Consider the following 72,089-nt stretch of genomic DNA (forward strand, 5'->3'; position numbering starts at 1 on the left):
TTTTTATAGATGTTTCTTCTTTTGATAGTATTTATATCCAAAATCAGAGCCAAGCTGGCCTTAGATTACGGAACAGTGGTAACTAATCTGCTAAACAACAGAATGGTCCTTTCTGAGGAGTGATTTTTTGCTCCCAGCGGGATTTGCTCCAAGAGCTCCAAGCGAAACAGGAACCAGCCACGTGTCCACTAAAAAGAGATTGACAGTTATCAAATTCCTTCTTAGAACAAACTTACTGATTTGCCCCCACTAAAAATAGAGATAAATAAAAAGAAAAAGAATTAAAAAAATCTCATTGTAAAATATATAGGAGTTCTTCCCATCATTAGCTAAAGATTTTTTTTTATCTTTTTTAGTTTGAAAGAAGTGTCACTAGTTCAACACTTCAAGTTTTTTATTTATTTATTTTTTCCAACAATTAAGACCAAAAACTAGATTTTATAACTAGTTAAGTTTTTTTCTTTTATTTTTTTTTAAAGTTGGGGGTAAATCAGAAAGCATATATTAAGGTGGAAATTTGATAACTGTTGACCTCTTTTCAGTGGACACTTGGTTGGTTCCTGTTTCCCTTGGAGCTCTTGGAGCAAATCTCACTGAGAGCAAAAAATCACTCCGTTCTGAGGTCCTTTTTCAAATCTTTCTAATAAGAAATGACAAGGAAAGTTCACCAGTTCTGTAATATGTTCATAAAATAATATGACTTGTAAACCTGTCCCAATAAACTGATATGCAGTTTTTGGATAGTTTGTGATGACTTGTGAGTGAGGTACTCCGAAAGCACTGTTAAATCAACACCTTTAGCACCCTTGTCGCTGAATTGCTCTTACATACTGAGAGACCGAAAATTCCATAAATTGGATGGCTATATGACCATTGATTGGGCCAATCTTTTCATGGAGTCTCGTAACGCACATAAGAAAACATCGTATGAAAGGGACTTTTACGAATTATAAAGCTAAAAAGTTAACACATGATACTTCTAAAACAGTAGAGTTCCAACATGATATTTACTAATAATTGACCAGTTTCTGAACAGTGTTCTAAAGCAGAGAAGAATTCCTTTTGAGTTTTGAGTACCATTTACAAAATACATATTTCACCAACTCCATAATTACACAGACAGTCAGACATCTACAACATATTTACTTATCCGAATTTACTATTAAGGATCATCTAAATAAAGACATCAATCATTAATGTCTAGGTACTACTTCAGCAGTTACCATGACTCATGTGGCAGCATGTGTTAGTTTTATCCCTCATATGAGGAGAGAGAAAATGAGTTCATTCGTGCAAATATTTGAGCGCGACCCGACCTGTGCTCAGATTGGTCTAGACCCGAGCACGACCCGCGCTCATGCCTTGACATCAATCATTAATGTCTAGGTACTACTGCAGCAGTTACCATAACTCACGTGGCAGCATGTGTTGGTTTTATCCCTCACATGAGAAGAGAGAAAAGGAGTTCATTCTGCGTGGAAATATTTGAGCGCGACCCGTGCTCAGATTGGTCTTGACCCGAGCGCGACCCGCGCTCATGCATTGATGAATCGCCTGACGAGTGAGCGCACCCCGCGCTCGACTTAGCCTTACCGCGAGGGCGACCCGCGCCCATGCCTATTTTGGCAGGTACCTATTTTTCCGGAACCGCGAGCTTGGCACTATATGTTTGGGTTTTTGGCAAAACCAAACACACGAGAGGCAGCACAAAAGTCAGAGAAAACCCAATCTTAAAAGCTATCAAGATTGAGAGATAATCTTTACAGAGATACAACCCTATAAAGAGATAAAAGTGATCTAGTAAGGTGAGAGACTGAAAAGAGAGATTGTAATCTTCATTCCCACTTTATAAAAAACTAGTTCTTGTGGAAGTAGGCACCATTGGCCGAACCACGGTATATCTTTGTGTTGTGGTATGCGTTTAATTCTGCTTTACATTATTATCTGTTGTTAATAGTTGTTTAGCGAGTTGGGCATATTAGTATAGGTTGTAGTTGATATTTAGAATTTGTCTGGAGTTAAATTGTGTAGTGGGGGAATCAATTGGTATTAGTATAAACCCCAACAAGTGGTATCAGAGCCAGGTTAGATTAGCCTAGGGTGTTATCCAAATCTTGGTCGGAAGGTGTTTGACAAAACTCCTGAGAGAAGATTTGAGTTTAAATAACTTGTAGAGATGGATCATTCCATGAACACTCACATGACGAGTCTGAATAGGAAGAACTACACCATTTGGAAAGCCAAGATGAAAGACTTACTTTATTGCAAGGACTTGACACAACCCATTGAGAATGGAGGAGAAAGACCGAAAATGGTTGCTGCGGCTGAGTGGAGCAAGCTTGACAGAAAAGCAATTGGGTACATTCGACAGTGAATTGACGACAGTGTCTTTCACCATGTATCCCAAGAGACTACAACTTTTGGCTTGTGGAAGAAACTCGAAGACCTTTATGAGAGGAAGTCGGGCGGAAACAAAGTGCTGGTCATTAAGAAGTTTGCCGACACGAAGTACCAAGAAGTTTCTTCAATGTCTGAGCATCTTAACGAATTATAGAATACCATCAATTAGATGCATTTGATGAAGATTGATTTGGGAGACGAAGTTGAGGCTTTGTTTCTATTAGGCTCTCTACCCAAAAGTTGGGAGACATTAGCAGTCTCTCTACACGGAGCAGCCAAGGATGGAATTGTTACCATGGAGATGGCTACCACGTCTTTGTTAAATGAGGAGACTAGAAGGAGTTCAAAAGGAAGCTCCTCTCGCTCAGAGATCCTTGTCACAGAGAAACGGGGGAGAGATAGATACAGAAAACCATCTCGTTCTAAAGGTGATGATAGAAGTAAATCTAGGGGTGAAGCTAGAACTCCTAAGGTAGAGAGGCAATGCTACTATTGTGCCACCAATGGCCACTTCAGATATGAGTACAGAACACTGAAGAGGGATGAGAAGAATAACTGTGTGCATGAAGACATGGTGCAGAGGAACGGAAATACAGGTAGAGATACTACCGCACTAGTCAACAACCTAGTAGGAATTATGTCAGATTATGGTGTGTGATGTCTTAGTACCTCATGTCAAGATACAGAGTGGGTGATAGATACAAGAGCATCCTATCACGTCACACCGCACAGGGAATTCTTCACTACCTACAGTGGTGGTGAATATGGTGAAGTGAAGATGGGTAACAGTGGTGTCTCGAAGATTATAGGCATTGGAGATGTTCATGTAGAAACCAATGTCGGCTACACCTTGACACTCAAGGATATAAGACATGTCCTTGACATTCGCCTAAGCCTAATTTAGGTTGGGAAATTAGATGGCGATGACTTTGTAAACTCGTTTGGTAACGGGGTATGGAAACTGAGCAGAGGTTCCATTGTAGCAGCCAGAGGAAAGAAAACTTGCTCTCTTTACAAAACACAGGCTAGTTTGTGTAAAGCAGAAGTGAATGCGGCAGAAGAAAAAGTTTCCTCCGAACTGTGGCACAAGAGACTGTGTCACATGGGCACAAAAGGGATGGAAGTTCTTGCTAAGCAAAAGGCCTTGCCAGACATCAAAGGTACACATTTAAATACATGTACTCACTGTTTGGTAGGAAAGCAACACAGGGTGCCTTTCCAAAGATTCCCATCTCACAGAAAGGACAGTGTCCTTGAACTAGTGCACACAGACTTATGTGGTCCTATAAAAGTGAAGTCCCATGGGGGAGCTTCATACTTCATGACCTTCATTGATGATGCGTCAAGAAAGATATGGGCCTATAGTTTGAAGACCAAGGATGAATTACTTGCCGTGTTTGAGAAATTCCACAGCTTAGTGGAAAGAGAGACTGGAAAGTTGTTGAAGTGTATTCGCTCAGATAATGGAGGTGAGTACACTGGGCCGTTTGAAGAGTATTGCCGAGTCATGGGATTCGTCATGAGCAGACCGTTCCCAAGACACCGCAACAGAATGGAATAGCAGAGAGAATGAACCGTCCCATGGTAGAGAAGATAAGATGCATGCTATCTCACTCTAAGCTACCTAGAACCTACTGGGTAGAAGCAATCCGTACAGCCGTGCATGTGATCAACCTATCGCCGTCGAAGCCTCTAAATAGTGACTATCCAGAGAGAGTATGGTCAGGCAGAGATGTTGATTAAGGATACTTTAGGGTATTTGGGTGCAGGGCATTTGTGCATATTCCGAAGGATGAGAGATCCAAGCTTGATGACAAAGCCAAGCAGTGCATTTTTCTGGGTCATGGAGATGAAAAGTTTGGTTACAAACTCTATGATCCGATTAACAAGAAGGTAATCCGAAGTCGAGATGTTGTGTTCCTGGAAGACCAAACCATAACAGACTTTGAGGAGGGTGAGAAGCTACAGGCTTTCACTAATGATCTTGTTGATTCAAAACCAGAAGTTCCTACTGTGGAACGTGTAGAAGGCATTGAGAATGTAGAGAACCATGAGTTTGAAGCTCATGATGAGAATCTTATTGCTCATGATGGGATAGAACGTATTAGTATAGAAGATGTAGATGAGATGTATGAACCACCACCAAAGCAAGCAGAAGTGCATCCTCCTGAGGCACCAGCAGATGGGGCAAGGAGGTCAAACAGAGAGAGACTAGCTTCAACCAGGTATCCACCACATACGTACGTGCTACTATCGGATGGTGGAGAACCTATGTACTATCAAGGGGCACTTGAAGGTACAGACAAAGAAAAGTGGTTGAAGGCCATGCATGACGAGATGGATTCTTTGCATAAGAATCACACTTATGACTTAGTTGAGAAACCGCAAGGACAAAAAATTCTCAAGAATAAGTGGATATACAAAGTCAAGCATGAGGAGAACAATCCTCACCCAAGGCACAAAGCTCGCCTTGTTGTGAAGGGATTCGGTCAAAGGAAAAGGACTGACTTTGATGAGATTTTCTCTCCTGTAGTGAAGATGACTTCTATCTGGGTGGTATTAGGTATGACCGCAAGTATGAACCTAGAGGTTGAGCAGCTAGATGTTAAGGCATCTTTTCTTCATGGAGACCTCGAAGAAAATGTCTACATGGACCAGCCAGAAGGGTTTGAGGTCAAAGGCAAAGAGCACCTAGTATCCAAGCTAATAAAGAGCTTGTATGGGTTGAAGCAAGCACCGAGACAGTGGTACATAAAGTTTGATTCCTTTATGGCGAAGCAAGGATACAAGAAGTTTGCTTCCGATCATTGTGTGTTTGTTCAGAGATTTCCAGATGGGGATTTCATAGTGCTATTACTATATGTGGATCATATGTTGATAGTTGGCCCAAACATTAACAAGATATCCAAACTGAAGAAAGACTTGAGTAAGTCCTTTGAGATGAAAGATTTGGGTCAAGCAAAGTAGATACTTGGGATGCGGATCACTCGTGACAGAAAGAGTGGGAAGTTGTGGCTTTCTTAAGAAAGCTACATTGAGAAGGTGTTTAAAAGATTCAACATGGATCAAGCGAAGCCAATCAGTTGTCCGCTTGGTGGCCAGTTCTGCATGACCAAAGAGATGTGTCCAAAGGGTGAGCATAAGCAGAGTCAGATGGAAAAGATTCCTTATGCATTCGTAGTGGGCAGCTTGATGTACGCAATGGTGTACAAGAACGAATATAGCTTTTGCCGTAGGCGTTGTAAGCCAATTTCTGTCAAATTTGGGGAAGGAGCATTGGGAAGGTGTTAAGTGGATATTGAGATATCTCAAGGGCACTTCCAAATCGTGTTTGTGCTTTGGTGGAAGTAAGCCCTTACTTGAATGCTACACTGATGCAGACATGGCAGGTGATGTTGACTCGATGAAGTCCACCTCCGGTTATCTGGTTACTTTTGCAGGGGGAGCAGTTTCTTGGCAATCAAAGTTGCAAAAGTGTGTTGCCCTCTCCACTACAGAAGCTGAGTCACTACAAGAAAATGGATTTTTGCCCACGGATGCCCGGTATTTTTTGCCACGGTTATGAACCCTTGCTGATTCGCCCACGATTATTGACCGTAGGTAATAGTTTTTCCTCGGTAGGCCTACTTAAATACCTTTACCCACGGTTTATCTATTTCTTGGGCCGTGGATGGCAGCCATGAGAGAAACCGTTGGGTACGTTTTTTCTGGCTGTAGATTCACACCAACGCTTTTTGACCGTGGGTTAAGGGATCGTAAATTGTGCGAATAGACCACTGTTGCTTGACTTGCTTCCCCATCACTTGTTTAACTTTACAAAACAAAAACAAAGAAACCGTCAATTTTCTACTTCCCCACCACCGCTCCCCACAATTAGCCACTTGCTCTTTTTTTCTTTTTTTTTTTTTCACTCTTTCTTCTTCTCACATCTCAACAAGGTAATGAAATCAAAAAAATTATTTATTTCAAGCACCGATTTTTTTGTGTAGGGTTTTATTTGACAAAAAATTTCAATTTTAATTTTCTTAGGATTTACAAGCTTTGTTTCTCTTCACTACTCAAAGACACGTTTTTTTTTCCTTCAACGTCTCAACTTGGAATCGTTGTTGACCGAAACCAGTCAATTTAGTTTCTTCAAAGGTTTTCATATTCATTTATTTTACTCTTCTACTTAATGATTGTAGCTTTGCCTTTCTAGTGTTTATTGTGTTAATTACTATGTTTCCATATGTTAATAATAGACAATTGATAAAGTAAGGTTGGGATTTCGGTGTTTGAATAGCTAATTAGATTTGTCACTGCTGGGGTTTCAAGCTAGTGTATAAATCTGCAGATTTGGGTAAGTTTGGGTAAGTGGGTTTCACATACTGAAAATTTATTTGTTTCTATAAGGTCTAATTGTTGATGAATAAGGCCTAAGAAATTTTTTTTGTTTGTAGAGATGTAACTATAATAATTGGGCTGAGTTTGGTCTTCTTTAACTGCATAAGGTCTCGAGTTTCAGGTGTGTATGAGATTGGTTCTTTCCACTGCTTTAAGTTTTCCAAGTCTTCATTGTTTGTTAGTAACATAAACTGATAATTAGTACAAGGAGAAACATATAATGCATTATTCAGTTAACTCTGATATACATTTTATTTTTGTTAATCAACACTTATAAAAACTACTTTTGTAATATTTGAAATAATTAAACGGGGTTGAGAATCGATGCTCGATGATGTAGAACTCAGAACACCATCTAGATCATTAGTTCACTTCCATAATACCCTTATATAACGAGATATTATACTATAGTTAGAGAGATATTATAACTCGTATAATGCAGTGAGTCTGATTTTATCGGGTCAAAAGCTGGATTAATGCCCTGAGCTTGTATCAAGTAGGTAAAGTCTGATTGCTACTTAATCCATATTTTCTTTTGCTTGCATAGATGTTTTCCATGGACTGCTGAGAAATACATTGGAGTTATTAAAGGCATATATAAAGAGAGATATCATGGAGTTTTGTGTGTGTGTGTCTTCATTTAATTGTATTTCTTAGAATCTAAGAATTATGTGACCTGGGACATGGGTTTGTGTTAGAATCATTTATTGCTATTTTTACACTCACTTTCCACTTAGAGAAATTGACACTGCTCTGTGTCCTCTAATATATGATTTCTTCTCTTTATTCTTGGCTAGATCCGATGTGATATGTTTGTCATTTACAAGGATTAGTATAAACAGTTTGGACGAGACTCGCTTAACTACCTTTAGTTATGACAAAGAAATCACAGAGACGCGTCTTGTGCAAAGATGAAAGAGGTCGGTCAGGGCTTGATCAGTATTTTTGACTTCCGCCAAGGGCTTCCACTCACAAATTCATCGCCGATAGAAGGCATGGCAAGAGGGTGCACCCCTGTTGGTAAGAGATCTGTTTTTTGAATTTGTAAGAGATGTGACAATTTCTTTTAAGTTAAGTAGTGTCCGTGGTTGGAAGTTTAGGAATTAGGATTCACCCTTGATCATACCGAATGGTATTTTTAATTTTATGTTGCTATATAGATCGTGGTGTCTTTTAATCTTTTGGAATATGAACTGCCTTATGTGATTTAACAAGATTCTCTCTCTCTAGAATAAGTTTATTTTATTTTTGTTCATGATATGTTTGTTATTAGTTCACGATAGGCTTATTATAGTTTAGATGGTAATTCGAGACTAGTCATTATTAGTGCCTTGCATCACTCTTTTTATATGTCAAGAAATTGAATCCTATACATCCGCTCTACGGTTTTACAAATATAAATATGGAAGAGTAGCCGATATTTTACGAAAACCCCAAGAAATCGAAAGTGATTTCTATAGTTGATGTAGATGAATGTTAACAAATATAAAATTCCATCAAATGTATGCAAAACCAATTTAGAAATACGAGCACTTATAGTCAATGCAGGGTAATTTCCTGTTTGAGTAATCATCAAGTCCCGCTAAGCTATACTTAAAGAGCATTTAAATATTTTATCGGGCACCGAGAGTAATAGTTTATTTATAGTTGATACCATGTAGATTCCTTAATCCCGCTTTTAACTTAAAATGGAAGTTACTATAATGTGTAGGAGATGATTAGACGCACCTCCATATCATATTTATTCAGTCATTCAATGTACCAGTTGCAGTGATAAAGACTAAACAAAGTAAACATTGTTACTGTGTTACATCTATTTTCCAGTCCGAAACTTCATTATTATAGTTTTGTCCGTTGTTAATTGTCGGAGTGTTGCAAAAAAAATCTATTTTAGTCAATTTTGGTATATCATTGCAATCATAAGCAACTATCTTCACGAGTTGGTCTCGCTGATTTTCCTTTGCGTGCATTGCCTTCAAAGAGTAGACTTAAGTTATTGAATAAGACCGATGAAAAGCATCAAGGAAGTGATGCAGTGTTGAAAACTATTCTGTAAGTTCAGATTTTAATAACATGTTTTTTTCCAGATCTTAGGTCAACATGGTGCATGTAGGCTTTACTTCTATTTTGATTAGCACCATTTGATTAAGATAAATTACTGAATAGATCACTCTTTAGTTTTATACATGCATTTCTACTTTGGTTTACATTTCCTAGTTAATTTGCTTAGTTGTAACTAGTTACCGACTTTTCTTTTTCTAAGCATTTGAGTGCGCACATATTACAAGCATTGGGTCATTCAGGCCTTAAGAAAATCATTGGGCTGCTTGAGTTTTGAAAGGTTAATAACTAAAAGACGTCCTTCCAAATATTTGTAGAGAATCTGTTCATTGAGCCATTTTTCTCATTTGTGCTTCAACACAGGTTACGAAAATGCTAGTGGTGAATGGGGGGAACATCGTCAATACTTTACGGCTGAGAATATGGAAATTGGATCTCCTGTAAGTACAAATCCTTCCCTTATATATTCCATTATTCTATGTGTATTAACCGTGGGGATAAGGCTCTAAAATTTTGGGCGGGTCGACCAGTTTGCTTCCCCCCAACAAGAACACACTTAATAGAAAAAAGAGACTGGACCTATGATGCATGGATACGGGTACGAGTACAGACACGGATACAGGGTACGATACGGGATTTTTTAAAAATTAGGATACGGGTACGGCAGTCGGACACTCAAATGAAATGAATATACCATTTTATTAGTTGACAAGAATGGAGGAGAGGGATCAACCAGGTATGTTTCTTAGGGGGTTGTTATTGATGTGCCTATGAGGGATCATATATGTTTGCTTTTGAGACTTTGTTTGAAAGCGGTTGCAGTGGAAGCACATTGGTTAAATGAATCAATGTCGAACAAAGATGTTAAAGAGGGGAATGTGAGGTCTTTAAGTTTTAACTGTCCAGTCCTAGTTGAAGCTATGAATTGGTTAGCATCTCAACTTTCTGTATTGTATGGAGAAGCAAACGGGAGGTTCTTTGCTATTAACATGCGAAAGCATTGTGTATTGAATGTTGCATCTAGTGTATTGTTGTTTTCTTCAGAGAAGGAAAAGATAGGGTTTTGTAATACCGAAGTACACAGCTATTTTCTTTATGGCCTTAGTAGCCTTCTTTTATTTAGTTAAGAAGAGTTTAGTTAATTACCTCATCCATTGAGGCCCAATAGGGCCTTGCCCTTTGTCCAGTGATGTCATATAAATGGAAAGGAAAGGAAACTGGAAGTTCTTTGACATTGACTCATGAAACTAGGGAGGGGGTTGGGGGATGGCCATTTCTCCATACCATTGGTCTAACTGATTTGGCTGGCAAAAAGATCTAATTACGAGTTCATTGTAAATATTTAAGTCAACTAACAAGTTCTCCTCTATACAGGTGGTTCTCAATTGACTAGTGTCGCAAAATAACGTGGTGCCCATTTGAATTGGCAACTTCGACAATGTTGCATGTTATAGAACAAAGTTGAGCCTTGTAATGTAATTGAATATCAAGAACAGCTAATGGACATTCTTAAAATCAGCAAGGTCTGTGTTATGTACTACATCTGTTTCATGGTCTACTTTATAAATGTGTTAGAAGACAAACTTACCAACTGCATTATACTAAACCTTAATAATTGCACAATTTAATATCTCTATTATCATATTATCATATTTGTTACTGTTCTAGTAGTGAGCTGCCTCCTATTGTTTTGGTTCATGGAATTTTTGGATTCGGTAAAAGGTGCCTTGTAATCTTTATATTTTGTTTGGGATTTTCACTGTTTTTCGTTTTATTATTGATTGGTAAAGGGTGCATGTGAAATGACCCAGAAATTAAAATATCAATTTTTTTTTTTTAAAATAAATTGCTCTGCCACGGTTCATATCCGTCGCAAAAGTACTTTCTCCCACGGTCTTTCACCGTAGAAACTATCTTCTTCCACAGACTATAACCGTCGGTACAACTAATCGTTCCCCATGGATTACAACCGTGGGAAATACTGATCTTTTCCGACGGCTTTTCCTACAGTTTTAGGCTGTGGCAATACCGACGGCAATTACCGTTGCAAAGACCGTCGCTATTGGTGGGCTTTCCCGATGGTCATCACTGTCGGCAGACCATTTCAGACGCACAAAAAGCCCACGGTCTTCCGACGGTCCAAAACCGTGGGAAAAGCCTGTTTTCCCACGGTTTTGGACCGTGGGCAAAAACCTGTTTTCTTGTAGTGAGTATATTGCAGCCACTGAATGTTGCAAAGAGTTGCTATGGATGAAGAGGTTCTTCGACAAACTAGGGCTAAAGCAGAAACAGTTTGTAGTTCTATGTGACAGTCAGAGTGCCATCTATTTGAGCAAGAATCCGAATTTTCATTCTAGATCCAAACACATACACGTGTGTTATCATTGGATTAGAGAAGTACTCGAAGACAAACATTTGTGTATCGAGAAGATCCATACCGACAAGAACGGATCGGATATGATGACCAAAGTCTTACCGAAAGGTAAGTTTGATGTTTGTTGTGCTATTGCCAGAATGGCAGCACACTCCTCCTGTTAATTTGGAAATTGCATGGAGGTAGCCCACCTCACTGTTCGGAAGGGGGAGATTGTTGGCTTTATCCCTCACATGAGGAGAGAGAAAAGGAGTTCATTTTGTGTGGAAATGTTTGAGCGCGACCCACGCTCAGATTGGTCTTGACCTAAGCGTGACTCGCGCTCATGCCTTGATGAATCGCCTGACGAGTGAGCGCACCCTGCGCTCGACTTAGCCTTATCGCGAGCGCAACCCGCGCCCATGCCTATTTTGGAAGGATTCTATTTTTTCGGAACCGCGAGTTTGGCACTATATGTTTGGGTTTTTGGCAAAACCAAACACACGAGAGGTAGCACAAAAGTCAGAGAAAACCCAATCTTGAAAGCTATCAAGATTGAGAGATAACCTTTACAGAGATACAACCCTGTAAAGAGATAAGAGTGATCTAGTAAGGTGAGAGACTGAAAGGAGAGATTGTAATCTTCCTTCCCACTTTATAAAGAACTAGCTCTTGTGGAAGTAGGCACCATTGGCCGAACCACGGTATATCTTTGTGTTGTGGTATGCGTTTAATTCTACTTTACATTATTATCTGTTATTAATAGTTGTTTAGCGAGTTGGGCATGTTAGTATAGGTTGTAGTTGATATTTAGAATTTGTTTGGAGTTGAATTGTGTTCAAATACAAGTTATCTGTGTAGTGGGGGAATCAATTGGTATTGGTATAAACCCCAACAGCATGCATGAAGAAGACTGCAAGTAAAATAATGAAGAAAGGTGACGAATTACCTGTTTATGGACAAAATATGACTCACATTTATTTTCTTTTGATATGCTCCCAGCTCCCCTCGCTTTAGTGTTTTTCTAAACATTCTTAGTCTAAAAGTGGTTTATTACATAGTATTATAAATATACCTAAAGAATTGCATATTTGAGAGTATATTCTACTTGAATCAAAATGTACTTTCTAGACAACTCAACCTAGAGATGTTAGAACAAAATAATGCATTAAGGTGCACTAAATCTTGATTACGATTTAACCCATATATTATCTTAATTTCTAGATAATCCTAATGCTAATTTAATGACTGAGTCCACCTTAATGCACTATAATATTCTGACAAGTAGTCCATCAGTAAGACAACATCTAGTGTATAATAGTTGATCTAGCTTGTTGAAGGCATTACAGAGTAACAACTAGGAGAGCTCTTCACTGTGTTATCATTCAACTCTGTGTGTCTCTCTCTATCTAGATTATATGACACCTTGAAATAGTATTATGTCAATACTATAACATAGACTTGCAACAAAGTCTTGATTACTAGTTGTCCTGCTTAATGGTAAACTCTGTATTTAACTTGTAAATCTGTTTCAGTTTGAGCCCTCTATATTGTAATTTTTCTCAGAAGTGGAGAAGTTTTGATAGATTTGCCATATTGCAATTCTCTCTCGAAATGATTGTTCCTGTTTTTCCATTCAGCTAGCCAATGCATATGTCTGATTATATATCCTCCTACTGCTTCTTGAACTATCAACAAAACGATCTTTGTGCAAACCAATCTATTTGATTATGTAAATTCAATGTTTGCTATAGATGGCGATATCTATTGTCTACACCAACAGCTGGATGACCTCATGGACAGTGGCGGAGCCACATGGGAGTTACTTGGGGAACGTACCCCAGGTGAACTTGGAAGAATATCTGAAGTATACTTACCTAAGGTACCAATATCTCTAAATGTAGCCATAAAATCTTCCCATATCTCTACTAGTAGTATCTCCTATAACTAACATGGACTCTTAAACTCTTAAATTCATCCGAGTATTTTTCTCATGCATAATACCCCCTAATGAATAATTAAATCAAGCACCTAAATACTATTAAGAATGACTATTTGGTCTTTTTACACCCATATAAATTCATAGTACCCATATTGTCATTCAATTAAAGTGTTGCTTAACATTGTTTAGTATGGGTAATCGGTCATGTGGTGGTTAATTAAAAAACCAAATCCACGCTGTTTTGAATTGTACGCTCACACAAATAAATGCCCACTTCATATTAATTAGGTGTATTTAATTACCATAAATACACATAGTCCTTTCTCTTGCCGTCTCCCTCTCAATCTCTTTCCGTCTCCCACTTTCTTTTGCCAAAAATAAAAGATAACAAAATGAAAAAAAATCATATTTTCTCCTGCTTCTTGAAGTTTAATTTGTCCAAGGGTTTTGATTTTAATTCAACATCAACGATTATTCTCCTGAGGAAAGGTTAGTTTGATGCTCAATTCGATCCTTGAGAGGTTTTGAGTTTTGTGAGGTTTCATTGTTGGGGTTTGTTTTTTTTTTTTTCATGTTTTTGTCAGTGGGTTTTGTTGAATTTCTTGAAAATTCAATACTTAATTTTCATCTATTTGTCTCGTTGAAACCCCCAAGCTTTCTGAAAATTTTATTTTCGATTTATTGTTTGATTTGTTTCATTGCAGAATTATGTCAATTCATTCTAGCCTTTAACTCCCTGATTTGGTTGAAAGGTGAAACTTTTCAATTTGTTTGGAGTTCGTCACTTATGATTTATGTATTTTTTTATGAAATATTCTGAAATTGAAGTTTGGATTGTTTTGATGAAATAGAAATGGCATGTCAAGAATTCAAGAGAATTGGGGAGTGGTTAGGTTGGCTAGAGCAACCTCATGTCAACACGAGTCAAGTGTTCAAACCTTTCGTTCTCGGTCTCGCCATTAAGACCTTAAGACCTTGGACATGGTTGGGATTCAATAATTAAAACCTTTGCCCAAAAGAGAAACTCAAAGGTTTATCCCAATTAAGTGAAAAAAAGTTCAATTGCCACTTGAGCTTTTGATTTTATATGCTCTAATATTTGAGCAATATTTCCAGGTATGTCTCTTTCCATGCTCCAATTTCTTCCCCAAATTGGTAACATTTGCTCCATGTTCTTGACCCCCCATTGTTTCATTTCATATTTTTTCAGAAATTTTGATTCTATTTGTTGGCCTTACTCTCAAAACGTTTACTGTCTAAGGTACGAAGTCCCTAGCTTGATCTTTAGCCATGACATTTTTATTTATTATTTTGTTTATATATTTATTTCAATAACGCACGTTGTTGACAACTATTTAGTTCTCCTGTGTTGTGTTTTCGTGTCTTTTGTGATTATCTTTTTAGGATCCAAGTGTGTTAAGTTTTGATCAAAATACAAATGCAATGAGGCAATTAGAGCGTTGCATTATCTTATGCCTATATGTTAAAATTGAAGTTTGACGTGAAGAACAAATGGCTAATAAGTAATAACCAAGTATTTTGGCCAAACAGGGCTGCTTTTATAGCCAACGGCTAGGATTCAATTTAAGGTGGTATAATTCAAGGGTCAAGAGGCGCTGCAGTGCACAATTAGAAAATTAAAAACAGTTAATTAGCACTATTAGAATTACTAAGAGAGTAAATGACTTTTAACGATTGGTGTCCTCTCTATTGAACTTCTTCATCGAAAATTCAAAACAAATAAAACTCACAAAAACGCTTTGCTTGGTCTGCCACTCTTAGTTCTCAAATATAGAAATAAAGCCTTACTTCTCCCCATTAAAATTGTGTGTCATACAACGATGGATTTCGCCAGCCAATTCCTAATTTCTCGAACGTTCAAATTTATTCATTCCTCACTTTCAGTCTTCAGCACCTACGGTAAAGCTTATTTGATTTGATTCATTTGCTAGATGGATAGCGTGCTCTTATATATTCAAGTATTGAACAATAAGAGGTGTTGGAACAAGCAGCCATTTGGTTGACGGATGAAGCTAAGAAATTTGATATTCCATTTCAATTCAATCATGGAGTAAGCAAATTAGAGAACCTAGACTCCGCCATTTGAATAGGGACATCATTTAATTTTTAGTATTCTAATTAATACCTCACTGATTTGATTTTTGTTCTTTCTCCTATCTTTGTTTTTTGGTTAGATTGCAAGTTTTGTAAACCATTTAATCAACTCTGGGTTCGTGGCATGTAGAGGGTGAATGTTTTTTTTTTGAAGCGATCAAACTAGTTGGGTAAGTCTCATATTTTTAGTTTAACCCTTAATTAAGGAATACCAAAGTTTTGCAATTCTACAAAGCTTTTGGTAATTGGTATATAAGGATTTTGGATATTTGCAGTCATAGAAGTTGCACTCTTCACTTAGTATTCCCGTTTCACTTGAATGTTACAGTTCCATTAACTAGCAAACACCTTAAACAAAGATGGATGTTGATCAAGCTTAGAAGAGTAGTGTATTGCTTTTGCAGGTATCAAATATATAAAAGGTTGTTGCATATAAGAAGGATGTTGCCATTGATTAGGATATCTTCATTGGTGAATGATGATAATAGATTCATAAAGTTGAGTTTTAGATACAATGTTCTACTGCTACCCACTAATCATTAACATATCTTTGCAAAATTATCCTCTCAACTAATAGTGGGAGAAGATTAGCTTTTCTAATAGTGGGATTGTCAATTGCTAGAGGAGTGGTGTTGTTTTTGGGGTTGTTGATGCTGCTTTCTCTTTGCTGCAGGGGTCTCGACTCTCGACAACAGTACTAGAAATGATGGTGGTGACTGCTAAGGGTGGATTTGAAGGGGTGTTGCGACTAATGCAATAGCAAAACTACATAACGGTTAGATATATTTATGTTTTACATATTTCAAATTTGTTTAATGAGACAGTTAATTTTCTTAGTTTTTGTTGGCGAGACAAGAACTGAAATCTCTAATTGTTCTTCTTATAATTATGTTGTGGTTTCAATATTTTGGTTTGGTTTGTTTCTTTTTTTGTACTCCCACCACCAAACTCAAGTTGCCAAAGGAAGCCCCATCAGTTCTTGAGTTTTGCAGTCTTGATGTGGCAACTAAAAAATAGGACGGCCTTCTTATTGCTCAATCTTAACACACTAAAGCCAATTGCAGGTGCAATTTTTCTTTCCATAGGTTGTCAAGACATCCCACCACCACCACACACACACACTCAACAACCACCACCACCAACAATTTTTACCAGTTCCGACATGCCTGCCAAGTTCTTTGTAAATTAGATATAGCCTCGGAAAACCAAGACCCAACTGCTATGAGAACTTTATATAAGGTGTGGAAACAAGGGCAAATAGAAAAATATCATTTAGAAGGGCTGAACCAGATTGATTAACAAGTATTAGTTTATTATTGGATTAGAATTCTTAGACAACTTCAACTCATCTATAACTCAGCTTTGGTACAAACTTAATGCACATAAGTTTTTTACTAAAAGACCAGTTTTGTACTAAATGTAAACTCATCAATTTTTTTTTCCCTCTTTTGATGGATCTGTAAATTTATGTATTGGTGTGCCTCACTATACGTTTGGTGTTATGCCTGATCGAGTGTGAAAGGACCTTAGTGATTTGTTGTATTGCTACAAGCTTGGTCACTAAGGTGCAGTGATTTGTTGTATTGCTAAAAGGAGCAGTGGGCAACATTTTAGGATATAGTACTATTGTTTGAGCTTAAGGTGCATTAGGGTTATATTAGGTTTGAAGCACGATATTTTTTGCATCCAATATTTCTGCTAACTTTTATATCTATTTTCATCGTGAATGCTACACGTTGCACATGAGTTCTAAGGTTGTAGTAGTTGGTTATACAATATTTTTCTCGGAGAATGGATATCCAGAGGAATAACAACTATGCACCTGACAATGGTCAAGTTGGTCCCACACATCTAATGAAGGTTTTGGTGGAAAAGATTGTTGTATGCAAATAAAAGAAAACAATAGAAGACAAGGACAGAATAACAGGTAATAACCAAGGCACGGATTAGGCTGTCCTTAAGGAAATATTTCGCCCCTTCCAATGGTGCAGAAAGGCTATTCACGAGTTCTGTTTCTCTGGTCTGGATTGGATGGATACTCGAGTTCTATCTCTCTTTCTATTTCGATTGGATACCCTGCCCGAGCCCGAGCTTAACTCGGTGCGGGCGGGCGCGTGTGTAGCTTTGGGTGAGTCCTCCCTCCTAACACAAAAGCCTTTGTACCCTAAGGGCACGCCCTTATGGTAGATGAATTCCTCATATACCTCACTTGCTAGTGGTGGTTCACCAATGTGGGACTAAACACAATGCACTAAAGTGGAGAGAACACACATAGTTCATCTCCTCCACTTTGTACACACACACAAGTATTTTGAAATACTCTTGGAGATTCCAACAAAGATTTAAGATGACATACAATAAGACACAAGGGAGTCACCAAGCACCTTGCTAGTATGGTCAATACGCTCACTCATTTTATTTTTAATTATTAAAAGAAACTTTTATTCCTTAATCCCCTTTTAATTTTTATCCCCTGTGAAGGAGGAATCAAACCTAAGACCTTGGGCCTAACCTCCCAAGTCTTAAGCAGTAGACCACTAGAAACCTTCTAGCTCTGTTGTTGCGAGTTAAACATTGTTGTTTAGTGATGAGTTATAGATGAGTTAGAGATGCTTTACTGAATTCAACATTATATTTGTGAGTGGCTCATCTTGGTGAACGCCTAAATTATGGATGCGTGGCGAAGAGAAAGACTGCTTTCTCAATCAAATGAGATAGCCTGTGGAAAACCATTCCAATATTAACATCATGTTTGGTGCTGAATCTGCCAAGCATACGGTCCAACACACAGAATATTTGGACAGTGTTAGTGTACCACACCGCCTTTGGGCACTAAATGGTTGCATAGGAATCTCAGTTATATATCTCACCCTTTTTATCGTGTTCCTCGACGTCTCATCATCAACAACTTAGCTTATAAACTATGCACATCAATTGACAATTTATCTATGTTCATCATGTTATTTCTGCAGGTGTACTAATGCAATATCATTTGCTTTTGAGAATTTACCATGTCATATACTAAACGTTCATTTAGTCCTGCAAGGCGATAAAGATGCTACACTGGATGAGACCATTGACTACATCAATTATTTGCAGCTTCAAGCTAAGGTTGGCTTTTATTAATTATTTACCTTTATTCTAAGCTAAGGTTGGGCAGCGACACATGTAAAGTTCAGTATTGCTGATTTTTTTATTGCATTAACAAGCTGCTTTTGGTACTTCTCAAATTCCATGGAGCTGAGAATATCATTGTAAGCCTGTAAGATATATATTATGATCATTTTCTTGACCAGATTGTTATTTTTCTTTTCATGTTGTTTGTGTGATTTTATGAATAGTAAGGGTTTAAATAAGAGTATGATGGTGGATATATGCATCAAGCTCTAACAATCTTATGACCATGTACCATGTACAACTTGCTTAATTATGTACAACTATGTATAGTCTTTATTCTAACCATTTACTAATAACAATGAAGGAAGCTTTGCCTGAGGGGTTTAAAGATAGAATCGGTGAAAGAGGGGAAGTTCATGTAGACTGGGTTCAAGAAGAACTTATCCTGAGTCACCCTTTAGTGGGTTGTTTTGTGAGTCATTGTGGCTTTGTGTCTATGTGGGAATCCTTGGTGAACACTTGCCAGATAATTTTGGTGCCCCATGCTGGGGATCAATTTGTAAATGCCAAGTTTATGACTAGAGAACTAAAGGTGGTTGTGGACGTAGATGGGAGGGAGTAACTGAGGATCGAAAGATGGTTGGTTTACAAAGGAGAGTATGTGCAAAACAGTGAAGTTGGTGATGCATCGAGGGAGTGAAGTTGGTGAAGAAGTCAGGGCCAACCACCACAAGTGGAAAGATTTCCTTTTAAGTGAAGGGCTTGAGTCATCACATATCTTGGCAATTTCTTCATCAAGTTGCAATGATGTATAGCCCAACAAGAAAGTGTACATAAGCCTTCTCCTACTGTTGCCTGTAATATTTTGCAACTTCTAATTATATGTCAATTAGGAATTCTGTACACGATGTTTTAATTTGCAGATCTCCTTTTTTAAAAAAATATAAGAAACTTACTCATTGAGCAATGAGAAATTTGTTTTTCATACATATTGAAACCAAAAAAGGCTGACTATAATCTGGATAATTAGTCATTAAATAATATAGATAACGGCATATTGTCGAATGGTGATAATTTTTGAATTTATCTTATTATCTGATTCGTGCTCATGGAACGTGCCCAAAAGGCTAGTAAAGGTAATCATCACGACATCACTTCAATAATTACCATTGATACCACGGTCACTAAAGGACCAAAATGAAATGGACAATTGTGTTCTCATCAACTAGTGTGTTAAGAATATTATTTCTTGACAACATTTACGTTACGCACAATTATTGACTTAAAAAGTGATACGGAGTATTTTAAACATGTCTACATACAAGCTGTAGAAGATGGTTTTGATCCTCATATAAGTTTCACCAAGTCAAGTCTAAATTTTCGTATGAAACTTGATACATATGTACTTCTCTCATTTCTCATTTTCTGTAGATTTCTTTAAGCGCCAATTGTGGAATATGTGATGTATACACAAAATGTTGAATTTCTTGACGTTTGGAAAACTTTCATCGAACTTTTGAAATTTCAAACTATATTGATGCCCCTGACTCATTGTTCAAATTTTAATATCTTCAATTAAAGTGGTATTTTACTAGTTGGGAAATCAAAATGTGATTCATTAGCTTAGGCGCTCGGTGCCCCATGTGGAGGGGATTCCTGGCTCCACCACTGCTTATGGATGTGCCATTGCAATTTTTAACTAGATTGTAAATGTTATTTTCCATTGGTTCATTTTCTGTTGGAGAATATATTAATCTCTCTATTCTCTTAGAGAATAAAATCTTTTTACTTGATTTTATTTTCTTATTTAGCAAGATTGTAATATCCTTGAGCATGAATAAATATGGCTTCTATCAACGATGAAGACAAGCCTTTTACCATTACAATTTGGTGTCAGAGCTTCGGCTCTCCACCACCGCCGTTGCTGCTGCCGCCAACCACTTTCCTTCACATCACAGCACCACCACTCATTTACCACCGCCTCTCTCAATACTACACCATCACTGTTAGACCGCCGCCATTGTTCACTTCTTTCTCACCACCAACATATTCCCAATATAACCATCACGTCAGATCCCACCCCATTCTCTGCAGCTCATCTCTCTTGTTATTTTTTTGAGATGAGTAGATAAAAATAAAATAAAAAAAATGAAGTTTGATTATGTTTCTAAAGATTGTGTTTTTTGAAGAGGAATTATTTCAGGTTGACGCACTAAAGGGTTTGTTTAGCCCATTTGTTGCGAGCTACGGTGGTTATTGGGTAGCATTCTTGGTGGCTGTTTTGCAACTAATTCTTGCTTAATCTTTTTATGAAGGGTACATTCAGTTCCATTTAAATATTTGATGCACTAGAACGGGTTTGTTTAACCCATTCGTTTGCTTTTTCGACTATTGTCGGTTTTTCATACCATTTTTGGAGGCTGGCTTTTTAGCCAATTCTTGTTCTTGGGCGTTTCTTTGTGGTGATTTGGAAGTATTATTGGTGTTTGGGTTTCATTGCCAGCAGAGTTCTTTGTATTTTTTGACGACTATCTATCTTTTTTGGTGAGATAACATTTTTGGTTCTTTGATGCCGCTTCATTCTTTTTGGTTTTTCTGCCTGAATCGATTAGTAAGAGATGACTAATCCATCCGCTTATGTAGATATTCGTCAACTGAATTCTCAGCTTGATCGGCTTATCTCTCAGCTTGATCGGCTTATCTCTCTTGTTCAGAGTTCTTTCTTGCAGAATTCTGGTTCGCCTGTTGCTATGTCTGCCTCACGTACATATACTGCTACACCTACTTGGGTCCTTGATTCAAGGGCCAATGATCATATGACGGGTGAGTCAAATTTATTTACGTCAACTGTATCCACTACTGATCATCGATATGTTCGCCTTGCTGATAGGTCATCCACTCCTATTCTTAGTAAAGGAGAAATTCCTCTTTTACCATTTATTACGTTGCAGTCTGTCTTACATGTGCCTGATATTACTCTGAATTTGTTATCGGTTAGTAGATTAGCAAAAAGTTTGAATTGTGCAATAATTTTTCTTTTTGATCGTTGTCTTATAAAAGATTGTAGTACGGGGATGATTCTTGGTAAGCGGTTTGAGCGTGATGGATTGTACTATTTTGGGGATCCACCATGCACCTACACCTCTCTCTGTCTTGCAAGTGTCTGTATTGCCTGAACAAGGTGCCCATTTTTTCTCTTTACAGAATGTGAGTTTGTTGCATGCGCGTGTAGGACACGTTAACTTTCAGTATCTGTGTTTGATGTTTCCAGATCTAAAGAAAGCTTGCAAATCTAAGAAGTTTCACTGTCATATATGTGCGTTGTATGTCTAAGCATACTCGTTCTACTTATATTTATCGTATGCATTGCTCACCATGTGCATTTGATCTTATTCATTATGATGTGCGTGGGGACCGTCTCCAGTAAACTCTTGGTCAGGGCATCGATATTATGTTATTTTTATTGATGATCATAGTAGATGTACTTGGGTTTATCTACTCAAGAATAAATCTGAGGTGGTTACCTCTTTCACCCAATTTCTTCAGATGATTAAGACTCGGTACAATGTTGGAGTTAGAGGCATTTGTTCTGACAATGCTAAGGAATATTTATTAGATGCTTTTGTGTCTCAACTGAATCAGCATGGTATTATTCAACTTTCTAATACTTACACACCTGAGCATAATGGAGTTGCTGAACGAAAAAATCAAAGTCTCATGGCTGTTGTTCGTTGTCTTTTGTCTGGCATGAATGTCCCCAAATCTTATTGGCATATGGTTGTTCTCACTGCTACGTATCTTCTTAATGGACTCCAAGTCGTATCTTACATGGTAAATCCCCTTTCCATGTTCTTCATCCTGATAGAGTTTTATTCTCTATTGTTCCCAGAATATTTGGATGTGTGTTATGTGCAAAATCGGAGCCCAACTCGTACAAAGTTAGATGATAAAGCTAATAAATATATATTTATGGGGTACGTACACTTATTTTTCAAAGGGATATCGGTGTTATGATCCTCTAGCACGTAAGTTATATCATACTGTGGATGTTACATTTCTAGAGGATACACCTTTCTTTAGACGTAATCCCTTTTTTCGGAGACCGCTTGTACCTGCTGCAAAGGACAACTCTGTCGTCGTTCGGCCTTTACCTGTGTTTGATCATGACTTTCATCCATTTGAGGAACATTTACAGGTTTACCCTTAGGCTCCACTGCCGCCGCTTATGCCCGACTCCTCTGATTCGGGAGTATCTCCTTTGCGTACTTCTGATATTGGTGTTGAGCCAACTTCTACATATGATTCACCTATTGCATCACCGATACCACCACCACCACCACCACCACCTCGTAAGTCTTCACGGGACAAACATCCAACTGATCGTCTCATTACTACATGTTGTACGCACCATCTTATTAGCAAGTTTGTGTCTTATCAGGGACTTTCTTACTCTTATCGAGCTTTCTTGGCTGCAACATCTTTTATCTCCATTCCTCGATCTGTTTATGAAGCTTTGCGTGATCCCCACTAGGTTGTTGCAATGCAATGTGAAATGGAAGCACTAGAACAAATCACACATGGGATATGGTTTCCCTACCACTTTGTGAGAAAACAGTTCAATGTAAATCGGTGCTTTCTATTAAGTATCTTTCAGATGGTACTGTGGATCGTTACAAGGCACGGTTGGTTGCAAAAAAGGGTTTACTCAGATTCCTGGTAAGGATTTCGGTGATACATTTGCTCCGATGGCTAAACTTTCCTCTGTGCAACTCTTTATCTCTTTGGCATCATCTCATTCTTGGCCTCTGTATCAGTTGGACGTCAAAAATGGTTTTCTCCATGGTAATCTTACTGAGACTATTTATATAGATCCTCCACCCGGTTTTCGCGGTGAGGGGAGTATGCTGGGAATGTGTGTTGTCTTCGTAAATCTTTATATGGGTTGAAATAGTCACCGCGTGCTTAGTTTTCCCATTTCAGCCAGGTGGTATTGTCTCTTGGATTCTTATACTGCCAATCTAATCATTCTTGTTTCGTTTGAAAGAACAAGTTTGGGCACCGTGTCCTCCTTCTTGTGTATGTTGATGATATTATAGTTACAAGTGATGATATACCTAGTATTGCTCAGGTAAAATCTGACTTGAGTAAGGCATTTGATGTGAAAGACTTGGGGCCCCTTTACTACTTCTTAGGTATTGAGGTAGCACGTTCCCGATACAGGATTTCTTTATCTCAAAGGAAGTATATTCTAGACTTGTTGAAGGATACATGCATGTTAGGATGTAAGCCAGCATTGTCACCTATGGATCCCAATACGAAACTCTCTTTTGAGTCCGGAGAATTGCTTTCTAATCCATCTCAGTACCAATGTTTGGTTGGGAGCTTATTGATTTACTTAACTAACACCCAGGTCTGATGTAGCCTTTGCAGTTAGCATTATTAATCAATTTATGCATGCTCCTCGTACATCTCACATGGATGTTGTTTATCATATCTTGAGGTATCTCAAGTCATGTCCAGAACTTGGTCTGTTTTATGCATTAAGTAGAAGTCTGGGTTGTCTTGTTATAGTGATGCAGACTATGTTGGTTCCAAGATTGATTGACAATCAACATCAGGTTTATGTACTTTCTTTGGGTCACACTTGATATCGTGGAAGAGTAAGAAACAAAATGATACTTCTAGATCTTCTGCAGAGGCCAAATATCATGCGATGGCTCAGGGAACTTGTGAGCTTCTTTGGCTACGTTCACTCTATGATGAGTTGGGTTTTCCAGTAGGACATTCATCCAAGTTGTTTTGTGAGAACAAGTCCGCCATAATGCTTGCTTCCGATTCTGTGCTTCATGAGCGAACAAAGCATATTGAAGTAGATATACATTTCATACGAGAAAAGGTCAAAGCTAGCATTATTGTTTGATCGATATATCGATCTTGGACATACCTAACAAAACACTCTCGTACCCCAACTTTAAAATAAATAAATAAAATGATTTTAGACACATTTAGCTTCCTAAATTATCTTTCTTTTTTATTAGGCATACCTAAGATATTTATTGACTGAAATAAGTCATTTACTCTACGTGATTCAGTTGTAGAAGAAAAAGACCGCGGTTTTTTTTCTTCTTCTCCAATAACCTCTTATTCTTTTACCTCATCAATAAATATGCAAACACCCACTTTTGATTTGAATCAATTATACCAAAGTAATGAAGATGAATACCAACCGAATGAGAATGAAGAAAAAAATTCAAAATCAAATTTTGACGAATGGGAGAACGCAGAAGACTATTATACTTTGGATTACTACAATGAACAGATACAAACACCAAACAAAAATGTGAGTTTGTTTGCAATATTAAATAAAGTGTTATTTTTTTTGGGTGCATACTGAGTATAAGAAACCTAAACCATTTTTTTTTTTGATAAAATTTTACTTTGAACAGCCTCATCCTATTAGTAGTGCATCTCCAAATGCATTGTCTTTGCTTCAATTGAATTATGAGTCAGAAAATGAAGAGCAAGAAAGCCCGACAGAAAACTCTAATTTTGTTTGTCCGGATACGATCGACGCATTTACAACTACAACAGTAAGAACTTGAAGACACTTTTATAAATTTAGTATATCATTTTTCCGAATGGTGATGTAATATAATCTATAACAAAATGATTACAGGTATTTGAAAATAAAAAAGACCTTGTTAATTGGTGCAGAGAGGTAGGGAGAGAAATTGGTTTTGTGGTTATCATTCCAAAGTCGGATAGTGTTGAAAGTGGTCGAAGACTTAGGGTGCTTTTAATTTGTGAGAGGTGGTGTTTTTAAACCTCAAAAACCAAAGAAGATAGATCGATACAAGCTATCCATGAAACTCTCTCGACAGACAGAAACGAAAAAGTGCAAGTATTCATTTAAGTTGAAGGGTTATCAGCATCAAGGGGGATGGGAAGTCGTAATAGTTTGCAGAACTCATAATCACCGTCTTGCTGAAAATCTTACAGGCCATTCTTTTGTAGGAAGACTAGCTAACACGAGATGAAGAAATGATTGTGATCGAGATGTCTGAGGCTGGCGTTAAACCAAGAGAAATTTTGAATGCTTTGAAAAGAAAGACGACCTAGAGAATTTGTCAACCCTAAGTACAATCTACAATTTTTGAGCGAAACATCGTCTTACAAAATTGCAAAGGAGATCACAGATGCAACAATTATTGAAGATGTTGGACGATCGTGATTACTATGAGTCTCATAGAGAGAACCTGATTACAGGAGAATGCAAGGATCTTTTTTTTGCTTATTCGAGATCAATTAAGTTGGCCAAGTGTTTTCTGGAAGTGTTGATTATTGATTGTACCTACAGGACTAATCTTCACAATCTGCTATTGCTAGAAATTGTTGGGTTTACATCTATAATGAAGACATTTGCTATTACTTTTGCATATTTAGATTCAGAGAAGAAAGATAACTTTGTTTGGGCTTTGGAAATGTTATACAGTGTTTTGGAAGGCAAAACATCTAGTGTGAAAGTCATTATGACTGACAGAGACTTGGCATTGATGAATGATGTGGCGTGTGTATTTTCCATGGCTAAACACCTCCTTTGTCATTGGCACATTCAGACCAATGTGATTACTAACTGTAAAAAAATCTTTTAAAGAAAACAATGAGTTTAAGAAGTTCTACGAAATGGTTTGTGATTTATTCAATTCACCTACTGAAGATGTCTATAATGAAAATTTGGTTGTGTTTAGAAATGAATATGCACATATGACACGTGTGGTACAATACGTCGAAGAGTTGTTGAACAAGTCCAAGGAACAGTTTGTGGCGGCTTGGGTTGATTTAGTGATGCACTCTAGCACTCACATTAGTAATAGAGTAGAATCCCAACATTCATCTTTGAAGGGAAATTTGAGGAGTTCGCACAGCAATTTGTACCAAAATTGGGATGTGATTGATAACCTCCTTGAAAATCAGCTCAATGGTATACAGGCTTCATTTAATATTAGTCACAACATTATGCGTCATTATTGTCGAGACAAGGCATACAGTGAGATTAGAAGATTTATCTCTAGGGAGGCGATTGATATGTTGTCGAAAGAGCTTGTACGTTTAAACAAAGTGGGCATTTATGAAAAAGAATGTGGGTGTGTTTTGAGGCGTACTTGTGGTCTTCCATGTGCTCATAAGTTGGTATATATGGTAAAACTTGGTGATGGTTACATACCCTTGAGGTCCATAGATCGTCGTTGGCGGCAACTTGATTTTGAGCCAATGGAACTTCCAAGAGGGTCGCTGGACATTTCACTTGAGGTGGAAGGAATTAAGAAGAAGTTCAACTACTTACCAGAACACCAAAAACTAATGTTGATGAAGAAATATTTAGAGCTTGCTGATCCAAAGATTACATACATGCAAGAGCCTCAAGAAAAACTCAATGTCAAAGGTAGACCATAAATTTCAAAGAAACATGTGAAAGTATCAACTCAAGATCAGAATGATACAAGAAAAGAACCATATGCTTTTGAGTATGCACGGACGCAAGAGGAGAAAAAAGCAAGTTAACAAGTTCTGAAGAAGAGAGGCAGACAACGTAAGAACCAGGGAGAAACGCAAGCAATTGAAAAAGTACCTAAAAAAAGAGGTCGACCACCTAAGAAGCCAGCTCAAACATCTTTACTAGAAGATTTGAATCCATTGCTTAGCAACTTTATTGTTTCATGTGAGGGTGTTCTTGGGGATGGACACTGTGGATACAAGTCCATAACAAGATTATTGAACTATGGTGACGAGACTGGATGGTTTACCGTGAGGAAGAGGTTGTTGGTCGAGTTGATGGAATATGCAGAATAGTACATTGAATGGACTGGATTCACGATTTTCGAACACTTAATTTGAAATTTACAGCGTACAAAGTCGATGACAATGAACCCGACTGAGTGTTTTGAACTTCTTGACATGGGTTAGTTAACTGCTTGTGCTTATAATTGTGTGTTTGTCACCCTAGCGCCAAAGCAAGCGTTAACTTACCTTCCTTTGAGAACTCCACCAGACTTGGAGCATACTCTCATTATCTTAATTGCTCATATAAATAACGGCATACATTATGTGCCGCTTAGAATTAGTGATGATGCTCCCTTGCCACCAGTTATATCAGGTTACCACAGTCTAGCCTACCCGGGCATCACTGACTTGTGGATAGCAAAGGTTCAAGAAAAACTTGCCGACTAGGATAGGAAGGTAAATAAAAAAAAAAATTATATGCTGGACTTGGGTGGAAGCATTTTTTGTTATTGATTTGAGTTTGTTAAATTATGTCTATTGTAATGCCCAGGCTTGTTGAATTAATTTTAGTAAGATGTTGAGCAGGTTGTATAGGAGCAAACTAAAAAAAAAACACACAAGCACAACACAGGGGACTTCAAAAAAGAGAAATAGAAATAAGAAAGGTATGTCATATCGATAGGTTGACTGTAGCTGATTATTTGTTTGTGGATTGGGTGAAAGTGGGACAAAAGATAAGGGGGGGAGGGAGGACATGTGGTTGTGCATGCTTGAGCGCACTGTAGTCTGCTTTGGGGTTTATTTATTTCTTATTGAATCACGCTTATAAAAGTGTTGGAGGCTTACTTACAGGCTCACCCAAAATGCTTTGAGGAAGAATGATAATTCTTCCACTGAAAGGCAAATTTTAGGACTTGTTTTTCATAAATGTTCTCTTTTTCTAACATGTATGTTTGTTCAAGTCTTTGTTTTCCTCCTTGTTTTATGCATTTTTTTTGCGTGTTATATAATAAGAGTTTGTTTTGAATGATCAAAATAACTTCTATGTATAAATGTGAGTTTCGATCCTAATTCTTAATGCATTGATTCAACCTGACCCTTACTGCCTTCCGTACTAGATTGATACTTTTGATATATATTTCCTCTATGTATGGGTGTTTCAGTTCTAAATGGCAATCCTAGCAACTTGTTTTATGAAGTTTAGTTTGAGAGTTATGTAGTAATAGTGTATATCTCGGTTTGTTATTTTTTTTCGGTTGGATTGGTCTTATTTCACTTTTGAGTAACATTTTAACTTGTCTCATACTTATTTCTTTTTTGAAGAACAAGGTGATACAAATATTGCTCAAGGCACAAGCAACGACCAAAATGTTCATTCTAACATTGGTGAAGCAACTGTATGTCCCAATTCTTTAACCAACATGTGCGGACTACCTGATTTAATTGAAGATGTTCATCCTAAAGTGAGTAGATCGTCTGATCTTGACTCATTTAGCTTTCAAGAACTCATTAACAAGGCCAAAGAGAACATGAAGAGAAGCAGAAAAAAAATACTAGCTCAGAGATAATTCTAAAAAATATGGAAATCGAGCATAAGTGGGGAAATATTTTACGTGACTTTAGTCCTTTGATCTGCAACATGATTAAAGATTTGGCTGAGGTTACCCCGGATGGGCATTGCGGTTATAGATCCATAGCTACACTACTAGGATATACAGATGATTTAGCATGGCGGACAGTAAGGGGTCTTATATGCTGGAAGAGTTGATGCAGTATGTATATTACTATACAGAGTTGTACGGTAATGACGGGTTTGATAACCACAAAAGAAACTTAGAGTGTACCAAGTCTTCTACAATGAATGAGAAAGAATGGCTTGATCTCCTGGACATGAGTTCCTTAGTTGCAAGTGCTTTTAATTATGTTTTTGTCACCATAGCGCCACGACAATTAGGTGTCACGTACTTTCCGTTGAGGACAGGTCCATAAGAAATGTTCTGGATAATCGCAATTTTCCACATAAACAAAGGACATTTTGTGCCAGTTGTACTCAAGGATATTGCTCCACTACCTCCGGTTTGGCGAGATTGGCAGTCTGTTAGATGGCCAGAAGCAGCAGTGTGGGAAACTATTCTGAAAGGAAAATTAGGTAGGTGGGCTGGATCAGTTCCGATCAATATGCAAAACCTACAATATGTTTATCCAGATTAGTTTTAGTTGTTGGATAGAAAAATAAAATAGTTGCAGAACATATAAGATGATAATGATGGAATATCTGTTTGATGGATAATATTTTGCATATCCTTTCAGGTTTTTTGTGCTGCCTTTTGTGATTTTTATGCAGTGGCAAGCAAGTTTTATCTATGCATTTTAGAAAGTCTGGAAAAAGTTGGGTTGTTTGCAGGTCTTTTTGTTAGGTGTTACAGACTAAAACTCAAGTTTTATCTATGCATTTTAGAAAGTCTTGAAAAATTATGTCCAACCAAAGTTTGAAAAAAGTATGTTCAAAAGTATGTCAAAAATAGTGAAATTCTTTATTTTGTATTAACTCAAAATAATCTTTACATGTACAAATGAAGACATCATGTCTTACTCAGGTGATCCTACACAGAAACAACTTCTACCTATGGCTTTATAATTTTAGCCGTACATCATGTTTGAAGTGTGCCTCGGACTTTCTCTCTCAAGGAGGGAGTTGGGTGTGCTATTCAGTGCGCTATGTTTGCTTGTTATTAGATATTGAGGGTAACTCTGCAGTTCAAAATCTTCAGTCTCAAACCATTGGATTTTCCTTAGGAACTGACGAGGTCATCCAAGTGTCATTCCACTTCTTGTGCTTGACAGAAAGAAGTATCATCACTCTTAATTGATTAAGTAAAGAGCATTTTCAATTCCTCTATGCGTGCAGAACAGACTTCTTGATCAGTTAGGGCACCAAATATGAACCGCTGCTTACGAGCCTGTACCACTTCCATTCTTTCCTCGACAGTTCCCTATAAGCAAAATTAAAACAATTTTAGCCTTCCATCAACAACACTCGACCAACTTCCTAAAATCACCTAAAAAATACTCAGCCACGGCCAAGAATCAATCTCCAACTTAGGATCAGTTGATAAGTTTTGCCACAACACCAGGTGGATTCTGCCAACTCCTGTCCAATCCACTAACCTAGTAATGACATATTAGATTTGCATCTGTGTAAGTAGAAGTGAAAGAAGAACACGAAGCTCGGTATCAAGATTTTATAGCCTACCAGAGTCTCAGCGAACTCATCCACCTTGCCAAAAGATTCCAATTTAGTATAATCCGCGCCAAGCCCCGAGATTAATACACTGACTGAATAATTCGTTTTAGTGAATTCTCATTTGTACAAATTGACAACAATCTAAAAGTGGATCCATTAGAAAACTTCATGAGTACCGTTTGAACTAGTAGACTCTTCTGGGTGAAATGTTGTTAACTATCTGATTCCATCATATTCTCCTTCACCCACTATCCAATCTGCAGGAAAACTTGCCCATTAAAACAAATGAAAAAATGTGGAATTATTTCCTGAAAACTATACATTTTCCTCTACTACAGGTCTACAGGCTGCACGAAAAATGACCCCTAGTAAAGCAAACACCTGAAGTTAAGGTCAGGACTACATTTCACCAACAGTTATCCAGAATTGTTATCCACATGATAAGAGGCGGCACTCACAAACTAGATTTCAGAGAATTACTTTTATCAGTAACACCCCTAAAAAAACTTAATTCCAATCCGGTTCTGAATTTCAAGTTTCAACGAGTACAAATAAAAGTACCACCACTACACACTAAAACAGGAAGGTAATAAAAGGTTCAAGGTCAAGTGAGCAAGCATTCCCCACTTGACGGGAATTGAAAATGCAAATATTATAGAGAACAATGTAACACCACAATAGAAAAGAGCGTGCATTCCCCACTTGTCAGGGAATTGAAACTGTAAATATCATAAAGTAAAATGTAAAACCACAATAGAAAAACAACGATAAGTCATCCTTTGACGATTTCCCATTCCTTCCCTGCCGAGCTGCCTCTCTTCGCCATTCGAATACCTCTGCCTTCCCTTTCTATAACATACCCAAGCGCCCTCCTTTCCAATCATTGAGAAAAAATCAATACCAATCAAATTCATACAACCAGCGCTCACTTCAAACAACCATTCACCATTCACCAAAATGACTACGCCCAATTCATACAACAGACCCAATTCCTTTTTGAAAGGCTCGAAAGGTTTTGTTTTTGTTTTTGTTTTTTTTTTCACTTTGGGTAAAAGAAACTTTCACTAAAAAAAAATGTTACAAAATGGACGTGACGTTATTTTGTGGGTTATTTAGAGATTGTTCCTACTTATTTAGGGGTATTTAGGGATAGGTCATAAAATTATCGATTATTAGGCTTTAGTCCTACTTCTATCGATTGACCTTGAGTCGTCTCAGTTGACCGTGGTCAACCCATTTTATAATAATATATTTTTCATTTTTTATCAAAATGGCCAAACTACCCTTCCCCAACACCTTCCCTCAAATGATCTCTACACGTTCTCTCCATGTCCTACATGAAGCTCCGAGACCAGTAAGCCACATCATGGGTACTAACATACCTATAATGCTTCTCATGTCGAATCGTTTCTCGCTTTGACCATTGAGATTGCATCATTCAATGCCTCCGACTCAACATTCCAAGGATTAATCCAAATAGCGCCACTAAGTGAAGGAGAACAGCCAATGAACTCAGATAATACTAACATACTCTTTTTGGGAAGATTCGAATCAACTAGATTCGTAACCGGATACACCCCGTCGACACACAATGTATTCATAAGGAGTAAGATTCATCCCTTCCCTCACAAACAGAACAACAACACATTCAAAGAATGGCGTAGAAAGCCATTCTTTCACTTATCGAGACAGCCTATCGAAAGACTATCGGTTCATAACCAGGTTGTCCAAATTGTTTGTTGATCCTCTCGCACCGGCTTGTATCTCACTTGTCTTGCATGAAGGTATCGTCCCTCGCCCTCGCCCTCTAGCAGATTTGCAATCAACCAATACTCTGACCCTCCCCGCCAGGTTTGGTATGCTTGCCTAAGCATATGCTCCATTGCCAATAACTTCAAATTAATTCCTTTGAAGATATCCATGTCATCCACACCAAGCAACACTGTTTCCCTTCAAATTGTCTTTGTTTAAGCTCTTCTACCCTCCACTTCTTATCTCATGAGACTCAATACTGATTCAATCGACCCATGTGAACCCTAACCGGCATGATCTTGATCCCAACCATTCTTCCGCGATTACTTAATCCGATATAACCTCTCTTTTGATCGATACTCCAAACCCAACATTCGACCGCAAACAAGAAAGGAAATGTCGTGCGTAATCAAAAGTGTGGAAACCAATCAAATCAATTCAAAAGTGCCTTGAGAATCTCCTCTCGACGGGAAGAGCCCGATATATCTCGCATTTAAGGAAACGGAAGCGGTAGAAGAAGAACCCCATTCTCAATTGAAGAAACCGCCTCTTCAAGAATGTGGGCAGTACCATAGGATGATGAAGGGTAGTTTGGCTATTTTGATAAAAAATGAAAAATATATTATTATAAAATGGGTTGACCACGGTCAATTGAGACGACTCAAAGTCAATCGATAGAAGTAGGACTAAAGCCTAATAATCGATAATTTTAGGACCTATCCCTAAATACCCCTAAATAAGTAGGACCAATCCCTAAATAACTCTTATTTTGTTTTTCTTTTTTTTAATCCTTTTGCCTTTATGGGAAATGTCCCAAAAATATATGGGAGATATTATTGGATTTAGGCAATTATTGGAGTATGACAAAAATTTATGTTAGTTATAGAGTAGGGGAGTATTTTTATGAGTGTGTCCAAGATCACCCAGATTGTAATCTGCTTGAGCATGAATAAATATGGCCAAGACAAGCTTTTTACCATTACAATTTTTTCATGGTTGTTAATTTCTCTCTCCATTTCGCCATCCGCAGTTGTCAGTGTTTTACTCGAACAACCAGTTTTTCGAAATAGCTTTTGAACATGGGTGATAATATAGATGAGGTTTGTGCATAACTACCCCTCAATTTGCACAAAAAAAAAAGAAAAAAAGAAATGATCTCAAGAATTGTCTCGAGTTCTTCAGTTTTATTTGTGGACAAGGATTTAACTACCAGATTGTGGCATCTAAACTCAAGATGTGGATGCCTTCTTGAGGTTGTGAACATTTGATAAATGAAGATGGCTTGCCACTTGAATCTTTTTTCCACATCTATTGACAAAATATTTCAAAACCATTGTAATGGATTCAAACAATACGTAGCAACGACAATAGAGAGGGACATGAACTGAAGATACAGACTAAAAAATTCTTCATCTGTCTGTGTTTTGTTCTCGCATGATCTTCTGCTAAAACATGGCAAGAACCATTCAAAGGCATACACCAGTTCTCTCAAATTCTGAAAGCCGCACTGAATGAAACAGGGCTTATCATGAATTCATCTGATGTGCTACCAAGAAGCTATAAACCCCATTCTTGATATTAAGTAAATCCTCATGTCTTCCTTTCTCTATAATAACCCCATTCTTGATCACTGCAATTGAATCGGCGCCTTTTATTGTATATAACTTATGAGCCACGACAATAGTGGTCCTGTTTATCATTACTTGGTCCAATGCATCTTGAACCACTCGCTCAGATTCAACATCAAGTGCACTTGTTGCTTCATCCAGTAGCAAAATTTTCGGGGATTTCAGTATAGCACGCGCAATGGCGACTCGTTGCTTTTGCCCACCTGATAATTGTATCCCTCGCTCCCCTACTACTGTGTCGTAGCCCTACAGTTTTAGCACGTACAAAACTGAATAGATGGAAAAACACGCACCGCTCATATCAATGGGAACGTAGTAGTATGTCTGCAGTTAAGTCCAAATACTGAAATATATGGTCGATGATCTTAATGATGATTTGTAGCAGTGATGACTTCCAAGTGCATCATAGAGTGAGTGGCTAAACTGCACACAAAATGTTTTGTAAAAATAATCGACTGCTTATCTTGTGCCACACTATATAATTCACTTGTTATTAGTGAAGATTCTTAAATTCGTTTTCACCTTTGGCAACTCATACAATTCACTTGTTATTAGTTTCTTTCTTGCTTTATTAACTGCTTATGATCACTCATACACCACTGATCACCTAAAGAAAAACTCCAAAAAAAAGTCCAGTATACCAAAAGTGCCTAGACGATAACGAACATATTTTGTGATATGGGCTCCACATCATGAAGAACTATCACAAAAATCAGATAACTTTATATGTCCTATTGATTGATAAATTGAACAGTGTTGTCCAGGAAAATACAATCCATACTTTCTTCGGGTTTAGAAGTTATAGAACTGTCTGATTTTTTTGTGGTGAGAAGATCGTACTGAATAAAAAGATCATCTTTGAGCTCATTTTAGCACAATCGTAGTGTTTGCATTGTGTGAATTCATGTGAACTCAAGTTAGTTAAAGTGTCTAACCTGTTTCATCCCACTTATAAACTTGTGAGCATTTGCTGCCTTAGCTGCAGCTATAATCTCTGCTTCCGACAACTCTCCTTCCTTTCCATATTCAATATTGGCTCTGATTGTGTCATTGAACAACAGAGGTTCTTGGCTAACCAGACCGATCTGTTTCCTCAACCACCTTAACTGGAAGTTTTTTATTGCTATCCCATCTAACATGATTTGACCAGAGTCCAGGTCATAAAATCTTTGCAACAATGAAATGACAGTAGATTTTCCGCAGCCACTTTCTCCAATCAGAGCAACCGTCTACAAAGAATTATAGATTGTCAATCTAAGAAAAAAAGAACGTAGGAGAAGCAATTTTGTCCAGTTCAAGGACAATTGAACCTGGTGTTCCTGGCGATGCATTTTCACTTTTATGGTCTAATCTTAGCTGTTTAGGAGTCACCTCACTCTCTGAGAAACTTTAGATTAAAATCCTTACACTGGACTGCAGGATATTACCTTGCCGGGTTCAACAGTGAAACAAATGTCTCGGAGAATCTGAACATCTGGTCTTATTGGGTATGTGAAGCTGGCATGTTGAAATATTATTTCGCCCTTCACCTTTTCTAATGTCATTCCAGAGCTGTCACTTGGATCTATTTCTGATTTCCTATCAAGAATCGCAAATATAGAAGCTGTACAAGCCTTGGTTTTGGTGGTATCAGTTGCCAGAGAACTCCTCTGAGAAATTCCAATTCCTGCCATACAGAGAGCAAAGAATACCTGCAAAATGTTGCAAAACATGTTGAAGACAATGAACGTATAACTGCTTAAGACTCGAAGCATCTTTACTGGGAAAATCTAAAGAGGTAGTCTAAAGTAGTTTCTTGTCTCCATATTATTCCAATGTCATTTCTCATTCCAACCACCAGAATCGGTTAACTGCACTTCTATATTTTGTAAGATATCAAATAATCTAACTAATCAACAACTTAGGTTGTAAACTCAATTAGGTACAGTTTTCTTCTTTGAAATGTTTGATCGAATTGATTGATCATTAACAACTTAATATACATGCGAGGAGTACTTACACGGAAAATATTTGAAAATCCTGTTTTACCATCCTCAACAAGTCGAGATCCGACATAGAAACTGATTGCATAGAAAGCAAACAGAAGGAAAAAGGAAATTCCATAATCTATCCCAGACATAACTCCTAGCTTTATCGCTGTGCTCCTTGGACGTTCGCATTTGCTTTTGTATAGTGTTATCACCTTCTCTTCGGCACAGAAAGAAGCAACTGCTCTAATATGCCTAAGTGCATCATTAGCAACTTGACTTGATTCCTCGTACATAGTCTGCATCCATTTAGGAATTTTCATTGTCAGGCTATTGTGAGAAATGTCATATATTACGTTAAATCACAGAAAATAATAAAATAAGTTTTTTCTTTCTTCCAATTAAAAGATAAAAGAAGAAGCTGGAGTTTCAGATGTAGCTAAGAGACTATGTTTACAGACTTCAATGCGATAATGTGGACAAGCGTTGAAGAGAGATTATATGACTTTAATGATTTTAACCGCTCCATAATTAGAGCATTCTATCTATATGAAACAATGCAGTACAGTAGAACCAAAGAAATAATTCAGTTCAACTTCTTTGTGTGAGTGTGGATCATGTTTCACTGTTTCAGTATTTTCCATAATATTTAGTCAGGATGATTGTACCTTTGCATCTCCACTGAATCCTTTTGTGAATTTCATGTAGGCCCATCCACTGGCACCCAACAAAGGTAGCAAAGTGAAAACTAATAAAGCTAACTGCCAGTTTGCTCCAATAGCAATTACCAAAGCAATAATAACGGATGAAACGTTCTGAACAACGAGAGACAATGTGTCACCAAGCAGACCACGGATACTTGCCACATCCATTGACAACCTAGTACCTATGGTGCTGCTCGAGTTTTGGGAATTATCAAACCATCCAATTTCCATATGCACCACCTTCTCGAATGACATTGATCTAATCCTTCTAATTAACCGGCTGCCTGCAACGCCAAAGAAGTATAGTCTTCCCGTTGCGGCGATGAAACCTATAAAACCAAGGGCAATAAACATCCACAACAACCTATGTGAATCACTCAGTAGCCTGTCCTGTGGTTTGTAAAATGTATAGATTAAATCAGAAAAGAGTACTCCAACTAGAGGAAGTATGGATCCATTGATTACTGAAGCAAAAGTCCCAAGAATTAGCAGTGGGAACTCCGGTTTGTTAAGATAGGCAAGGCGGTGTAGAGGGACTTTATATGGTTGTTGTGATGCTTCTGTAGTTGTAAGTTCTATTGGTTCAGTTTTATAATTTTCTTGTACAGCAGGTAAGTGCACCGAGCCAGTGACTAGTGGATGGCTCAAGGGTCCTCCATCTGGCAACCCGTGCTTTGATTTTTGTTGAGAATTAATTGAGCCTTCTGGATCGTCCCGATCATTGGTAGTTTCTTTTCCTGAGTCTTGGTTCACTTCTTGCAAGCTTATAAGTTGACTGTAAGCTCCATTTATATTGACTAGCTCGGAGTGTGAACCTGCTCAAATGACAAAAATTAGTGCTGAAATGCTGCTTGCAATATTCGATGAACAATTCACAAGGCCCTTACCTTGTTCAACAATCTTTCCCTGATGAATCACTGCAATCACATCAGAGTTCCTCACTGTACTCAATCGATGGGCAACGACAATTGTGGTTCTCTTACTCATAATTCTGTTCAGTGCCTCCTGAACAATCCTTTCAGACTGCGCATCAAGTGCACTTGTTGCTTCATCCAGAAGTAAAATTTTTGGATCTCTAAGAATTGCTCTAGCTATTGCAACTCTTTGTTTTTGCCCCCCTGATAGCTGAGTTCCATAATCACCAACCATTGTTTCAAGTCCCTGTGTATAGAGTACTTGTAAAGATTCAAATCCTGGTTATGGAGGGAAGGGATTGTGGTAACAATAGTGTAAAAGTTAAAAGTAGAACCTGAGGCAATTTGTCTATGAATGTAGCAGCATTTGCAAGCTCAGCAGCAGCTCTTATTTCTTCCATAGTCGGATTGTCTTTGCCATATGCTATGTTATCTTTGATGCTTGAAGCAAATAAAACAGGCTCCTGGCTGACAAGTCCAATTTTCCCCCTGATCCATCTTATCTGGAAGTCCTTGAGGTTTATGCCATCTATATGTACAGCACCAGCTTGTGGGTCATAGAATCTTTCAATAAGACTTATCACAGTTGACTTACCACTTCCACTCTCTCCAACCAAAGCTGCAATTGTACCACTTGGTATAGATAAAGAAAATCCAGAAAATATATTTTCGTTTGGTCTAGTTGGATAACTGAAATGTATCTCTTTTAGTTCAATATCGCCACAAATATCATCTAATGTGAGCCCGCCAGTGTCAAAGGAATCTATATCTGGTTTCCTGCTGATTGTCTCAAACATATTGAAAGCTGCAGCTTGTCCAGCTGCAAATGCTTTCATACACGGAGATGCCTCACCTAGAGACCTGACAATTACAGGTTTACATGAATTAGTAGTTAGTTTGATAGAAATAAAAAATGGTTCTGCGTTAATTAACAGGTTTAGGATGTTCAGATTCAACGACAAATCACATCCCCTGTGTCTGGGTGTTCTGAACGAATTATCTAGTTTGCTATTTGCGTTATACTGTTTCCATTATAAAATATACCAAGCACGGACGCACCGTAGTCAGAAGTCTTACGTTGCAATTCTAAGGAGGTGTGTGATGTGCCCAGTGCCCGCATGTGTTTATTTATTTACTTTTTATTTGTGTTATTTTTATTTTTATTTTTTGGAGGGGGGAGGGGCACAATACATTGTCAGACAGATATATATCATTAGTAAAAGGAGTGCCTTGTCTAACGGTCATTTTTCACATTTTTTCTCTGTACTATATAAATACTATTAAAGGACTTAAAGGTACATATAGAATGGAAGCTGCGCAGGAAGGTTAGACTTACATGGAGCCAGTTACAACAGCATAGATAATACAAACAACATCCCCGCCTGTGTAGGTCCTGCTAATTATAAACAGAGCACCAAGCCATGAAGCTATACCATAGCTGCAAAATACAGTAAACATAACCATCCCAAAACCTATTCCAGCAGCCAAGCCTTCTTGAACGCTAGACTTATAAGAAGTATCCAGAGACCTATTGTATCGACGTATAGCTTGCCTTTCCCCTGTAAAAGATGCAACCTGTGTGTATAAAATGTTACTCAGTATACAACTGAACCTAATAACAAATGTTAACTGTGTATAGTATGTACCGTTCTGATTGAGCTTATTGTCTGTTCTACGATTACCCCTGCTTCAGAGTAAGCAACTTGTGAACGGGCGGCCAACTTGTTTACAACCTTAGACATGGATGCACCACAAAGTACAAGAAATGGAACAGTGGACATCAAAACAAGAACAAGAAGCCAACCCTTCCTGAATGCTATCATGAAACCTCCTAGGAATGATGATCCCAGCTGAACAAACTTACCAACCTACACATTAAAAGGAATTAGTGCAGAAAGTTACTCTAAATTAGCAACTGGAATCTATTGAAGAAAAGTAGATCACACCATGCATTAACAACAAACTAGAACATTAAACTGAACTTAATTTGATTCATAAGGTTAGAACTAACACCTTTTCACCCATGGCATCTTGAATGAGAACAACCCCCCCTGACACCCTTCCAACTACTTCTCCTGTGTTTGTTTCCTTATCGAAAAATGTGATATCTTGTCGCAGTATGGCTTTTAGGTACAAGTGTCTTATTCTTGCAGATTGTCTTTCCCCTGTAATCTTCCAGCAAGCCAGCTCTGGCAAAAAAACAAATAAACCACTTTTTCAGTTTCGGAATGTTTAAAAAGTTCTGTAGTATGTGTTACTGGAGAAAGATATAGGCAAAGTTACTAACGGAAGAATGCTACGGTTGCAGATCCAATACCCAAATAAACAAATCTCAGAGATACCTGAACACATAATCAAGTACAATTCCTTTTAGTAAGCGCATCAATAAAACTCCAGTAGTATGGTTTGGAAAACTGATTATCATACTTTAGCCAGTTGCGAGGAGTCAACTCCTTTCTAGTTTCAACTACTTATTAGTTCAGCACGAAACAATATTTAATAAACAAAATGTATAGAATATAAAGAGTGAAAGCGAGAGTTAAAAAATGTGCATTGCGGAATTATATTCAATATATGTGTTGTCTGCTACCTGGTAGAAGTCTACAAACTGTCATGGAAAATTTAAGCATGTTCATGGATATAGTCAAGCTTCAAATATGTGTCCTAGGCTCCTAGCAGCCACTGTATATGGCTACAGCACTAGCAGGTGAAATAAAGGTTCTAGTCTACTCTTGCATTATTGCAATATTGCAATATCGATCACCCCACCTAATTGATTTTACTTGTATGCTTAACCAGCATGTTGACTGTTGAATGATGTTTATTTTTCATTTTCTAGTTTTGCTAGGTGAAACTCACTCGAACTTGAGAAAATGGACATATAAAAACTCTTACGTTTAGTTAAGAGATTTATATACCTTTGAAACTTCGTGAACCAGATTCTTGGTATGCGCATTTTGCCCAAAACAGTCAACTAGCTGGCCAAGGATCAATGACATAAGTGGATTAGAAAGCCCATTTAAAAGAGCGGCAACTGTACCAATGATCATTAGAACAATGTCTGTCGGATCAGCAAAGGAGAATAGCCGATATAGGGGGACACTTTTCGTACGTCCCTCCCCTGCTTTAGCCTTCTCAGAAAGGGAGAATAACCTGTCTAGGAGGAGAACACTTCTCTTACTTGCCTCCCTTCCAGTATTCTCAAAGTCGTCCTCACCATTTGGCTCCTTGGCATCCTTATGTTTCTCTACTTTGCATGATGTGTTCATTGGTGCGGCCTTGTCGTAATTAATATATACTTAACTATAGCACCTGGTGATCATGTTTTACGTCTTCAAAGCGAATATTCACTAGAATACTTGAATTTTCTGAATTGTTTGGCCTGTACTTGATTTTACAGGTGAAAATCTGTAAAAACTGAGAAATAAGAAAAAAGTAGTTGACAGCAATTCAGCATTATCCTTCTGGAAGCACTTAATTAAAGGCGTCATCCCGGTAGGCGTTTAGGTGAAACTTGATACTTGAAAAACAGTAGAAAATTATTTTCTAAAGCGGAGAAGAAGAAAAAGAAAGAAGCAGAAATTGAGAACTGAACATGACCACATTGTTAAATTTAATGAGATAGTCATGCATGAATAGTGTTAAAAATTATAGCCTAGAAGAGCTCACTAGCAGACTGTATATGCGTCTTGTACTTGTCATTTGTTACGCGTTTCTTTGTCACAAGCTTATGTTTCTAGCTTCGTCATATTATGCTTCTTGTACATATTTGCCGGTCTCTTATATATATAAGTAACAATAATATCTAACAGAAGACCGTACCCTGCCTATTTTTCTCTAGTAACATGGTTTATCAGAACTGTAGGTTAGTTCTTGGTGTAATCAGATCATGATATACTCATACATTATTAATTAGCACTCATTTAATTTCATCATACATGTTGAGGATAATATCAGTAGTCATTTTATTAACATTATTATTCATCATTGCGCATGTGAACAAAGCCACATTGCAAGAGCGAGCGAGACAGCATACCTTGATGAGTATTTGCACATTCTCCAGCAAAATGCGCCATTTTGATATTTTTTACAACCCAAGTTTTCTTAGTACAACAGCATGCAACCCTTGCAACTAAATATGTTTATTTGCAAAGAAGAACTATATATGTTTATTTGCGCATACACACTTGGCTGTTTAGGAAAAATTGCACAAGGTACTTGCTTCTCTCTTCTTTGCAAGAAGCAATGTGATTGTTATTTATAATTAAGCTTTTGAATTAGCAGCGTTAAGTAGGTGATTTTGGTCGCTTGTTAATTTGTTATTGTGCTTGATTTAATCGAGGCAGCATGCAGCAGTTTTATCAGGCCAATTTTGGAAGTGGTCAGCAGTCAGCAGATACCACTATCGATTTCTACGACACATCGAAACTGACGAGTCACTTCTTACGTTATATGGTTGTGTACTTGCGTACGTCTCCTAGGAGGCAACTTGCTGTGTAGTTTTGTTTGGTATCTTTTGTAATTCAGCTTTTCTTCGAACTTTATTTACTTAGCTTTCATCATGCCCAGTGCAGATTTGGTTTGGAATTTTTTACTTTTGTTTGCGGATTAGGATTTTAATTGAATTATTAGTTTATAAAAAGGCAGAAGACAAACGCTACAATTAAGCTGCGCTGATTTTACTATGCATGTTAGTTTGTGTTATGTTAATTTATCTTGGTAAATCATTTTTTTTTGTCCAATTGATTTGTCTTTTTATCCTGGTTTATTTTTTTGTCCAATTGATTGGCCTTTCTATCTTAGTTTTATCTTTAACTTAGAAGTATACTAGATTTTGGACCCAAGCATACGCCCGGGATCTATTAAATATGTTACGTGCTGAAAAAGACTTTATAAATTTTCTCATACACATTTTTGAATCATATATAATATATATTTATTGGAAATAAACCGAAATGCATTAATGAGCAACGTTTTGAATGGAGCATAAGTACTTGGCAACTACGGGATCAAATTGATATAGCCTATTCACTTTGTGGTTTAGGTTATTAATATGTATTTTTCTAATTTTCAAATAGAATTATCTTAAACTTTAGCTTGTATAATAGTTTTCTTAAATTTCCGGTGATTTAGCAATCACCAATCACTACCTTTTGACTTACTAATAACAAATCACTAAAATAGATTGATTATTTTCATATCCTCAAAGAATACACTACTCCCCTTTAGAAGGATTTATCACATTGACGTGTTCTTCGATGAATACAATGAAAATTCTCTTTAAAAAAAAGAAACCTGAATATTTCATATTTGAACAATATAATCTAATAAACCTGAAGTCCAAATCCAAATTATGCACCTTGAACTTGCACTCAAACACTCAACTTTATTCCACCCATTGCTTTCTTATAGTAGACTGATATATTCTCAATGTTTCTGCGAACACATTGCAAAACAAAGTTTAGATGAAAACCCGATGCACGTTTTTTAAGTATATTGTATTTTAGGCCCATAATTTTCTTTGCATCTTCCTTTACCCATCAGCACCCTCTGTGATGCAAATTCAAAGTATAGCACAATGCAAATTCAATAATAGCTTTCATGTGCAATACTAAGGGTAGCCTATATAGGACATCATTATACAACTTATTAGCAGGATCCTACTCCATGATATGGACATTCTATCAGCATCCGCACCCATATCTTTTAGCACTTTCACATTTTCTTGTACTTAGAATGAGCATATATTTTGAAAATTGATTGAAAAAAAAAAAAAAACCTTAGGAAACGAAAGACAGCCCCAATTAACTACTCAACTTGACAATAGCAAACAAATTTTATGAATTAATCTACTTCATATTACATTATTCATAAAGAAAAAAATAATATAGTAAGCACGATATTAGGTGCACAGAACTTTGAGGCAGTGGTGTCTATCTCAAAGCCATATGAACATCTAGTGAGGTGTTCTGTAGAACCACATGAACCTGTTTAGGAGGGAATGGTCAAGGGTGTGTTCTACTTCTATGATATTATCATTTTGTTAATTAATCGTTCTTAATTCCTTACTGCGTAGGTGATGAATAGAATTAGATTTTATCAAATTCTTTTATTTTGATTCATTGACTCACTGACTTGAACCATTTAGGGGCGCAACATATCATGATGACTTCAAACTTGTCTTTGACTCACCTCTTCAATACACTATAAATCTCAGGTTTGTCATTCAACTCACTTTATTGGGCACTCATTTTTTCTTTTTCCAATCATTTATGTTAATAATAATCTTATCTATAATGCGGATACTTGATTTTCCAATTAGTTCTTCCCTATTTTAGACCAAAGTTTTAAATTGAAAGGGTACCGGAAAGTTGGACAGCTACTTCTTTTTGCTCTTCGTTGAAAAGGTAAATCGGTAATTTAAAGCATTCCCAGGACTATACAACTCAACGTCTTCAGCAAACAAACAGAGAAACCGTTTCGTGGTTTCACAAAAAAAAAAAAAAAAAAAAACAACGCTCATCTTCTTTGTTCCTGACCAATATCCCACTCTCCCATTCCCAAATTAACTTCTTTCTACTTTCTCCCCGCCAAAACTCACTGAAGTTTTCTTGATCGCTGGTAATGGTTTGCAAATAATTAATAACTTCTTCGGATTCAACGTACGGTTTTCTTTCTGACATTGTCTTTAATTAATCTTATCTATTGCCTACAACTTTGGTATCTTTATTTTCTTTTCAATAGTTCGAACAATTATTTTGTGGGAATGTTTGAATAATATTTGTGTATCAATCACCAAGACCTGTCTGATAATGTTGGAGTATTTAGGTACAATGAACTTTAGTTTTTGACCTATAAGTAATCTCCATTTTTGGTACAATGTTGTACTTCTTTGATTCCATCACTAGGAGGTACAGGGAGAAATTTGGTAATATAGATTACTTGGAGAATCAAGAGATCGAAATTAAGCCACTTTTTTGCATTGGTGAGCAAGCTCTAAACAAATAAGATATGACTAAGTTGGTCATCTAATGGACAGTTGAAACACTTCCCTGAGGCTTGCAACTAATAGGAGGTGAGTGCTCGTGGGATTCACCTAGAGTATGAACTATTACCTATTTGTTGTTCTTGTGAATCCTCATTTCACTGTTTTGTGTACTCACCATCCCCAATTTTTCATATACACTTCAACTTAAAGACAAGTTTAAGAAAAGGAAAAGGCATACGAACGAATCATGTAGAATTAATCATGTAGAATTGATAGCTCTTTTGCATTTTGACTATCGTACTTTGAATTTCAGATTCATATTCGATGACATCCGTGATAGAGTAATTAAATATCTAAAATAGGTTTGAAAGGAAACTTTTGTAGTTTTTTAGTTTCAAATGTTGTTTTAAATTAGCTATTGGTAAATGAAAAATTGGCACCTTATTACATGCGTGAAAGCATTACTGATTCTTATGAGACTAAACCTTTATATGTAAACATTGATTAAAGTAGTTTGAGTTGTGTGTTTTTTTAGGGAAACATGTTTTTTAAAGTTTTTCATAGAATTGTATGCATATTTGAAGATGTGGCACATTAACATTGGCAACCGACTCTTTTAATTAGGTCAATGAAGATGTGTGTAATGAGCTATTAAATCATTGAGTACTTGCTACTCGCTGCTTAGCCGACCCAACTAACAATTTAATCCCCGATCACAATCGGGCACAAAAACTCCCCGGGTACTACTAGACCGTACTGATTAGCCCTGATTAGCCGATTAATACGTGTCGATTAGCCGAGTAATTGTATTCACTATTTCAATGTTAAACATCAAACTTGACATTTTGCCGATTAGATCAACCCTCGATTCTTTAAAGTTTTACACTTTTATCATATTTATTTTAGTTGATTGAGTGTTTTAATTGTTTATTGATTGATTGTGTTCTTAATTGGCTCTATTATGTTGGTATTTTAAAGTTAAATATATTTAATAAGTATTTGTAAAGAAATATAGTGTTATGAAAAATCGCTCGATTAATGCCGATTAATCTCCGACCGATTACACCTACTCGGTCTTCAAACGAGTAGCGATTTAACTGCACAGTGTGTTAAGCATTATCTATTGTACCAAATTTTTAATTTTGTTCTGTCTCTCAATTTTTCAAACTTTCCAAATTTTTTATATTCATCTTATGTACTGAATAATGTGGTTTGGTGCATTGAGAAGGGATATGAAGCTATCTATTTTACTATGTCAATTTACCACCTTCATGGTTTACTCTTACCTTCTCCGTATGATACTGCTAGGCTCAACTATGAGTATTGCTTGCCCTTTCTTTTCATTGTTATGGATAGTTTTAAAAAGATTATACGAATTCTAACACGACTTTTGTAAACATTAGTTTCAGTTTTATTATTGGTGAAAATTTGTTTTGATTTTTCAAATCAAATATCATTGACTCATGTGTGAAAATTTTCCTTTTTTTAGATTAGAGCATACAGGGATGAAGATATGAATCATATTTGTTCCAAGGAATACTAATGTTCAAGTTATGCCAAATCACAGGTACTTCCATTTTTTATTTATGTAAACGTACATAACCTTACACTTAGAATATTTGTATTTGTGTGTAGACCTTCCTTATTAATAATTGCTTCAGGCTCTGAGTGCCAAACGTGTGTTATAGTTATCTTTTGATTTTATCTTCGGAAAACTTATGACATGTTATAGTCATTAGTGACTTTTCTTTTGTCAGGATAAAGTATTCCAGTAGGTGTTGATTCGTCCTTATTTACTTTTCCTGTTTACAATGAACCTAGCTATGTATGGAGACGCCATATTTTGAATATAGTTTGTGTCATCTACGTATCCATGTCGGACACGACTTGGACACATATTATATGTGATATACCTTAAGTTTTGATATTTTGTCATGTTAAACACTTCGTATCCGTATTAGATATGGTCACATGCATCCGTGTCAATGTAACTCAGCAAATAATGATGACATCATTGACAATGATGTTTGACTGAAAGTTGCTTATAAACAGGTCTTGAGCCAAATTGGTTGAAGAGAATGTTACTCAATATACTTAATATATATACTTAATATGGTGCAGACAATATTGAGTTAAGTGACCTTTCTTGATCCTTTATATTGTTTGACTTCTATGATTACTCTTTCAATATTTCTTCAAAGTGATTTAGCTATGTTATATGATAATTTGTTTTTTTAAATGTTTCCTTCTTGATTGGTTATTAAATGATTAGTTTTCATTTCCTCTCTTGCCATCTTTTTTTTTTCCTTATTTTTAAATTTCTCATGGTTATTTTGGTTTGTAACAAACTTTAGTTACCGACTCACATTTGTTTCTTAAGTTCATTGCGACTCTAATGTTCTTTTCTTTTTCTTTTTCTTATTTTTTTGCCACTCTTCAATTCTTTTGAGACTGATTTGTTTTTCCATTGTTGAACCGTAATTCACGTACAATAGGATTACTTCTGGACAAACCTTATTTGAACCGTTGAAAAAATGCAATCATATCGGTGGTTGTTTTATTTGTAGTTCTATTTGATGCATTTTAGAGTTAAATATCCATGAAATTCGTTGTCATATGGAAAAGCCTCACTCACTTGGAAAAAGAGAAAAATTTATTGGAAATAATGAAATATACAGGTGTGTTGCAGTCGACAGTGAAACATTCAATCAGACTTACAATGGTAACTGTGAGGGACTAATATACATAACCAATGTATATCATACACGTGTCCAGCACAACTCATCAAGAGAACATTCCCCCCTCATGACAACTCGCTTTATAGCGAACCAAGCTGTCTCTCCATCACGAATTGACACCATCAGAAGACACCTCCCTCGACAAACTCATGACAAATTGCTTCACAGCTAGCGAACCAGCATAATCACTTTGCCTAACGACCTCATACACTCACCCTACGACCTCACTCCAAAGTGACTCAAGTCGAGTGGACGACGTCGTGTCCTAGAGCTACCTCCATAGTGCTCGCTCACCCCGTTAAATAACGACTAGTAACGTACGTCTTCACTGATGCATTCAAGGCCGAGCACAACTTCAGTCACGCACCTCATCAATCGCCATAACTCGCCATCATGACCTGAAGACCAGGATCTGACCTGACACTAAAGAAGAGGAAGAACCGCCAAGGTTTTCTATATAAAGGGGATAGGAACTATGTCTGACCTGATTCAAGTCTCGAGAGAGAGAACTTGATATGTAGGCAGTTAGTCCAAACAAACTCGGTCAAACCCAATCAATCAACCCATCTCCTTCGAATTGCCTACTGTAGTAAGGTTAAACGAAATATAACCCTTACATTGGCGCCGTCTGTGGGGATCGATTTCCTAGAGAAAACAACACGATCAAGTCGTTTTTCTCAGGCCCACTGATAAGAGCCCAAAACTGTAGTTTTAACCCTGTATCAGTCATACTTTTAGACCAATTATGTGAGTAATAATTAAGAGTTAACACTGATTACGTGTTTTTATGCATTTCAGGTTTCAAAGTCCATTATGTGCAGAAATGTGCCACTTTAGCGAGATAAAGGAGCAAAGGTCGGTTACTAAGGAGTTCCATGATTAGAGGCCAAGATTCAAGAAGACAAAGCCTTCCTAAAGCCCGGTCAAAAGCTGAAAAGTCGACGCGGGCAAAAACAGCACACAAGTCAGCAGAACTTTCAAAGGCCGTATCTTTGGACTCAGACCTCGGAATGGGGCCTACCTTATGTCAAAACGACCGGCTCGGAAAGAGCTTTCCAATGGTCTAAGTCTTGACCCAATCAGAGAAGCAGAAGTGGACGAAAAGTCTATTGAAGCCAACTGCAGCTGAAGAGGCCTTTTGATTTGAAAAGAATTGGGTTTGGGCCGATTCTCACAAAACATGGCTCCAAGCCCATACACGATTTTTGGATCTGAAAGTATAAAAACCAAAGCTTAGCTCTTTGTTAATGGTAGCTAGTTAGACCTAAAACTATATAGAATTCTAGATCTAGTTTTCAGTAGAGTAATTAAGTTTAAGTTCCATTTTTAATTCTTGTTTTAGATTAAGTCTTTGAATCATTGTTCTTGATTGATTAGATAAATAAAATAGTTATTTTGTCAATTTAGATTTTTGTTATTTCAATTTATAGATCTAGTTTTAATTCTTGTTGATTATCATTTCGTAGTTTAAGTAGATTGAAACATTGTTAGTTAAATTAGTTAAGTTAGAATTTTAATATGATGCGTAATTATAATTCAATGGGAAATGATGGGTTGATGACTCAAGGCTAAAACCTCCATTAGAGGGGTTGATGAAGCTTTGATGAAAACTTAGTGGTATAGTGTAGAAGTGTTGTAGAATCTATTCCACTCTAGAAGGTCGTGATTCGCCATGAGAATGGGTGGACGACCTCACATGCTAGTTAGTATTTGGTAGAAATGCCATGAACACTAGGGATTAGAACTCGAATTTCTTGCCATAAGAACGTAAGAATCGAGATACAAGAATCTATGCTAGGTTATTAAGTTGGATTCGAGGTGGATCCAATTCCCCTCTAATCCTTTATCTAGATTCAAAAAACAATCATATTTCCATAGCATTCATAGTTAAATTCAACATAATCAATTTCATATTGTATCGTAGTATAACACCCTTCGTAAAGCTCTCATTAGACTTAAGACCGATTAATTAGATTAGAAAACATTCCATGCTAGAGAACTAGGAGTGGAACGAATTTGTTACTCCACTCTATTTCGATAAAATTGAGAGTAGAAACCTTGATAAAATATAGACACGTAAATTAGTTTTAGTTTACTTACGTTTTGAGTTCATCGTTCATTTCGTAGGTAAACTATTTCATTTTATGTTTTATCACCCACGAAGCATGGAAATCCTCATGGATTCAGTCAAGCAACTTGTCTCTGCTGTGAGTACAATGCAACAAGTACTCTCAAACTTAGAAGAAGATAACCAAACCCTGAGGATAATTTCACTCCTAACCGGGCGCCTTGCATCTGGCATCAACGACCTCAACACCGATGAACCATTCCAGTCAGAAGATGACTCAGAAGACCGAACCAGCACAACCACAAGGAGTACGCCGTACATTCCAGTTCCATACGAACTAGAGAACCATCACAGCCATGACAACAAATATAGCACGAGGAACGCAATACCCAAGCCTGAAGCAGCTTCAAACCACCAGAAGAAAAGAACAAGACGAGGGAGCAGACAGTTCTACTCGCTATCCAAACCAATGGAAGAAATCCTCAAGGAAATCAAACACATTCCACCCCTCCCCCTGAGAGTAGACAAGCTCCCCAAGAGACAAGGCAATTGCTTCTGCCATTATCACCAACTCTACAACCACCACACCAATGAATGTCAGCACTTGAAACGCCACATTTAAGACCTTCTCGATAAAGGTTACCTATATGAGTACCTAGCGATTCCACAAATTAAACTGGTTACCCCCTATGGCACAACTCAATCTGCGAAACTCTCCAGATCGTTAAGCCACATTTTCAACCGCATAAAAAACAACCAGATATCAAACCAATACCAAACGTCACCGGTCAGCCGTTCTGTCAATTCCACAAAGTTCACTCCCATCACATTGACAAGTGTAAGTGCTTGAGAAATTACATACAATACTTTATCAGCAAAGGACTCTTGAAGGAATTCGTTGACAACGAACTGTAACAATCTAGCAGAGGTCTAGAACAAATGGACTACCCCACCAGTACGCCAACAGTGTTGAACCACAAAAATAAAAGAGAGATCAAACTACTGGGGCTTTTACTCAAACACGGGTCCCAACAGTCAAGACCAGAATAGAACATGACTCCCCACATTCCACACTCCCAGTTCGCAAATGGATCCACCCATATCGTCAAGATTCACTGACCTACAGTTAGGTCGTTTACCACAACGACAATGTATGGCAGCGCACATAAGCTAATCCAGCACGGTACACACAGTTCGCAAAGCACCGCCATCATCTGAGCAAAGGAGTCTCTAGGCTTTCTCAAAGTATAGAAAAATACCTAGTTCACAATGTCAAACCAGTTCGCTTCCAAACGCATATGTAAGAACGACTAACGAACTGCGATAACCACGAAGTCACACTTTGACTCCCCCATAACAAGGGAGACGAACATTACACTACGAAGATGCACCCAAGAAACTTCGTCCATATGATAAACACAGTAACTAACTCAAAACTCACTCTTACTCAAGAGAGACGTCACCAAAACACATAGTACAAAGCGTACTAATCAACCAGCAGTATGCTCAAGTACGTCCTGGCACAAACAGCCCCCGATCACACATACTCAGAGCAGATCAATACCAGTCATATGCCCACACCAAGATCAACGCGTAATCATAGTCGCAAAATGCAAACCATACACTAGGGGCTTTGCCAATAAACAAATGCACCGATAGAAACACCCCACCAATAAGGACGGATCTTCTACCATTAGACTGTATTAACAGCAACATGCAAGGTCGCATTTATTTTTCAAGATCAATTCCACACGTGCTTACTTCACGAGCTCACTCCAAAGTGACTCCAGCCGGGTAAATAGTCTCGCCATCTGGGGACCTATATTTATAGGACCAGTTCAGGATCGAGCTATCATGGTATCATACCAATGGAGAGCGGAAGCTAGGAGCAACTCAACATGAACTTACCTTACGAGCTCACTCCAAAGTGACTCCAACCGGGTAAATAGTCTCGCCAGTTGGAGACCTATATTTCTAGGACCAGTTCAGGATCGAGCTATCATGGTATTATACTAATGGAAAGTGGAAGCTAGGAGCAACCCAACGATGGAATGGCCACTCAGTCTTCTGAAGCGCCTCCCAACCTATAGATCGGTCACTCATACGCAAGACGATTTGAAGCCAGGAGCAACTCATCACGTACTCACCCCATGAGCTCAATCTAAAGTAACTCAAGCTGGGTGGACGACCTCGTTCAGGAGAAACTACCGTTTGGAACGGCCACTAAAGCGTCACCCAACCTATAGATTAGTCACTCACACGCAGGACGATCTAAAGCCAGGAGCAGCTTATCACAGACTCGCCCCACGAGCTCACTCCAAAGTAACTCAAACCGGGTGGACGACCTCGTCTAGGAGAAACTACCGTTTGGAACGGCCACTCAGTCTACTGAAGCACCACCCAACCTACAGATTAGTCACTCATTTGTAGGACGATCTGAAGCTAGGAGCAACCAAACGATGGAATGGCCACTCAGTCTACAAAAGAGTCACAAACCATAAAGATTGCTCACTCATACACAGGAAGATCTAAAGCTAGGCTCGTTCCAGCACAAAACTACAAGCTACGGAACTATATACTTCTAAGATCGCAGAAAGTACATACTTACCACCTTCTGCCTCACTAAACGAAGTCTCATACAGATTTTTAGTCAACTTTGCTACCGCCTTGCATCTATTTGCAAAACTTCAACTTTTACCAGCTTAGCTTGTTCCATATCGAGCTGACGTACCAGATCACTATTTTCCGAAGCCAGTACGAACTTCTCCATAGCCAAATCATCATATTTTTTCTTCAAATACATCCAAGTCAAACTCACTGAGGTTAATTGTTTTAGAGAGAGATGGACCATCCATTGCCACCTTCCTATCACAAGTTCCTACAGTCCCCACATTATCAGCAACATCATCGACCTTCCTTTCCGAATTTGGCGGTCAAACTGCCATAGTCACCTCCTCCAAAACAAAGAAAGAGCCTTTTGGGCGCAAAAGACGTTCCTGATCATTTTCACCCATAAGACGCTAGCTAACAGAACACATCATCAAATTGTTTTCGGCATTCGAACTGCTCCTAAGGCTACCACCAGTCCTCATCCGAGCTGAAATACACACACCTCTTTGTTCGTTCAAAACAGCTTCAGCCACCTAGTTGCCCTTGACAAAGTCTGAATCACTCAGAAGTAAAGGATGTACAGTCATTACCTTATATGTTTCCCACGTGTGAACTTAAACTCTTATCAGCTCGCCCTAATGAATAGGAACGAACTAATGAGAGGGAGTTGTGTGAGGGACTAATATACACAACCAATGTATATCATACATGTGTCCAGCACAACTAATTAATAGAACATTCCCCCCTCATGACAACTCACTTCATAGCGAACCAAGCTGTCTCTCCATCACGAATTGACACCATCAGAAGACACCTCCCCCGACAAACTCATGACAAATCGCTTCACAGCGAACCAACATAATCACTTTGGCTAACGACCTCATACACTCACCCTACGACCTCACTCCATAGTGACTCAAGTCGAATGGACGACCTCGTCCTAGAGCGACCTCCATAGTACTCACTCACCCCGTTCTATAACGGCTAGTAACGTACACCTTCACTGATGCATTCAAAGCTGCAGCTTCAGTCGCGAACCTCATCAATCGCCATAACTTGCCATCATGACCTAAAGACCTGACGCTAAAAAAGAGGAAGAACCGCCAAGGTTTTCTATATAAAGGGGACATGAACTACGTCTGACCTAATTCAAGTCTCCCCACACAGAGAGAACTTGATACATAGGCAGTTCATCCAAACGAACTCGGTCAAACCCAATCAATCAACCCATCTCCTTCGAATTGCCTACTGTAGTAAGGTTAAATGAAATATAACCTTTACATTGGCGCTGTCTGTGGGGATCGATTTCCTAGAGAAAACAACACGATCAAGTCGTTTTTCTCATGCCCACGAAGCATGGAAATCCTCATGGATTCAGTCAAGCAACTTGTCTCTGCTGTGAGTACAATGCAACAAGTAATCTCAAACTTAAAAGAAGACAACCAAACCCTGAGGAGAATTTAACTCCTAACTGAGTGCCCTGCATCTAGCATCAATGATCTCAACACCGACAAAGCACTCCAGCCAGAAAATGACTCAGAAGACCGAACCAGCGCAACCACAAGGAGTACGCCGTATATTCCAGTTCCATATGAACCAGAGAAATATCACAGCCATGACAACAAATATAGCACGAGGAACGCAATACACAAGCTTGAAGCAGCTTCAAATCCACCAGAAGAAAAGAATACGACGAGGGAGCATACAATTCTACTCGCTATCCAAACCAATGGAAGCAATCCTCGAGGAAATAAAATGCATTCTATTTTTTCAACCCCTCCCCCTGAGAGTGGACAAACTGCCCAAGAAACCAGGCAATTGTTTCTACCATTATCACCAACCCCTCCCCCTGAAAGTAGACAAACTCCCCAAGAAACCAGGCAATCGCTTCTGCCATTATCACCAACTCTGCAACCACCACACCAATGAATGTCAGCACTTGAAACGCCACATTCAAGACATTCTCGATAAAGGTTACCTATATGAGTACCTAGTGATTCCACAGATCGAACTGGTTACCCCCCATGGCATAACTCAATCTGGGAAACTCTCTAGATCGTTAAGCCACATTTTCAAATGCATCAGAAACACTCCATTTTTCAAACCATATATCAAACCAATAACAAACGTCATCGGTCAGCCGTTCGGTCAATTCCACCAAGTTCACTCCCATCACATTGACAAGTGGAAGTGCTTGAGAAATTACATACAATACCTTATCAGCAAAGGACTCTTGAAGGAATTCATTGACAACGAACTGCAACAATCTAGCAGAGGTCCAGAACAAATGAACTACACCCACCAGTATGCCAACAGTGGCAAACCACAAAAACAAAAGAGAGGTCGAACTACTGGGGCTTTTACTTAAACACGTGTCCTAACAGTCAAGACCAGAATAGAACATGACTCCCCCCATTCCACACTCCCAGTTCGCAAATGGATCCACCCATATCGTCCAGATTCACTGACCTACAGTTAGGTCGGTTACCACAAGGACGATGTATGGCAGCGCACATCAGCTAATCCAGCACGGTACACATAGTTTGCAAAGCACCGCCATCATCTGAGCAAAGGAGTCTCTAGGCTTTCTCAAAGTATAGAAAAATACCTAGTTCACAATGTCAAACCAGTTTGTTTCCACACACATGTAAGAATGACTAACGAACTGCGATAACCACGAAGTCACACTTTGACTCCCCCATAATAAGGGAGACGAACATTACACCAGGACGATGCACCCAAGAAACTCTGTCCATACAAAAAACACAGTAACTAACTCAAAACTCACTCTTACTCAAGCGAGACGTCACCAAACCACATAGTATGAAGAGTACTAATCAACCAGCAGTACGCTCAAGTACGTCCTGGCCACAAACAGCTCCCGATCTCACATACTCAGAGCAAATCGATACTAGTCATATGCCCACACCAAGATTAACACGTAATCATAGTCGCACAGTGCAAACCATACAGTAGGGGCTTTGCCAATAAACAAATGCACCGATTTTAATACCCCACCAATCTAGACGGATCTTCTACCATTAGTCTGTATTTATAGGACCAGTTCAGGATCGAGCTATCATGGTATCATACCAATGGAGAGTGGAAGCTAGAAGCAACTCAACATGAACTTACCTCACGAGCTCACTCCAAAGTGACTCCAGGCGGGTAAATAGTCTCGCCAGCTGGGGACCTATATTTCTAAGACAAGTTCAGGATCGAGCTATCATGGTATCATACCAATGGAAAGCGGAAGCTAGGAGCAACCCAAAGATGGAATGGCCACTCAGTCTACTGAAGCGCCACCCAACATATAGATCGGTCACTCATACGTAGGACGATTAGAAGTCAAGAGTAGCTCATCACGTACTCGTCCCACGAGCTTACTCCAAAGTAACTCAAGCCGGGAGGACGACCTCGTCCAGGAGAAACTACCATTTGGAACGGCCACTGAGTCTACTGAAGCACCACCCAACCTATAGATCGGTCACTCATACGCAGGATGATCTGAAGCCAGGAGTAGCTCATCACGTACTAGCCCCACGAGCTCACTCCAAAGTAACTCAAGCCGGGTGGATGACCTCGTCTAGGAGAAACTACCGTTTGGAACGGCCACTCAGTCTACTGAAGCGCCACCCAACCTACAGATCGGTCACTCATTTGCAGAACGATCTGAAGCTAGGAGCAGCCCAATGATGGAATGGCCACTCAGTCTACAAAAAAGTCACCGACCCTAAAGATTGCTCACTCAAACATAGGAAGATCTAAAGCTAGGCACGTTCCAGCACAAAACTACAAGCTACAGAACTATACTTCTAAGATCACAGAAAGTACATACTTACCACCTTCCGCATCACTAAACGAAGTCTCATAAAGATTTTTAGTCAACTTTACTGCCGACTTGCATCTATTTGCAAAACTTCAACTTTTACCAACTTAGCTCGCTCGATATCGAGCTGACGTACCAGATCGCTATTTTCTGAAGCCAATCCGAACTTCTCCGCAGCCAAATCGTCATACTACCACTTTCCCATCATAAGTTCCTACAGTCCCCACATTATCAGCAACATCACCGACCTTCATTTTCAAATTTGGTGGTCAAACTGCCACAGTCACCTCCTCCAGATCAAAGAAAGAGCCTTCTGGGTGCAGAAGATGTTCCCAGTCATTTTCACCCACTGGATGCTTGCTAACATAACACAACGTCAAATTATTTTCAGCATTCGAATTGCCCCCAAGGCTACCACTAGTCCTCATCCGAGCTGAAAGGCACACACCTCTTGGTTTGTTCAAAACAGCTTCAGCCACCTTGTTCCCCATGACAAAGTCCGAATCAGAGTCCGAATCACTCACAAGTAAAGGATGTATAGTCATTACCTTATATGCTTCCCACGTGTGAACTTAAACTTTCATCAGCTTGCCCTAATGAACAGGAACGAACTAATGAGAGGGGGTTGTGTGAGGGACTAATATACATAACCAATGTATATCATACACGAGTCCAGCACAACTCATCAAGAGAACATTCCCCCCTCATGACAACTCACTTCATAGTGAACCAAGCTGTCTTTCCATCACGAATTGACACCATCAGAAGACATCTCCCCCGACAAACTTATGACAAATCACTTCACAGCAAACCAACACAATCACTTTGCCTAACGACCTCATACACCAACCCTACGACCTCACTCCAAAGTGACTCAAGTCGAATGGACGACCTCGTCCTAGAGCGACCTCCATAGTGCTTGCTCACCTCGTTCCATAATGGCTAGTAACATACGCCTTCACTGATGCATTCAAGGCTGGAGCTTCATTCGCACACCTCATCAATCGCCATCATGACCTGAAGACCAGGATCTGACCTGACGCTAAAGAAGAGGAAGAACCGCCAAGGTTTTCTATATAAAGGGGACAAGAACTACATCTGACCTGATTCAAGTCCACTTCTAATAGAGGGAACTTGATACGTAAGTAGTTCGTCCAAACGATCTCGGTCAAACACAATCAATCAACCCATCTCCTTCGAATTGCCTACTGTAGTAAGATTAAACAAAATATAATCTTTATAGTAACTACTTTTGAAGTCGCAGAGCCAGCCTTCAAGAACATTTACAAAGCCCGCTATAATGTCGGTCTTCGGTCCAAGGTCAAAGCCAATTTTTTTTTAGGTTAAGTCATTGTTTGCCTTCAATGCTAATGTATTTACTTTAACAAATCAAATAAAATCCATGTACTTCAATATGCAGTTAGTTGATTTCAGACCCAATTAATATAGGCGATTTTATTATAAAAAAAAAGTCCAATATCTAGGTTAGAATAATGTGCCTTTTATAGATAACTAGAATCAGCACCAAAAGTGGCCGACCACCTACAAAGCTCATGTTGCATCGAGCAACAGACTATCTGCCAATGTGCTCTCACAAGTGTACAAATATATGTTTAGCCTAATTGTGCAATATATATATATATATATATTCGACTTTGTATCAATGATGTAACTGTTTTTTTGTTTTAGTTATAAACTAGTAAACGGGCACGTGCAACGCACGTGTTACAAAGATAGTGGAATAACATTCGACCATGTTCTTTGCTAACTCATATGGCCATTTTGATTAAATTCAAGTATGCTCAAAAAAGTTTTGAGCGTAATCAAATAGCTTCCTCTTAAAATATACTAACAAAGATTTGCAATTACATTGAAATCAAATCAAGTATGCTCAAGCAAGTTATGACTTGAGTCCTTACGAAGAAACTATAATGATTTTAATGAAGAAGCCTGTTGGAAATTAGGCTGGATAAACTCCCACCAGGATAAGGATAAACCACCAAGATAAGGATAACCACCAGGTATCAGGATGAGTGTAGGACTCTATCCTATCTGATATTAGATGAGTATATGACTCTATCCTATATGATATTAGATGAGTATAGGACTCTATCCTATCCAATATTGAGGAGGTGGGAGAGCTCTATAAATAGACCCCCCACCCCTCACATATTGATCATCCCAAACAAGAAAAGCTCTCTCTCCTTTAATGGTGGCCTCCAACATTTTCTAAAGAAGAAGCTAGTAATTTGTGGAGATTACATAGGTGGTAACCTCCCTGGCCATTGTCGGTTCTTGATTAAGAACAACAAAGGTTGCTTCCCCGCTCTTAAGTGGTTGGAACTTGACTCCAGCTAAGTTGAGAAGAAGAAGATCTTGAGTGTGCCAAGAACATCATCCTCTCCTGTAGATCAAAGCTTGGAACTTCAAATTGAAAGCTGTGACCAAGGTACGATCTTCTATTTCCGCTACGCTATTTTATGCATGTGATATAGTGTAATTATACATATCGTAGGAATCATGCATGAGATATCGGTAAAAACCCTACATTGGTATCGGAGCCAGGTTTTCCATGGTTTGCATGCTTTTGTTTGTAGTTTTGATCTTGTGATCTACATTTTTTTTGGAAAACTGTTTTTTTCAAAATCTTTTAATTAATTTTTAAATAATTAGGCTGTTTAAAATTAATTAGAAATTGCTTAATTTTTTTTTTGCAAAATAAATTATTTATGGGAAATAATTTGGCTTTTTTAGTGGAAATTTTTTTTAGGAAATTTTTTTATTTTTCCACGATTAAAAATTGACATTAGGATGTTTATTTTTACCATGCAGTAATTATTTAAATCTGGATTTTTACTATTGCATGTAAATAAAATTGTATGTTTTCTATCAACGGTCATATGAAAACTAAGGCACAATGCCTAAGTCGCATAGACCCGAGACTTGTAGGAAAATTGAACCAGATCTTGGGAGACGGGCTTCCAAGAAACGCATGACTGCAAAGCAATATATGAGAGTTTTGCAGCGTACTGTCTTGAAATCTGATAAGATAAAGATAGAGCCACCATCACCAGAATATACACCAAAGAGCCCCAGTCCTATTCAGGATAGGAATGAGGCTCAACCACTTAAATCTCTCCTACATCAATTATGGGACGATGCTGAGGAACCAAATCCATATGATGTGTCATCAGGGCTTATTTTCCCACCTCACAGGGAAACAGAGGAAGTGGCTAGTAATTTTCAAATAGCTGATAGTGACTGTGAGGATGAGGATGACTCCCCTGGGCACCCAGGACGTTTCTATGTTCATGGTTGACTGGCTCTTTTTAGTTCCACATTGTTTTTGAAAGATAGAAAACTCTTTTGTGTAGAAACAATTTTATTAAATGGAAATTTAAGTAGTAGATTTTTTGCATATTCTATGCTATTGATAGTCAAATGCATTGATTTTATTTAATGGCTAGAATCATGCTAGTAGATTATCATGATCATCTCATATGTGAAAATGTGGATTACTTAGATTTATTTTAAGAGATGATTCTTATTAAGTAGTATCTTTTTTTTTGGAATTCAAACTTGATAGAATGGCACCCGATGGAAAATCCCCGTTCACGATACTACGAAAAGGACTTGTTAAACGATAAGAATTACTTAACTTTGGTCTAGGAAAGTTAGGCTAATTCGCAGATAGGAAGGTCATTGACGTAATAAGCGAGACGATGCGAACCCTCTTGCCCGAAAGAATAACAACAAAGCCGCTTATCTTCTGCACTTAGGAAGTACAATGAGTATACAAGCGAGACAATGTTGCCCTGTTGCCATACTTGGCATCATGAGGAATGACTTCATGATCGCGGTATGATGGCCTTGGATCGGCTAAAGAGCTATGGGAAGCAGTAAAGGCGGACCTTGGGGTACGACTACTGCACAGCTAAGGAGGCTACAAATGAGCTTTGACAAATTTATCAAGCTGCCCCATACCTCTATGACACAACATTGCACGGTGATGAGGAACATGGTTGCTGAGCAGGACAGGTCCTGTCAAATGAACAACAAATTCAAGTTGTCATTAGGTCTTTACCTAAAACTTGGGAACAATTTTGTCTTATCTTAACGCATGACGACAGTATCACAAACTTTGCACAGGTGCAGAGGAAATGTGAGCTTGAGGAACAAAGGCTTCTCAATGAAAAGCCTGTTGTTCAAACTGAAGCAAATGTTGTCAACTCCAAAAAGAGGAAGGCTCCTTGGAACAAGAAAAAGGGAAAAGGGAAAGGCAAGGAAAAGGCCAAGCCTGACCCACAGCAAAAGAAACCTAGGAAGTCGATAGACATGACTAGTGTTGAATGCTTCCGTTGTCATCAGATGGGACACTATGCTAGGGCATGTCCTTCTCCTGAGGTAAGTTTTAATTTAAGTACTGTCAATGTGATAAGTATTGTCATGCTATTTGATTCATCACAATATTGGATTGTAGATTCAGCAGTGACAGACCACATAAGCCGGGATAGGTCCCTGTTTGAAGATTTCCAGAAACTTCCACAAGGAACTCGGAGAGTCCACATGGGAAACCAAAGTGTAGTTGATGTTTTGGGCACAGGCACTTGTAGGTTAGATTTTGTGAGTGGGAGATCCATCCTTATTGAAGAAGTACTTTTTGTACCCTCAATTAGGAGAAATCTTTTATCAGTTTTGAAATTACTTCAAGAATCCTATGTGTTTAATTTTTCCCAGAACTCGCTTGAGATATCTTTAAAAAACAAGTTTGATAGGTCATGCTTATTTAATGAATTCTTTTATGACATTACACTTAGCACAAACTGAAGTTTTTATGTCTAAAATGGTTGGTTGCCAATTGTGGCATGCTAGACTAGGACATATTGGACACAATAGGATAGACCGCTTAGCAAGGGGAGGGTTGTTAGGTAACTTAACCTCTGTTAAAATAGAAACTCTGAAAAGTTGTCTTCTTTGGAAAAGCCACCAAGAAACCTTTTGGGAAAGCCCAAAGGGCAACTTATCCTTTACAACTTATTCACTCTGACATCTGTGGACCAATGAATGTAACAGCAAGGCATGAGGCTTTGTATTTCATTACCTTCACAGATGACTATACACGTTATGGGACCGTGTACTTGATGTTTCACAAATCAGACACCTTGGACTGTTTTAAAAAGTACAAGAACCTTGTTGAGAATTAACTTGATAGGACAATAAAGGCCTTAAGAACTGACCGCGGATGTGAGTATCTTTCTGATGAGTTTAAGGAACTCTGTGAAAATAAGGGTATAGCTAGACAGCTAACTATTCCTTATACCCCCAGAAGAATGGTGTCTCTGAGAGAAGGAATAGAACCCTGCTGGAAATGGTTAGATCTATGATGGCTCAGGCTAACTTGCCCATCTCATTTTGATTGTTAACGGCTGCGCACATACTTAACCTAGTTCCTTCAAAATCTGTTGACAAAACACCCAATGAAGTATGGACTGGTAGACAACCCGTTTTGAACTACCTTAGACCATGGGGGTGTGCAGCCTTTGTCACTTCTCAAAATTGAGAATTTGGGAAGTTGAGTGTTCTTGGAAAGAAGTGTGTCTTTATAAGATACAGTGAGACTTCTAAGGGGTATGTCTTGCTAGGGGAGGATACTCAAGGGCATGTCACAGAAATAGAAGCACGTAACGTCAGATTCTTAGGCAACTAGTGCCTATCTCCATCTGCTTTGTAAGTGTCCCTCTAATATGAGCTTTTGTTTTGTTCTTTGATTTATTGCTTTGTGAGTTATTTTGCTGTTTGTCAGGTCCTGGCCATGTATAGGAAACATCAGGTCTTGGCCATGTATAGGAAGCTGAAGGAGATGACAACTATCTCCGACCTATACAAGAAGGAGTTGGATACTGCCAAGGAGGCCTATGACAAACTACTAACAGTGCAAGAGGTAGAGCGTGCTGAAGTTGGGGGGCTGAGGGCTCAGGTCGGGGACTTGACTGGTAGGGTTGCCTTGTTGCAGCCATCTTGAAGCTTCCAGGGTGGAAGTCGGGCATTGGGTTGTGGAGTGCAAAAATGCACAGGTTGTTGCTGAGCGAGCTCAGAATGAATACAACGACCTGGTAGCGAGTGGTGATGTCTACATTCTAGTGGATTATCTAGTAGACGACCTGACCTACCAACCGACCAGAGTGCTGCTCCAGCTGCTCAGCCAACTGAAGATGCTGCCACAAAAGTGGTGATCTAACAAGTGGTCCTATTGGTGAAGAGCCGCCTTCTGGATCCTTTAAATGTGGAGAATCTTCCCTGTGCCCTCTGATAGGCTCTTCTTTATGATTTTGAGTGATGGTGGATGAAGTGTTTAAACAATATTCTCTTTTGTGATTAATACTGATACTTCTATTTTTTTATGGGAATGCTGAGGTTGTTTTCCCAGGATAACCTGGGGGTTTATATTATCTAACCAAATTTGTATTTAAGTAGAAATATTTAAATTACTTGTTGAGATTGTGTTTGAAATTTGCATGCCTGTGATTTCTTTTATTGCTTTTTGATTTGTTGTTCAATGACCTGTGTTGTATGGTAGTAGACTCAACATCCTGTTGAACTTTGTTAGATCGTCTGGCGATTGTAGGTCATCAATGTTTGTGTACGACCTGATATATGCGCTTAGTTTGCACCTAGGCTTCCTTGTGTCCTTAGGTGTATGTAGTGATTGAGTTGTTCCTTCTGAGGGAACCTTTTATTGATTTTTAACAGGTAATTAGCCTTTGAATGGCCATTATAGTTGAGTCTAATTTAAGCCTTTTCAGGGCCTTAAGTTGACTTGGGGTCCTTTTAGGGGTCCCCTGGATTGTATTTGTCTGATAATTGGCCTTTATGTGGCAATTATAGTTGAATCATGCTTAACCCTGGCATTGGTGTTAAGTTGATTGCGGTCCTTTTGGGGGACCGTAGATTGAATTTAACTGATAATTAACCACTACGTGGCAATTATAGTTAAGTTGTGCTCAATTCTGGCGTTGGTGCCAGGTCGGATATTGTGGTACTCCAGATCGGTTAGCGCGTGTAAGATGTGCAGTATTCATGTAAGGCAGAGATAACATTCATATGCGAAATATTGATGAAATTTTATTCATTTGATTGATACATCTGGAGACAAATTACTAGAAAAAAACGTTTGAGTATAGCTGCGTTCCAAGGTCGTGGAAGCACATCACCGAGCTGTGTTTTGATCCAGTATGCTCCATTTCCAACGACCTTGTGAATTATGTATGGGCCTTCCAATGTTGGGTCAAGATTGGCTGGCGCTAACGTCTTTTTGAGGACTAGGTCACCAACTTGGAAAGATTTTGGGACGACCTTCTTGTTGTAAGATCATTGGATTGTTTAGTGGTACCGAGCTAGGGTTATTACAGCTATTTCTCTTCACTCTTATAGGAAATCGACTTCTTTGGCTAAGATGTTGTCATTTTCTCCTGATTCAATGATGTCGGATTGTGTGGTTGTGATTGTGAGCTCTGATGGTATGTCTGCTTTTGTTCTAAAGCAAAGTGTAAAAGGAGACTCGTTGGTACTGGCTCTGGCTGTTGTTCCATATTCCCATAGAATGTTCTCGAGTTGCTCTGGCCATTGGCTTTTCTTGCTTTCCAACTTCTTTTGGAGATTTTCTTTGATGGATTTGTTTGTGGCCTCTGCTTGGCCATTGCTTTGTGCATATTGAAAAGGCACACAAACACGTATTTATTTGTGTCGTTGTTTGTGTTACGTATCTTTTGCAAATCTTACTTAGCCTATTAAATATTGATTAGTATAGTGGCTAGCAAGGTATCAATCCTACTCTAAATAACTAAGTGATGATAATATAAATTCCTAATCTAAGTTACTCTAATGGATGCAAGTAAAAGATGTGGCTAAGTAATGATAAATATATATTTGATTTGATTTGAGATGTAAACTATGCATAAACTAAACTAAATTAAATATATGAATATGAATCAAGAGAGAGAATATCTTGGGAGAGATGAATCCACCAAAATCATAGAATTAATCTAATAGATCTACCTATCATACTTAATATAAATCACCAATAGAAACTCACCATACCTACAAACCTTATGCTCATAACCATGATGATAATATGTAGCTTCCAACGTGCTTTCTATCTTTCCATCAAATATTTCTTCAATCTCCAATGATATCTTCTATCTAACCAAATTATGATTTAAGTGGCATTCAATATACAACTCTAGGTGCCATGGAAAATCCACATGTGGCATTAACCATACAACTAATTGAGGTGCCATAAAGAATCCAATCATTACACTATAACACTAAAAACAAGAAGAAAAGAATCTAGGGTTTGTAGTATTCGGCTCTACACAATCATGAATTACCCTAAGACCTCCTAACCTCCACAGGAGCATTAGATCAATGGATGAATAAGAAGAAACTCAATGAGGGATTTAAACTAAAACATGACAGAAGAAGAACTAAACTAAAACATAAGAAAAAGGCTTCATCTCCCCTCCCAAAAGAAGGGAGATTAGCTCCTTATACTATGCTATGAACACAATATGAAAAGAAATAATCTTTACATATATTAAAGGTGAAAAGGTATGAACTTTCTTATCTCTTAATTCTAAATCTAAGATGCAAACACTAAATTTCCTAGATGATGTAAACTGAGGTTTTTGTGCCTTATATATTGGCTTACATGCTCGTCTGGATAGAGATCCGAATCCTATGTTTATTTGGTGTCAAACTCTCTGTAATATTTCTAGAAGCAATCCTGGAAAAGTTAAATTCAGTTGGACGAAAGTTGGACGTGGCCCACTTTGCGCAACAGGCTATTTCCTAAGCTTTAGCTTTTGACAGCTTTCAGTTTCCTGATTCTTGTGAAACTCTGAATTTTTTTCCATGTTGATCTCCTCTTCCTATGAATTCGAAATTAAGACTTTGAGATCAGATTTAAAACTCTTCTAACTCAATTATCATCCTCTTTTAGAGTCCTATTAGGCTTGGCACTTATGGAGACAAATATGACGTTTTTGCCCTAGGTACTTAGCTGTAATTCCCAGTGACTCCTTTTTTACTTTTTTGACTTCTTTTCCCTCCATATTTCACATTTAGATTCTTGGACCTGCAAAAACTCAAATTGCATCATATTAGAATATTTAAATATAAAATAGAGACTAACATACACATAATTGGGGATAGAAATCATTACTTTTGAGCACTTATCACATATCTAGGTGTAGAAAATGCTTTAGTGATGCGCCATTTTTATAGAAATGCCTTGACTTGTGTGCCAGCAAATTGTGTTATGTTGTCTATGATTAGGGTGTAGAGTAAACCAAATCTTGTGATGATATTGGTCCATATGAAGTTGATGACGTTGACTTCTTTTACTTGGACTAGTGGGATTGCTTAAACCCATTTGGTGAAGTAATCTGTGGCTACTAGGACGTATTTAAGTCATGTTTTCTTTTGTGAGATGAATGGTCTTATGATGTCTAGCCCCCACATATGAAAAGGCCATGGGCTGGCTATGTTGATCAACTCTCGTGCTGGACTTAGATGGTTGTGGCCAAATGTTTGACATTGGTGGCATTTGAGAACATACTTCTTTGCTTTGATGTGCATGCCTAGCCAATAATATCCCTGGGCGATTGCTTTGTGAGCCAGTGATCTTGCTCCTGCATGGTTGCCACACTCGCCTTTGTGAATTTCGTCAAAGATGAGTTGGCCTTCGCGTGAAGTTATGTACCGTAGGTGGGGTCCTCCGACAGATTTATAAAACAATCATCCGTTGATCATGGTGTATTTGGGAGCTCGAAATTTTATTGCACGGGCACTCTTTTCCTCTGTTGGGAGCTCGCCATGTATGATGAAGTTCAGAAATGGGCCTATCCAAGATTGAGTGATCTCTTCTTTGGATGAGGGCTGGAAGTCTGTGAGGCTGTTGACATTTTCGTGCTGGTAGGCGGGCCTGTCCAGGATGTCAATATAGACTGTGCTGGGACATGCTTCTTGGGTTTTTGAGGCTAAGAAAGTCAGGCTGTCGGCATGTCTCTTATCTTCCCAAGGAATATGTTCTAAAGAGAATGTTTTGAACGAGCTGATGATGTTGTTGACAACCTGAGCGTACTTGGCTAAGTTTGCTCCATTTGTCACATACTCTTTGGTGATCTGCTTGACGATTAGCTGCGAATCACTATAAGTTTTGAGCTTTTGGACTTGTAGTTGTTGTACCATGCGAAGGCCTGTGATTAATGCTTCATATTCCACTTCATTGTTGGATGTTGCGAAATCGATCTTGATTGACTTTTGTAGCTAAGTTCCTTCTGGTGAAGTTAACACAGCCCCCAGTCCACTACCGCTGTTGTTGCACACTCCATTTACGTAGAGGTACCATGTGTATAGGGGGGTTGGTTGATGAAGTGAAGTGATAGACTAGTTCCCAGTTGACATCTTCGACGGTTGGTTGGTTATTGCATGCTCCATTTACGTAGAGATGCCATGTGTCTGGGGTGGTTGGTTGATGAAGTGAAGTGATGGGCTAGTGTTCCCAGTTGACATCTTCGACGGGGAAGTCTGTCAGGAAATCAGGAACGACCTGACCTTTGCGAGACGTTCTAAAAACAAATTCAATATGGTGTTCTCTGAGTTTTTCAACCCATTTGGCCATGCGGGTAGTTTTGTTGTTAGAACTCAAGACCTGCTTGATGGGTACATCTGTTATGACCTTGATGTTGTGAGCTTGAAAGTAAGGTCGGAACTTTCGAGCAGAGTACAAAAGAGACGGCATTGTTTTCTCCATTGCTGAGTAATACTTTTCTGCATCTGCCAATGTCTTGCTGGTGAAGTAGATTGGTTTTTCGACTCCCTCATTTTCGCAAAAGAGGACCGAGCTAATGGCAAAGTCTATAGTTGCAAGACAAAGCCCCAGTGGTTCTCCTTCATTTGGTTTAGACAGGACGAGCGGAGTTGATAAGTAAGCTTTCAGGTCGTTGAAAGCTTTATGGCACTCGTCTGTCCATGTGAATGTTGCACCTTTCTTGAGTATTTGTAAAAATGGTCTGCACTTGTCAGATGCCCGTGAGATAAATCTGTTAAGGGCTGAAACCATGCCAGACAACTTATGGATTTGTTGCTTTGTAGTTGGTTCTAGCATTTCAAGGAGAGCTTGTATTTGTTCTGGGTTTGCTTCTATGTGTCATTGTTAAACGAGATATCCTAGGAATTTTCCTGAGGCTACTCCAAATACGCACTTAGTTGGGTTGAGCTTCATCTTACCTTGTTTTGGCACAACCTTTCAAAAGCTTCTTGTAGGTGAGATATGTGATCGCCATCCTTTTCGCTTTTGACTACCATGTCGACTATGTAGACTTCCATAATGTCTCCTAACAAGTCTTTAAACATCTTTGTGACTAGTCTTTGGTAGGTCGCACCGGCGTTCTTCAAGCCGAATGGTAGGACGTTGTAACAAAACGTTCCTTGTTCGATTATGAAGGACATCTTTTCCTAATCTTCTTCTGCAAGTGGTATCTGATTGTACCCGCTGTATGCATCCATAAACGATAGAAGTTCATGTCTACAAGTTTGATCTACCAGGATATCAATCCTTGGTAAGGGAAACTGTCCTTTTGGGCAGTGCTTGTTGACGTTGGTGAAGTCGATGCAGAGTCGTACCTGGCCGTTCTTCTTAGGAATGGCTACGATGTTAGCTAGCCAGGTCGAGTACTCAACTTCTCTGATGAATCCAACATTTTTGAGTTTTTCTATCTCTTCATTGATGGCTTTCTAAAATTTGAGTGCCAGTTTCCTAGGTTGCTGTTTGATAGGCTTTACAGTTGGATCTACATTTAATTTCTAGCAAGCGACCTGTGGATCAATTCCAGACATATCGATATACGACCAAGCAAAAACATCTTTATTAAGAGATAGAAATTTGACAAGTTGCTCTTTGAGCTTGGGGTCTAAATCAGCCCCTACATAAACAAACTTTGGGTCATCATTTGTGCCCAAATTGACTTTTTCTCCAGGCTCGATTTGTGCTCGCTTCTCTTTAAGCATGCCTGTAGCTGGTGCTTGTGAGCTAGATGCCTGAGGATCTTGCAGCTTTGGGACGTCTTTGTCTTGGACGACCTGAGTTTGGCCATGGCTGTTTCGCTGACTTGATTGCATCGATGAGCTTCTAGTTGGTTGCTCCTGAGTTCCATAATGCCTTGGGGGTCCGGGGAATCACAGCACTTGGTGTAAGGTGGACGGGACTGCTTGGATCTTGTGAATCCACCTACGTTCTAGGATGGCAATGTAAGACGACTTGACATCAATTACGCTGAAACGTGTTGAGGTCTTGACCATGTCCTCTTTTTCTCCAATGGAGACTAGTAAGATGACGTCTCCAATGGCATCTGTGCGGTCTCCGTTGAATCCATAGAGTGGTGCATTTGATTCTATCATCACCGAGTCTGGCAGGTGCATATCCTTGTAGGTTTGATAGAAGAGGATGTCGCAAGAGCTACCTAGATCGATGAGGACCCTTTTGACTGTCCACCCGTTGATTTTGACGTGCACTACCAGGGCATCATTGTGGGGTAGGCACACCTTGTCGAGATCTTCCTCCATAAATGCTATGGAGGTCGTTGATTGAGAGCTGGTAGGAGTGATGACTTCAACTTTGTGGGAGAGGTGGTATATTTCTTGCAGCGCTCTTACACATTTGCGCTTTTCGTAACCTGAGGTGTCATTGTTAGAGATGTCTGTAATCATGTTGATTACCATTTCCTCGTCGTGATCTGAGGAGTGTTGTCACCTGTTGTGCCTCGACCAACTAGGGGATTTAGATCGTCGGGTTGTTCTGCTTCTACTCCTTCTGTGAGCAAGTCGTTCATGGCTCCGACTCCTACTTCTGTTGCGATTGGCATTTACCTTATGCCTAAGGTCGCTTTCTGGTATGAACTCTTTAAGTTTTCCCTCTTCGACTAAGTCTTGGATGTAGTGCTTGAGGCTCCAACACTCATCTGTGTCGTGGTGTTGGAGTTTATTGAAGTGGCAGTATAGACGTCCTTGGATTGCGATGACTTTGTTGATGTTGGCTTGAAGTATGGTTATGTATATATCTTCTTCAGGATATGGCTTGGCGTCCTGGAGAAGTTGGATAATTATCTTTTGGTGAATGAGGGCTTATGGGAGCTGGAGCCCTTGTTGTTGTTGTTGTTGCCGGAGTAGTGATTGTTTTCTTTAAGTCCTCGCTTGTCGCTTACTACGAGGACTTCTTTGCCCTTGTGCTGGGCCATCCATTCTTCGTACTTAATGTATTTGTCGATTCTGTGGTACAGGTCGTCTAAGCGTTCTGGCTTGTTACACATTAAAGGCCCTACTAGGTTGGAGTCGTCCCAAAGGGCATTGGTGAATGTAGAAGTTGCAAAGCTGTCTTTGAGGCCTGGCCCCATTAATAGGAGCTCCTTCTTGAAATGTCCTAGGAATGTGCGGATCGTCTCGCCGTGTGCTTGCTTAAGTTGAAACAAGGAGTCTAGGTTGGCTTGTTTCTTCATGTTGTGGACGAACTCCGTTACGAACGACTCAACTAGCTTGTCAAAGTTGCTGATTAAATTTGGGGTGAGGGTGTAGAACCAGTCTAGTGCTCTGTCCTTCAAGCTGGCTGGAAAGAGTTTGCACTTTAGGTAATCATAGTCTTGAGCGCTGTAGAGTGTAAGGATCTAGCTGAAACGAGCAACATGCTGGCCTAGACACGAGCTATCGTCATACAGCGGGAACTTTGGAGATATGAATTCTGAGGGGGGTTGTTTGTCCCTGATTTCAATGGTGAAAGGTGATGCCTTGTACGACTGGAGCATCTTCTGAGCGATCTGGATTGCGCTCACTTTGTCATTTGACTTCTCCAATCTCTAGGCGAAGTCTTCAAGTCGTTGATTAGTGGTGGTGGTGAGGGCTGTGACGGTGTTGTTCTCCACTGCGTCTGGAGTGCCATTGTTGGTGTTGGAGTTTGCTTGGTCGCGCATAGTTTGATTTTCTTGCTGGAGAGCCACAAAGGAATCTTGTAGCATCTTCATTTGATCTGTTAAGGCTTGTAGTTGTGCTTCCATGGTGGTTTTTCTAACCAACTTCATGGGCTTGAGAAAATAGGTTGTATATGTTTTCTCAAGGGAACAAACCGGCAGACGGTGCCAATGTAGAGGATTGGTCTTTTGGGTCTACTACTTGATGTTCTGTTTGATTGGGAATGGCTGCACTCTTACTTGGGACAAGAATTGCCTACGTATCAAGTCTCTTGAGGTAAACTTGAATCAAGCTTTACGTAGTTCATCTCTCTTTACTTATAGATGTTTAAGCTGACCTTCCTTATTTGCTCTAGGCCGTTGTCAAGGGTAGATCCACATTGTGTGCTATCTTGATGATTCGCCATTATATTACTCCTGATGTTACAAAGTAAATGTCTCCTTGATTGGTGTGTTGACTGAACTCTAGGATTGTGCTAGATGATTTGCTTCCATATATGGCTGTAACTAAGATTTGGGACGACCTGAGCTTGGGTTGTTATGACGTGCTGGTCAAGTGGTACGAGCTAGTGGAGATACGACCTGGTGTGGACACGTGTGCTTTAGTGACATGAGCGCAGAACGGAAGGTACTTACAATGACACTAGATGTTTGTGTAATTTGCTTATACCGTTCTCCTACAGGGTTCTGCTTCATTTCCTAGAGTCTAAGAAGTTTAAGAATAAGGAGGACTTTGTTGAGAGATACAAGAACTTGAGCTCATTCAATTAGCTTGAGGTATTGTCAGTTTGCATGTCTAATGCCACACCTAACTCTTTCAGTGCCATTTTTACCGAGTGAGATTGGTTCATTCTATGTTATAACATCTTATTCTACACCATATTGAAATCTATACTGCTTTCTAGCTTGCTAATCTTCACAAAAAGTTGAGGCCTCACATTCTTAGAAGAGTTAATCAAGGATGTGGAGAAATCTCTACCTCCAAAAATCAAATGCATTCTTAGGGTTGATATGTCACCTCTTCAGAAACAGCAAGCACTCATTTCATCTTTAAAGAACAGTTGTAATTGTTGGTAATATGAGTTGACTTGGGTTTTTCTTTTTCACATTGTCATAGATATTATAAATGGATATTAGAATGTAACTTCCACAACTTGAACAAAGGAGTCCGTGGTAATCAGGTTTGTTTTTTTTTTTTTTTTTTATGAGTATATTTTTCTGCATGAAAGGAAGTTTAGTGACCCAGTTTCAGAGTCTCTTTATCTTGCTCCAATTTTAAATATCCTGTTAGAAAGCATGATCACAGAGTGTGAAAAAGTCAATAAGAAATTCCTCCTCTGTGACACTAGAGCTTTGCCATAACTTTTAAACTACAAGACCATTCCTACTACTACTACCAATTGGACTTTGATATACTTTCTACCTTTTGAATTTGTAGGTTTCACTCTTAAACATTGTCGTGGAGTTGAAAAAATGCTGCAATCATCCATTTCTATTCGAAAGTGCAGACCATGGCTATGGTAGAGACACAAACACTAATGGAAATTAAAATTGAAGTGGACTTGGAGCGAAAATATTTGGGAAAAGTGGGCTCTCAACCCAATTACTTGATTTTGTTAGTGACATTTCTATGCATATGAAAATCTACATTTCTTCCTTTAAACTACATTATAGGTTTAACTAAATGAGTTGTTATTCTCTGGCGCATATTTCCGGATTTTGTTTGCTCTTAATTGTTAAATTTTCTTCATGCACAGAGAGTAATGTCAAATCACTTTTAGTTCTATCTACAGTCATCTCTTTAGCTTTCTTGCATTTGTTTCACCAACATCTAATAGTTATTAGATTGTTTAGACTAAAATTTAAAAATGAACCATCATATGTTATTATATATTTATGATATTAGTGTTTTCGAAGACATGGACCTATACCCATTTGTAGTTACTAGCACCATGCTGTATCATTCTTCCCAAAATGCTGTATCATTTACTAGTTTTTATATAATACCCCCCCCCCCCCTAGATGAGCCAATTAGGATTTCCCCCCACTAGATGGGAAATTAGGGTCTCCCCCCTAAATACACACAAAAAAAAGTCAAATTGGGTTGACTGAATTTTTTTTGTGTGTATTTAGGGGGCGATCCTAATTAGCTCATCTAATAGGGGGTAACACTAGTTCACCCATAATGTAAACAAGCCTACTCAAAAGACACAGGCTATGAAGATCTTCATGTTTCCGCTCTTCTTTCTGTCAGGTTAGGCCTGCATTGTTTTTCATTCCATATTCCATTATCCCTCGTATACACCCCGTGTTTTACTTTTACTTTTCCTATAATAATAATAAGAATAAGAATAAGAATAATGATAATAGGTTAAACTAAATATAGGATAACTATCAGCTTAGCGATAAAAGTCTCGTAAGTAAAAATAGATAAGTTTCAACCCTTATTTTCGGGGAGGTTTTAAAAACAAAAAAAG

General features: G+C 38.5%; 2 protein-coding genes and 5 long non-coding RNA genes across 21 annotated transcripts; 5 read left to right on the forward strand and 2 right to left on the reverse strand.

The window, feature by feature from the left end:
- Positions 1-9,207: 9,207 nt before the first annotated feature.
- On the forward strand, positions 9,208-10,435 carry LOC147517061 (uncharacterized). Its single transcript, XR_015213793.1, has 2 exons — positions 9,208-9,284; positions 10,219-10,435. It is a non-coding gene; the product is annotated as an uncharacterized LOC147517061 (long non-coding RNA).
- Positions 10,436-13,462: 3,027 nt separating this feature from the next.
- On the forward strand, positions 13,463-14,278 carry LOC147517062 (uncharacterized). The gene is made up of 3 exons (XR_015213796.1): positions 13,463-13,628; positions 13,844-13,891; positions 13,991-14,278. It is a non-coding gene; the product is annotated as an uncharacterized LOC147517062 (long non-coding RNA).
- Positions 14,279-14,761: 483 nt separating this feature from the next.
- On the forward strand, positions 14,762-19,360 carry LOC147517063 (uncharacterized). 2 transcript variants are annotated; one of them, XR_015213795.1, is made up of 4 exons: positions 14,762-15,210; positions 15,335-16,029; positions 18,227-18,365; positions 18,736-19,360. It is a non-coding gene; the product is annotated as an uncharacterized LOC147517063 (long non-coding RNA). The 2 variants fall into 2 exon arrangements; XR_015213794.1 differs by having other exon boundaries at positions 14,817-16,029.
- Positions 19,361-19,718: 358 nt separating this feature from the next.
- On the forward strand, positions 19,719-29,516 carry LOC147517064 (uncharacterized). 6 transcript variants are annotated; one of them, XR_015211334.1, is made up of 4 exons: positions 19,719-21,194; positions 21,432-21,552; positions 27,738-27,817; positions 28,476-29,516. XR_015211334.1 is itself a non-coding variant. In XM_086589477.1 (2 exons), the coding sequence occupies exons 1-2, from the start codon at positions 20,990-20,992 to the stop codon at positions 28,718-28,720; spliced, it is 450 nt and encodes a 149-aa protein (XP_086445603.1). In that variant the 5' UTR covers positions 19,755-20,989; the 3' UTR covers positions 28,721-29,516. The 6 variants fall into 6 exon arrangements, 1 of the variants encoding a protein (XP_086445603.1); XR_015211336.1 differs by lacking the exon at positions 27,738-27,817 and having other exon boundaries at positions 19,733-20,915; positions 21,086-21,194; XR_015211333.1 differs by lacking the exon at positions 27,738-27,817 and having other exon boundaries at positions 19,738-20,915; positions 21,015-21,194.
- LOC147517065 (uncharacterized) lies at positions 22,209-27,587 on the forward strand. The gene is made up of 2 exons (XR_015211337.1): positions 22,209-24,711; positions 24,818-27,587. It is a non-coding gene; the product is annotated as an uncharacterized LOC147517065 (long non-coding RNA).
- Positions 29,517-29,674: 158 nt separating the features above from the next.
- Positions 29,675-31,460, reverse strand: LOC147517066 (uncharacterized). 3 transcript variants are annotated; one of them, XR_015211330.1, is made up of 3 exons: positions 30,573-31,460; positions 30,406-30,488; positions 29,675-30,320 (listed from the first exon to the last, which is right to left on the reverse strand). It is a non-coding gene; the product is annotated as an uncharacterized LOC147517066 (long non-coding RNA). The 3 variants fall into 3 exon arrangements; XR_015211331.1 differs by having other exon boundaries at positions 29,675-30,484; XR_015211329.1 differs by having other exon boundaries at positions 29,675-30,488.
- A 1,970-nt stretch (positions 31,461-33,430) lies between these two features.
- LOC147517067 (ABC transporter B family member 11-like) lies at positions 33,431-41,712 on the reverse strand. 7 transcript variants are annotated; one of them, XM_086589472.1, is made up of 13 exons: positions 41,398-41,712; positions 40,280-40,778; positions 39,649-39,703; positions 39,375-39,550; positions 39,044-39,229; positions 38,698-38,936; positions 37,697-38,222; positions 37,335-37,608; positions 36,412-37,262; positions 35,776-36,042; positions 35,204-35,467; positions 34,712-35,005; positions 33,431-34,022 (listed from the first exon to the last, which is right to left on the reverse strand). In XM_086589472.1, exons 2-13 carry the CDS (start codon positions 40,628-40,630, stop codon positions 33,675-33,677), a joined length of 3,831 nt encoding a protein of 1,276 aa, XP_086445598.1. In that variant the 5' UTR covers positions 40,631-40,778; positions 41,398-41,712; the 3' UTR covers positions 33,431-33,674. The 7 variants fall into 7 exon arrangements, with proteins under 7 accessions (XP_086445598.1, XP_086445597.1, XP_086445596.1 ...); XM_086589471.1 differs by having other exon boundaries at positions 39,008-39,229; positions 40,280-40,769; positions 41,398-41,567; XM_086589470.1 differs by having other exon boundaries at positions 39,008-39,229; positions 41,398-41,567.
- Between the last annotated feature and the right edge of the window lie 30,377 nt (positions 41,713-72,089).

This window comes from Coptis chinensis, chromosome 2 (assembly GCF_015680905.1).
Source record: "Coptis chinensis isolate HL-2020 chromosome 2, ASM1568090v1, whole genome shotgun sequence".
In the NCBI taxonomy this organism is placed as follows: Eukaryota; Viridiplantae; Streptophyta; class Magnoliopsida; order Ranunculales; family Ranunculaceae; genus Coptis; species Coptis chinensis.

Bases quoted from the DNA above. Each gene is read 5' to 3' on its own strand.
- LOC147517064 (XM_086589477.1), top strand. From the start codon at position 20,990: ATGACTAATCCATCCGCTTATGTAGATATTCGTCAACTGAATTCTCAG. The intron at 21,195-28,475 runs GTGAGTCAAATT...TCTTTTTTGAAG, and splicing joins GGCCAATGATCATATGACGG to AACAAGGTGATACAAATATT.
- LOC147517067 (XM_086589471.1), bottom strand. From the start codon at position 40,630: ATGAACACATCATGCAAAGTAGAGAAACATAAGGATGCCAAGGAGCCA. The intron at 38,937-39,007 runs GTACATACTATA...TTATACACACAG, and splicing joins CAATAAGCTCAATCAGAACG to GTTGCATCTTTTACAGGGGA. The intron at 36,043-36,411 runs GTACAATCATCC...AAATGGATGCAG, and splicing joins GATTCAGTGGAGATGCAAAG to ACTATGTACGAGGAATCAAG.